The sequence below is a fragment of the Scyliorhinus torazame genome, chromosome 2 (assembly GCF_047496885.1).
Source record: "Scyliorhinus torazame isolate Kashiwa2021f chromosome 2, sScyTor2.1, whole genome shotgun sequence".
NCBI lineage: Eukaryota > Metazoa > Chordata > Chondrichthyes > Carcharhiniformes > Scyliorhinidae > Scyliorhinus > Scyliorhinus torazame.
In genome coordinates, this window is record NC_092708.1 from 304,806,780 (window position 1) to 304,878,868 (window position 72,089).

Below are 72,089 nucleotides of genomic sequence, written 5' to 3' on the forward strand. Positions count from 1 at the left end.
TTGAAACTCTGCCAAGCATTCATAATGGCCCCAGCTATAGCAACACATGTTTGAAAATCTAAACAAAGGAGTCAATTGAAATTGCAAAAACAGATGACTAATGATTCTTCTACTTAAGATACCCTGTCAATCAATTATTCCAACAGTGGATGCCTTTTTTTACACTTAAGTGAAAGCTGCAGACTTTTAAAGGACTGTGAATTTAAATCACTTCAGATAATAAGGCTTAAACAGACTTTAAATTCAAACTTCACAAATATTTACACCTCCTCCATAAAATCATAGTCCCAACACTGCAGGATAAGGCCATTCGAGCAACAAAAATTGATTGTTTGTACTCGGCAGGCAAATCAAATAACTTTGCCAAATTCATGTTTCTCGCCTCAATGATTCATGTCCCACCTTCTTCCCCCATCACCTAGTGTGATCGGTTAGAAATAGAGGTTGTGTGCGGAATTCTCCCCCCCCAAGCCCGGGTGGGAGAATCGCCCGGGCGCCGCGCGAGTCCCGCCACGCCGCCCCAACGCCCGCACGCGATTCTCCCACCCCCCCCAAACCGGCGCGGCGCAAATCACGGCTGGCTGCTGGGAGAATCACCGCTTGCCGTTGGTAATGGGCGAGCGGCGATTCTCCGGCCCGGATGGGCCGAGCGGCCTGCCCAACACGACAAGTTCCCGCCGGCGCCATCCACACCTGGTCGCTGCCGGCGGGCACAGCATGGGAACGCTGGGGGGGCGGCCTGTGGGGGGGGCGAAGGGGGTTCCTGCACCGGGGTGGGGGCTCAAAAGGGGTCTGGCCCGCGATCGGTGCCCACCGAACGGCGGGGCAGCCTCTCTGAAGGAGGACATCCTTTCCTCCGCTGCCCCTCAAGATCCATCCGACATCTTCTTGTGGGGTGGCCGCGGGGAGGACGGCAACCACGCATGCACGGGTGACGTCATTTATGCGGTGCCGGTCGCGTCATTTACGCGGCGCCGCTTTTACGTGGCGCCAAGGCCCGGCGCGCGTAAATGACGCGCCGCCGCTCCTAGCCCCCCCGGGGGCGGGAGAATAGGGGGCTGGGAACGGCCTCCGATGCCGGAGTGAATCACTCCGGTTTTCACTCTGGCGTCGGGACTTAGACTCCTGAAGGGAGAATTGCGCCCTAGATTTCCACACCTGGGGCGTCATTCTTCGACCCCCCAGTGGGTTGGAGAATGGCCATTGGCCGCCGTGAATCCCGCCCCCGCTGGTTGCCGAAGTCTCCGGTCCCGGATATTCGGCGGGGGCGGGAATCGTGGCGCGTTGGTTGGCGGGCCATCCCCCGCGAGTCTCCGGCCCGAATGGGCCGAAGTCCCGCCGATAAATTGCCTGTCCGGCCGGCGTGGATTAAACCACCTTTTGAACGGCGGGACAAGGCGGCATGGGCGGGCTCCGGGGTCCTGGGGGGGGCGCGGGGCGATCTGGCCCCGGGAGTGCCCCCACGGTGGCCTGGCCCGCGATCGGGGCCCACCGATTTGCGGGCGGGCCTGTGCCGTGGGGGCACTCTTTCCCTTCCGTCTCCGCCACGGTCTCCACCATGGCGGAGGCGGAAGAGACTCCCTCCACTGCGCATGCGCGGGAAACTGTCAGCGGCCGCTGACGCTCCCGCGCATGCGCCGCCCGGGGATGTCATTTCCGTGCCAGCTGGCGGGGCACCAAAGGCCGTTTCCGCCAACTGGCGGGGCGGAAATTCCTCCGGCGCCGTCCTAGCCCCTCAATGTTGGGGCTCGGCCCCCAAAGATGCGGAGCATTCCGCACCTTTGGGGCGGCGCGATGCCCGTCTGATTGGCGCCGTTTTGGGCGCCAGTCGGCGGACATCGCGCCGTTTCGGGAGAATTTCGCCCCTGGGATCTGCCAGACATTTTTAAAGGTTTTCAAGTCATCCGCCTAGGTGAAAATCTGAGCCATAATGTAGCAGCGTAGCTGGCACAGATGGTCTCGGCATCTGCTAGCCGGCGAAGGCATGACATTCCCTCTAGAAAAGTTTGGGAGATCACTACTCTCCTTTGCTGCTTTTCTCAGCTACAGATTGGAGCATTGTCCCTACAATGAAGAAGCAAATCATTGGAGGTGCTCCGACAAAGCTAGAGTTTTTGTGCATCAATTTTCACTGAGTGGAAGAAATCTGAGGCTGGATCCTTCATTTGGGAAACTCTGTTCTCCCGCCCGAGCTGAATTGTTTCTGGTTTACGCTTGCGCTAGGAGCGGTATCCAGAAGTGATTCCCTTTCCCTTACCATGCAAATTTATGCAGGGTGGGGAGCGCAAGGGATTCAGTTCCGAATCCCGCTATCAGGCCGCCATTTTGTGTGGCCAGCCCGATAGCGAGGTCTGGTGTCTGATCCCCGTCCCCCCACAATACAAATCCTGCAACCCCTGGTGACAAGTAGGGAAATCCTCACCCCCCACCCCCACAGGAATTGCTGAGTCAATCCCTCCCTTCCACAGCAAGCACGCATGAGGGTGACCCAATCCTCCCCCGCAACTGACACCTGACCCCATCAGAGACCCGTCCATCAGAAGGGGGACTCTGATCCAAGGCATATGACATGTGGGGGACTCTGATATACTGGGATTTATGATGGTGGTTATCTGATATGGGGAGTCTCTGATATGAGGGGGCCTCTGATTTAGGGGTCTTGTGGGGTGGTCTGATGGGGATCTCTGGTGAGGGTCTCTGGCGGATCTGTTGAGGGGTCTGATGGGGGGGTTCTGATTGGGGTACCTGGTGGAGATCCTGATGGGGTTCTCTGATTGGGGTCTCTGGCAGGGGTTTCTGCTTAGGGTGTCTGATTGGGGGGGGGGGGTTGTGGGGGGTTCAGATGGCGGTCTTTAGTGGGGGACCTTTGGGGAGCATGGTGGCACAATAGCTAGCACTACTGCCTCGCAGTGCCAGGGTCCCAGGTTCAATCCCATCCTTGAGTGACTGTCTGTGTGGAGTTTGCGCCGAGTGTTATGGTTTCCTCCCACAGTCCAAAGATGTGCAGTTTAGGTGGATTGACCATCTTAAATTGACCATTAGTGTCTAAAGGTTAGATGGGGTTCTGGGATTACAGGGATGGAGTGGGACAGTGGGCCTCGGTAGGGTGTTCTTTCAGAGGGTCGGTGCAGTCTCAATGGGCTAAATAGCCTTCTACTGCACTGTAGAGTTTCGATAATTCCATGATCGATTGAAGGGGTCTACTGGGGATCTGATTGAGATCTTTGCTGGGGGTTCTGATGGGGGTCTCTGATGGGAGATCTCTGGTTAGGGGAGGGGACAGTTCACCCTCATGTGTACGTGATGTGAGGGGGGTTGGGTTGAAGGTGACCCAGCAATGGGGGTTTGCGAGGATGCCCCTACTTGTCAGCGGAGGAGGCGCAGGAGTTGCATTATGAATGTGAGGGCGGGCCATCCGTCAGAACTCGCTGTAGGTATGCTGGCCTAAATGTGAGATTCAGAACGGAATCCCTTGCGCTTTGCACCAGGCATCTATTTGCATGGCAAAGGGCAGGAATCGCTCCTGGACGCTGGACCTAGCACCAGTGCAAACCAGAAGCAATTCAATTCCGACGGGAGAGTCTTCCAAATGGGGAATCCAGCCCCCGATGTTTGACCCATTTTTCACAGTCAGGCCTCATTATCGGGTGAGCTGTTTGACTTCCAAGAAACTTGCCAATTGCAATGGGCAAGAAATTAAGCATAAGAATCACAGAGGGTGGGGAAATCACAGGAGGTCAAGCCCCCAATGTTGAATTTAACCTCTCTGAAAATGAACTTTGCTTTTCATGATTAATATAAAAAATAAAATGTAGATGCTAAATTGTCAACTGCAATAGATTTATCACTAATTTCTGCTTTTGTTAGCTTGATTGCAAGAAAGCTTGAACTGCCTGAAGGTTATATCAAGTAACCCCTGTTTCTAAATGTTGGTTCTCTCTTGGGGGCATTCACATTGCAAACTTTTCAAAACATCTAGAGTATAGTTATTGAACATCAATGCTCAGTAATCAGTTGACATTAGCTCCTGTTTCCAGATTGTTGATTTAAATAGCCACAAGTTGCATTATTCTGTCATGCCCTTTCACTCTATTTTGGTCCAAAATGCTTTATTTCTCTCACTTTCACATTTGCACAATTTCCCTGAAGTATTATTCTATATTCGAATTAAATCATGAAAAGAATTTACCCACATTGACAATCCTGATTTAGATAAAAGGGCTCCAAACATTGGCATAGAATATGAAGTTCTCACGATAAGTCAATGACCCCAAAAACCTACATTTGTGTTGAGAGTGCATTTACCAATAATTTCCAGCACCGACACTGTTAGAGTTTATGGAGTGCATGAATGAATATCGAATATTCATGAGTCCGATGGGTGTCCATGCCATCTCTGATGCCCATATGCCCGCTCCAGCTGACGCATGTCATTGAGGCAACAGTCCAGTCACATCAGCAATCACCTAATATCTACTGCCTCATAAGGGAATGAATAAATACGTTGTGGGTTCATTTATTAAAGGCAGGCACATGAGAGCAATATGCACAAAGCTTGATGACTTCAGAACTAGTGTGTGTGCTCTGTCCAAAGTAAAAGTGCTTCTGAGACCGGTTCCTGAATATGGGTGGAAAACAAGAACAGATTACTCAGTTGGATGACCAATCATAAGAACTAGGAGCAGGAGTAGGCCATCTGGCCCCTTAAGCCTGCTCCACCATTCAATGAGATCATGGCTGATCTTTTGTGGACTCAGCTCCACTTTCCGGCCCGAACACCATAACCCTTAATCCCTTTATTCTTCAAAAAACTATCTATCTTTATCTTAAAAACATTTAATGAAGGAGCCTCGACTGCTTCACTGGGCAAGGAATTCCATAGATCCACAACCCTTTGGGTGAAGAAGTTCCTCCTAAACTCAGTCCTAAATCTACTTCCCCTTATTTTGAGGCTATGCCCCCTAGTTCTGCTTTCACCCGCCAGTGGAAACAACCTGCCCGCATCTATCCTATTTATTCCCTTCATAATTTTATATGTTTCTATAAGATCCCCCCCTCATCCTTCTAAATTCCAACGAGTACAGTCCCAGTCTACTCAACCTCTCCTCGTAATCCAACCCCTTTAGCTCTGGGATTAACCTAGTGAATCTCCTCTGCACACCCTCCAGTGCCAGTACGTCCTTTCTCAAGTAAGGAGACCAAAACTGAACACAATACTCCAAGTGTGGCCTCACTAACACCTTATACAATTGCAGCATAACCTCCCTAGTCTTAAACTCCATCCCTCTAGCAATGAAGGACAAAATTCAATTTGCCTTCTTAATCACCTGTTGCACCTGTAAACCAACCTTTTGCGACTCATGCACTAGCACACCCAGGTGTCTCTGCACAGCAGCATGTTTTAATATTTTATCATTTAAATAATAATACCTTTTGCTGTTATTCCTACCAAAATGGATAACCTCACATTGTCAGCATTGTATTCCATATGCCAGACCCTAGCCCATTCACTTTGCCTATCCAAATCCCTCTGCAGACTTCCAGTATCCTCTGCACGTTTTGCTTTACCACTCATCTTAGTGTCGTCTGCAAACTTGGACACATTGCCCTTGGTCCCCAACTCCAAATCATCTATGTAAATTGTGAACAATTGTGGGCCCAACACTGATCCCTGAGGGACACCACTAGCTACTGATTGCCAACCAGAGAAACACCCATTAATCCCCACTCTTTGCTTTCTATTAATTAACTGATCCTCTATCCATGCTATTACTTTCCCCTTAATGCCATGCATCTTTATCTTATGCAGCAACCTTTTGTGTGGCACCTTGTCAAAGGCTTTCTGGAAATCCAGATATACCACACCCATTGGCTCCCCGTTATCTACTGCACTAGTAATGTCCTCAAAAAATTCCACTAAATTAGTTAGGCACGACCTGCCCTTTATGAACCCATGCTGCGTCTGACCAATGGGACAATTTCCATCCAGATGCCTCGCTATTTCTTCCTTGATGATAGATTCCAGCATCTTCCCTACTACCGAAGTTAAGCTCACTGACCTATAATTATCCGCTTTCTGCCTACCTCCTTTTTTAAACAGTGGTGTCACGGTTGCTAATTTCCAATCCGCCAGGACCACCCCAGAGTCTAGTGAATTTTGGTAAATTATCACTAGTGCATTTGCAATTTCCCTAGCCATCTCTTTTAGCTCTCTGGGATGCATTCCATCAGGGTCAGGAGACCTGTCTACCTTTAGCCCCATTAGCTTGCCCATCACTACCTCCTTAGTGATAACAATCCTCTCAAGGTCCTCACCTGTCATAGCCTCATTTCCATCAGTCACTGGCATGTTATTTGTGTCTTCCACTGTGAAAACCGACCCAAAAAACCTGTTCAGTTCCTCAGCCATTTCCTCATCTCCCATTATTAAATCTCCCTTCTCATCCTCTAAAGGACCAATATTTACCTTAGCCACTCTTTTTTGTTTTATATATTTGTAGAAACTTTTACTATCTGTTTTTATATTCTGAGCAAGTTTACTCTCATAAGCTATCTTACTCTTCTTTATAGCTTTTTTAGTAGCTTTCTGTTGCCCCATAAAGATTTCCCAGTCCTCTAGTCTCCCACTAATCTTTGCTACTTTGTATGCTTTTTCCTTCAATTTGATACTCTCCCTTATTTCCTTAGATATCCACGGTCGATTTTCCCTCTTTCTACTGTCCTTCCTTTTTGTTGGTATAAACCTTTGCTGAGCACTGTGAAAAATTGCTTGGAAGGTTCTCCACTGTTCCTCAACTGTTTCACCATAAAGTCTTTGCTCCCAGTCTACCTTAGCTAGTTCTTCTCTCATCCCATTGTAATCTCCTTTGTTTAAGCACAAGACACTAGTGCTCGATTTTACCTTCTCGCCCTCCATCTGTATTTTAAATTCTACCATATTGTGATCGCTCCTTCCGAGAGGATCCCTAACTATGAGATCCTGAATCAATCCTGTCTCATTACACAGGACCAGATCTAGGACCGCTTGTTCCCTCGTAGGTTCCATTACATACTGTTCTAGGAAACTATCGCGGATACATTCTATAAACTCCTCCTCAAGGCTGCCTTGACCGACCTGATTAAACCAATCAACATGTAGATTAAAATCCCCCATGATAACTGCTGTACCATTTCTACATGCATCAGTTATTTCTTTGTTTATTGCCTGCCCCACCATAATGTTACTATTTGGTGGCCTATAGACTACTCCTATCAGTGACTTTTTCGCCTTACTATTCCTGATTTCCACCCAAATAGATTCAACCTTATCCTCCATAGCACCGATGTCATCCCTTACTATTGCCCGGATGTCATCCTTAAATAACAGAGCTACACCACCTCCCTTACCATCCACTCTGTCCTTCCAAATAGTTTGATACCCTTGGATATTTAACCCCCAGTCGTGACCGTCCTTTCCCATGTTTCAGTAATGGCCACTAAATCATAGTCATTCACGATGATTTGCGCCATCAACTCATTTACCTTATTCCGAATACTACGAGCACTCAGGTAAAGTACACTTATGTTGGCTTTTTTACCTCTGTTCTGAATCTTAACACCTCGATCAGTAGCCTCTCCTAAGTTATATTTCCTCTTAACCTTTCTCCTAATTTTCCTTGTCGTTGAACCCATATCTTCATGTAACAACGTGCCGCGTCGCTTACAATTAATGCTTTCACTTCCCGTTTTATTCCTTTTAGTATTCCTGGTCCTATTCACTGAGCTCCCCTCAGTCACTGTATCTTGTACTGTCGCCCTTTTTGATTTTTGACTGTGGCTTCTCTGCCTTACACTTTCCCCCTTACTGCCTTTTGTTTCTGTCCATGTTTTACTACCTTCCAACTTCCTGCATCTGTTCCCATCCCCCTGCCACATTAGTTTAAACACTCCCCAACAGCTCTAGCAAACCCGCCCCCCCCCCCAGGACATCGGTTCCAGTCCTGCCCAGGTCAATCATGGTCATTATGAATGGTCGAGCAGGCTTGAAGGGCTGAATGGACAACTCCTGCTCCTCTTTACTCTGTTTCTATATTTTTATTTTAAAGGCACCCACCCATTTCCAGCCTCCACCAATCCCTCTGAATTGTTATTTGCCCACACTGCAAGGCCAGTGATCCATTTAAAAAATCATTGCTGGAGGTACATTTTCAGCTTTACAACATGAGCATTAGAAGGGCACTAGAAGGGCAGATCATTTGCACATTACTGAACCTGCATGACTTTCATTCAATTATGCAATGCAAGCTGTGCAGATTCTATAACAGATGGACAATCTGGTCACCCAGCATATAACCCATGTACAGAAAAAAAACCTTAGTTCGTGGAGGTTGAGGCCTCTTCCCTGCTCTGGATACCCCACCGTGTTGGATCCACTTGCATCCAATCTGTCTGCTGGCAATTACATTCAGTTTGGTTTGCATAACCACCTCTTCTTTGGATGGTGGCTTTGGTCCCAACAGTAGAGTCACCTCTTGAACCTGGTGGCTGGCAGCTCTCTAAAGAGGAGCTGCCCACCCTGGCCAAAGACAACTAATAACCCCACCAAGCATCTTTGTGACCTCCTCGAAAACCTCTATCAAGTTAGTGAGACACGACCTCACCTTCACAAAACCGTGCTGCCTCTCGCTAATACGACACTTGCTTTCAAATGGGAGTAGATTCTGTCTCAAAGAACTATCTCCAGTAATTTCCCTACCACTGACGTAAGGCTCACCGGCCTGTAGTTCCCTGGATTATCCTTGCTACCCTTCTTAAACAAAGGAACAACATTGCATATTCTCCAGTCCTCTGGGACATCACCTGAAGACAGTGAGGATCCTAAGATTTCTGACAAGGCCTCAGCAATTTCCTCTCTTAGTTCTCCCTCAATTTTCACCTTCTGACCTATTGCTCAGATACCCACCCACCTGCCATACTAGTTTAAACCCTCCCGTGTGACACTAGCAAACCTCGCGGCCAGGATATTTATGCCTCTCCAGTTTAAATGCAACGCGTTCTTCTTATACAGGTCACACCTGCCCCGGAAGAGCTCCCAGTAGTCCAGATAACTGAAACCCTCCCTCCTACACCAGCTGTTTAGCCACGTGTTTAGCTGCTCTATCTTCCTATTTCTAGCCTCACTGGCACGGGGCACAGGGAGTAATCCCGAGATTACAACCCTTGAGGTCCTGTCTTTTAGCTTTCTGCCTAGCTCCCTGAACCCCTGCTGCAGGACCTCATCCCCTTCCTGCCTATGTCGTTAGTACCAATATGTACCATGACCTCTGCCTGTTTGCCCTCCCCCTTCAGGATGCCCGCTACCCGTCCTGAGACATCCTGGACCCTGGCACCAGGGAGGCAACATACCATCCTGGAGTCTCTTTCACATCCACAGAAGCACCTATCTGTGCCTCTGACTATAGAGTCCCCTGTGACTATTGCTCTTCTGCGCTTTGACCCTCCCTGTTGAACATCAGAGCCAGCCGTGGTTCCACTACCACTGGCTGCTGCTGTTTTCCCCTGATAGGCTATTCCCCCCCCGACAGTATCCAAAGGGGTATACCTGTTCGAGAGGGGACAACCACAGGGGATTCCTGCACTGACTGCCTGCCCCTTCTGATGGTCACCCATCTCTCTGTTTACACCTTGGGTGTGACCACATTTATATAACTGCTATCTATGACGCTTTCCACCACCTGCATGCTCCTAAGTGCATTAACTGCTCCTCCAACCTCACCATACGGTCTGTGAGGAGCCCCAGTTGAGTGCACCTTCTGCAGATGAAGCCATCCGGGATGCTGGAAGCCTCCCGGACCTGCCACATCTCACAGTCAGAGCACTGCACCCCTCTAATTGACATTGCATTAATTAGAAAATTAAATTTAAAAATAATTTTTTAAAAAAGTTACTGTTAACTATATGTTTCCTAGCACTAGATTTCTACTATAAATGTAAATGCTAAATACAGTACTCTCCGGTCTCTGGCTTAGATACCCCTCTAAATTATGATTAAGTAATTAATTAATTACATTTAACAATGTTTAATTTTTAAATTTAGTGCAGATTCCCTACCAGCCAATCAGGTCACAGCTTTCCTGGGATGTCACTTTTCAGCCCCCCCCCCCCCCCCCCAAGTCAGATCACTCAGAATAGCAGAATATCTATCACTTACCTGTTCCCAAGCTGCTCCCCGGCTCTCTCTCCCGCTCCCGAAAATGAAGGCCGCTGGAACCTGGGGGTAAGATTTTATATCACCTACCTTCCCAGGGTGCTTCCTGGTTTTCTCCATGCTTCCCGGAATGCACTCTGGATCTCTCCCTGCAGGTTACCAGTTACAAAGCCAAATGAAGGAAACAGAACAAAAAGGGAAACAGCACCTCCTCCCACTCCGTGCCGAAATATCGCACTGCCCAAATTACCAAGTTCCAATTCCCACACTGGCTGTGTCTCACTCACTCAGGCTGTGTCTCCTTCACCTGCGCAAAGCTTACTGAGTGCGCTTTCTGTCTGTCTTTTAAGCTTCAAACAGAAGAATACAATGTACACCATTGTGCCACTAAACAGGCCTCAGGTGGCTGACAGATAACTGCCTCTCAGCAATTAGGGTGGGGGCAGCTTCAGCCAATCCGACACTAAACTAGACACTGACCTTTTAACTGAAAAACTGAAAAAACAATTTTGAAGATTTGAATTCACCACTTACCTCTTAAATGACCACACTGCCCAAATTACCAAGTTCCAATTCCCACTCTGGCTGTGTCTCACTCACTCAGGCTGTGTCTCCTTCACCTGCGCAAAGCTTACTGACCTTACCTGGTCTGGCCTACTTGTGACCCCAGATCCAGAGCAATGTGGTTGACTCTGAAATGCCCTCAGGGATGGGCAGAAAATGCTGGCCCAGCCAACGATACCCACATTCCATGAACGAATAATTTAAAAAATACTCACTCTGTTGTCAGAAAATGCAGAGAGTGTACACCCGATGCAAAAGGTCCCAATCCTTTACATACACCGAGAACCAAACTAAACCTTGGGTGACACAACTTCCAACTCTTGGCCATTCAAAACAACACCCAATTGTCGTGATTCAGTTTACTGTCCATCATCTAAGTTTCCAACTATGTCGCTGCACTTTTATCTCATATTAATTTTTCAAATACTACCATTATTGGACATCCCTGATATTCTCTGTATACAACACCTACTGGACAATATCAAAACTTGATGACAGCAAAATGGAGGTAGGTGAGATACAGTGCAAAAGGCTGTAAAGTACTTCAGGAGGACTTACAGAGGTTGGAAATCGACTGCATTCCCGTTATCAATTACTCCTTCATAACATTTTTCAAACAGAATATTGCCTCAGAAAATCCATTTGCTGCCTTTGGTTAACCAATGTATTTCTAAGGACTTAGACATTTCCTGCAGTGTCAGTCTTTATAATGAGCTAGCATCCCAGTGTGGCGTTCGAATCCCTAGCTTTCTGGTTTAAAAGCAAGGATGTTACCAACCGAGAAAAGCTGACACAAACCTGATTGGTCCAACAAATTGTAGGGATTGCAAAACCAAGAGAGTTAATGACCATCATTAAGACGTAGAACCGTCCAAAAAACAAATGTAGAAAGATGGTGGGAAGGATTGATTACTGGCCAGTGTTATTCACACGTACAGCTGACAATTCCAAGGGACTCAGTCCACCATGACAATTCTTTTTTTTTTTAAAGTATGCCTATTAAGGTTTTACATTTTGACAAACAATGCAACAAAATCACAAGACTGATACAGCACAGCAAGCAAAGAAAAGGCTCAGCATGCATGAATACAGAGGGGGACAGGAAAACAGCAGTATAATTAGCTCGATACATTCATTAGACACAATTTGATGCCTGGATAAGCCCAATCAGAGAACAAGGGAGAAATAGGATAAGGCTATGAAACCATGGCAAAATGGTCCACCCTTTCCCATGCAGCGATTGCATGCAATTGCCATGAGAGTTCAGGATAAACATTTCATGCCATGTTCGAGCGTGCACCAATGTATATCTTCCTCAACTCCAGCAACGTCAGGGGCACCAATGACACATCGCAAAGTCCTCTCCTCGGATACTAGACCCATCTTCACCCATGCAGGAGCTAATCATGGATTCATTATACCCACCCTTAAAAAAATGTAACATACTTCAAAAATATGTGAGAACCCTAATTCTAAAAGGTTGTTACATAACCCCAGGATATTGTAAAGGTCATTCCTGTTTATTCCATAATTTCCACTTTCTTTTGTTTTACCGTTCTTATTTTTGATTCATGAGTGATTAATAGAGATGTACCATTAAGTCAAGCAGCAGAGAGAATGAGGAATTCCGAAGTTACAGGAGAGAACACTTGTCTGAACAGAAGCTTCATACTTTTCAACACTAGACGAAGAGATTGGGTGGGACTCTGTTTGATTGATTGGCTGGTGGCCAATGAATTGGCCAAAAGGCTGTACTCCGTCCGGTAACAGGTGGTGATTGGATCCTATCCCAGTGGGATGGTTCTCAGAGTTTGGAGAGAGAAGTTGAGTCCTAGACTCAGAAAGATAAGGACCTGCTTTTCCCATCCTCTTTAGAAAGGCTGTAATTGCTGTATTCCTGAAACTGCAGAGAACCTGAATGAATGAATCTACAGGGGAACCATTACAGGCTGAAAGTAAAGACAAGAGTCTGCTCTCTCTCTCCAGAAAGGTTGTGAATGCTGTATTTCTGAAACTACAGAGACCTGAATTAATCTACAGTAAAACCTTGAACTGAAGCAAATTTGCCGAGGAGTACGGTGCTAAAAACCATCACCTGAAACAAAGACTCTTTTTTACTTTTACTTATGATTTTCTACCCCTTTCTTCCCCCTCTGTGTTGGTATGTCTTGTATCTGTGTGTGTGTGTGGGTAGGGGGTGGGGGGCCAAGTTAGAGTGGGGAATTAGGAATTAGATAACAGTTAATCAGTTCTATTTGCTGTATATTTTATTACAGCTCTTGTTATTAATAAAACAGAACTGTGTTTAAATTTCCAAACCTCGTGATTGTAATTATTGGGCATCCAAGGATCAAAGGCAGGTATTTTTCTAAGAATTATTGGTTAATTCACTTGTGTTGCGATTCTGGTGGGGCTGGAATAGCCCAGAGTGTTGTTTCAAAATCAACCAAAGTACAGGACCCGGCTCAACCCCAGGTTCCCATGCACAGAAGAAGCAAAATGCAGCCTCTCAGAGTGGCCCTAATAAGTGTCTTCGAGAAGGGACATCCCAAGCTCCAAGGGGCAACAGGATACCAACCATAGCACCGCACTTGGCCTAGACCAGCACATTCTGACACACAGGAATCAGTACCCTCAGGACCTCCAGCACACCCGAAAACCTACACCTCTGCCAATCCAACTCCTCACTAATCACACCCAGGCAGTGCTCCACATCCACCTACAGCAAGAAAAATAATAAAAGATTACATCAACCCCAGTGGGGAGACCCCTTCACTGAAGAGAAGATAAATCACCAAGACACTCAATAATTGGGTGCCCTGGGACAGGGGTGCAAATCCTTCCCACCCAATACAATAAGGGGCACCTCCCATAGATCACCGGACTGAATCAGGATTTATAATACATCGCTCACCCAGATAAAGAGAAGAAGTAAAAAATCTCTAAGGGAAGAACCCCCAAGCTGACCTAGGAACATTAGTCACCACCCCACATCTTGGTTCAGTCTGGCATCCCATCACAAGAAGGATATTGAGGGAAATGACATGGCTACCTCAACAGAGACACAAACACTGCTTCCACATGGAGAACCCTACCACAACAAGGATGACATTCAGGAAACCACCATATAAGACCACTTGGAGGAGGGTACCTAACTCCCGCATCAAACCTGCTCCACACGAGGGAAGAGCTCCAACAATGTGGAGGCATAGCAAACAGTCTTTTCAACAAATCAGTCAAGGATTGATCAAACCCACCTCGTTGTGCACTGCCACTCAATTCCTCCTAATCTGGTAGCTCTAAAGAAAAAAGCCCCCCCCCCAAAAAAAAACCACGTCGACCTTTGTAGCCATGTAAAATGGCTAACTCCCGATTAGAATGGCCAAACCACGATTTAAAATGGCGAACGGAAGAGGCTGATGGGAAAATCAGCCAACAGGACTCAAACAGACAGCTGCAGGTAAAACAGTGTATTCGCCTCTGGGGAAGCCAGACCAAACCGATACCTGCAGCCATCAACACAACAACACACCAGCCATCTGCATAGTAAGTAGCAATCCCGGGAAAAATATGCTACAAATTAGTAACACAAAGCCGACCCAGAATTTTCGGCGCCAGCAGGAGCTGACACAAAGAGAGGTAAATGACCACCCCTCGATCAAGGAATCGCTCCAGCATTGGAGAATATCGAACCAAGTGATTGGGACCAAGTCCAATCACTTGGAACCAGGTACAAGGTCCGCCCCGAAAGGCGGGAAGCCCCTGGGGACTATAAGAATAGAGTCCAAGGTCAAATCGAGCTCTCTCTTGGCCGCTTGCCCTCTTCCCTTCATCTCCTCTCCGCACCCTTGGAGACCCTTCTGCTGAAAACGTAAGTCTTATTCCAACGCTCGCTACGAGATAGGCACTCCTGACTGTCGACCTGTACCAGCTTTGAATCCCGCAGGCTCAGAACCCATACGAAAGGCCATTTGTTTCCCTGACTTGGTGGGCCATTTCCAAAGTTAAGTATTGGCCTGTTAGTTGTAGGAAGTAGCTTAGAAGTAGAATTAATGTATAAGTATTGATTGCTGTATATAATAAATGTGCGTTGATTTAACTCTTACTAAGCGGTGTGTTGGATTATTGATCATTACTCGGACTTGAACCTCGTGGCGGTATCAGAAAGATACCTGGCGACTCAAGAGCAAAGGTGACAGAATAAGAGCAATTAAACTAAGGCTAAAATGAGCAACACCTTAAGGAAGAGAAAGAAGGAACCCAGTCTTCCCCAGGATACATCATCTGTCTGGACCATCGAAAAAGACAAGCACGGATTCTTAGATTCAAAATAGCGCAAACAAAATAAAGACCCAATATGGTTAGCTCTAACTGGGGGGGCTATCCTCAATCTCAGTGAGGACTTCACTAAACCTACCATCCAACTCCACACCAACCAACCACCCATCACCCTGCGTAGCTGCACTCATCACCCTGCCATCACCCTGCCATGGCTGTGCTCTTCTTCATTATAAACAAGATAAGGGTTGTCGAAAAAACTCCCTTCCCATCACTACAAGGATTACAGGTGCATAATGAAGTGCATGATGTGCACAGACCACACTTCACATAATTGACTCAATATGGCTTTTGCTCGAACAGAATAACGGGCGACTCTTGCCCTTGTGCTCACAGCTCGCATGCCTTTGCAGGAAAAAAGACGCCAACAAATAATCAACAATGTAATCACAATGGAGCAATGTCCAGGATTATAGAAGAACTGCAGGATGATAACACCATCTATGTTGCTCCAAGATGCAGCCATGACAGGATCATCGAGCACTCCTCCGGATCGCTCGAGAATACCAATGAATGAAGTACCTTCACTTTGACCCTACCACCGCCCCGCTGCACAAACGGCCCACAGCCCTGGCCCTGACAGATGGGGGGAGGGGGTGGTGAATCGACACGAACAGCCATCTCTAACCCCTCACGATGAGAATCAAGAACAGGATAACACAGGACCAGTGGTCAGGGGGGCCCAACTGATCCCAGGCCTCGAAGACTGGACATACCGGATGGGATTTTCCGATCTGAGTTCGCCCCACCACCGCTGCCAGTGAAAATGGAGAACTTGATACTCAGCCAAAACTTCATTCACTGCAACAGGACCAGAGAATCCCGCCGACATGAATGGATGGGAAATTCCAGCCATGTGCTCCATCAAACCTGATACGCCCAGTGTCCAGATCGATATTATTAAAGCATGGCAGCAAACTTCCAAACTCAACCGGGGACTCATCTCTCACTTTTCACCAGGGACAAGGCTCGCGGACACTCCTTGTCCAGCCACTACCTCCCGAACCCACCAGGATAGATGAACACTATGCAGCAGGATCTCTACTATTCGAAGGCAGGCCCTTACCAGGGAAATTGCACTTTCGAATTCAAGGATCCTCCTCTGCACCTCCACCATTCTCCCAAGGATACTTCGCATTTCCTCAAAATGAGCTCCAACGACCTGCACTCTGAAGCCGAGATCCTCATCTAGAAGAACATTCTCAATGGCCGCCATCATCCCAAAGGCACACAGCACCACCGGGGTCAAGGTCTGCTCACCAGAAACAATGCAGTGCAATCTGAGCCCCACTCCAGCCAATTCCGACCGCCAAGATCAAATGTGGATTTTACAAAACATAACTTGGCTCCTCATGGTGAAACTCCAATCAGGATCCTCCAGTGCAAGACATATAACCCCACAAAATAGACAATTATGAAATATGCATGAAGATAAAATTAAGGATAAAAGAGCCAGAGCTCATGAAAACGCATCCATTCCTGCACTCATATCACATGACCATCAGCCCTCCCGCACTAAAACATTTCTGTAGGCAAAATAGTATTAAGGTAAGTTATTGATAAGGTCATGAAGCTAATACTGCTACAAATACACAGTTGTACTAATTATTGACTATTGCATTGCACATTATTTTTCCCAATGCAGAAGAAGGCCGTCTCTAACCAAAGGCATTTAGACCAAATGCACTGAAAGGAGCAGGTTATGGCCGGGATTCTCCACTGCGGGTCCACCCCGCTCCTGCTGCTGGCAAGGACGGAAAACATTGGGCTCAGCCCAATCTCCCATCCACTGCAGCGGGTCCAGAAAATCCCATTGCCATGAATAGACGGAGAATCCCGCCCTATGCTCTCTCGCCTCTTCAGAAAGGAAATGGGGAGTATCGGATGAACAGCTGAATTCATTTAAACTGTAGGGCAGATCTGGTTTGTACATTTACAATTTTAACTGCTCAAATGTGTGGCTGCAAGTGTGAAACAGGAACTGCGGTTCACTGGCGAATGTGTCATATATTCTTTATAAAGCAATGACGTTCCTAATGATCAGATATGCATTCATGGTGTGTTTTTTTCTTCATTTTGCAGCTTTGGGAGTATCAGACTAGACTGTCTCATTGACGAGATATACCACAGCATTCAGCGCAATAATTATCATCATCTGATCATCATGGCAGGGAGCAAACATTCATCTGATGGATACAAGCTTGAGAACATTTTCGGAAATAGAATAGAGAAACAAACAAAAATGGGGCCCAAATCCTTGGGCTTGTACCACTACTGTGTGGCAAATTAGAAATTCTGCTGTGCAGTTGAAATCTTATCCTCACCTTTTAGGATCAGAGCAAGGTCAGCAAATTAAAATAATCTTGGTAGGCACCCTCCACCCGCCTACGGATTTACATTGGATGCCTGCTTATTACTAGCTTGTGGTGCATAGAGGGGGCTACAGTGGAAGAGAAAGGAGCAGTGCTGCATGACCCTATAGGGATTTGACTGATAGGACCTGACCATAAATTGCTCCAATATTGATATTCCTTTCTAAAAGGGAAAAATTGGAAAGAAAATCAGCATAATTCTGGGATCGTTTAGATTGGGACATTGTTCTGGAGACTTCAGTAGATTTCAATTTTGCTAATCCATGTACCTGAATGCCAAATTAGAGAATGAAGGTGCCCTCACTGGGGAGACGTGACTTCGAAGTGGCATCTTTGCCTTTTCCCTCTCAGTTAATTGTTTTTGACATTGCTTTACCAGACTATCTATCAATCATCCCCTGAAGTTGTGGCAAGTAATCAGGGAACCCCAATGGAAATGGTACATTCTTTAGCAGTCTCTTGGAATCAAGGATAGCTTGCTTCCACTCTAATTCAATGGTATCTGAGATGGCTGATCATTCCATGTGTGATCTGCAGCCTCTGCCACATGTGGAGCACTTCCTCTAGCATCTCAGCTTTACCTCTGAACATTCCTGATTGAGTCTTCTCTATTTTTCCCAGACTCAAGCCAAGGTCTCTCATGAGTTAATCCGGGCAGTGTACATGATTTGTTAATTCTGGCACAATCTGTGATCCCCAAAATGTTCAAGGGACCCCCCCCCCCCCCCCGCCCAGCTAGCTGCGGGGCTGGTTGCTCAGCGACAGGGGTTACCCATTGGGATCGTGGCTGATGACGTCCATACGGAGGCCATAGACCAACGTGGAGATCCGCTACAATGATGCTCATTGTGCGACCAGGTGTGTGGTAGAGAGGTGCTTTGGTGTGCTGAAGATGCGTTTCAGGTGCCTGGGCCACGCTGGAGGGGTCCTCCAATACGAGGCAAGGGTTGGACGCATCATTGTGGTCTGCTGCATCCTCCACAATATAGCCCAGCAGAGGGACAGTGTGCTCGAGCAGGATGAGGAGGAAGGGCAGGCCTCATCAGACGAGGTGGATGAGGGAGGGGAACACTGATTGGGCCATGAGGGCTGGCCAGGCACAGGAGGTCGCACAATGGAATCGCCAGGGCCAGCGAGCTCGGGACACATTAATCGAGACACGTTTCACTAACTAGGGGGGAAGGGGTTTGCTGGACAGGGGCACGGATACCACAATACCACACCCCCTCACCACCGAACACCCTCACCTCCCACACCACTGAATACCCTCACCACCCACTACCGACCACCCTCACCCCCACACCACCAAACCACCTGCATGCACACTCCTCTCCATTATATATACTTGCGGCACAACGAGCTGGGGGCACTGGGTTTGCAGTGACAGTGGGTCTGGCCCATGGGATGGAGGATGATGACAGCTGCTCTGCAATGAGCTCCGTGCTCCACATCGTTAGACAATGTCTGACTCATGCCCACAGTTGCCTACCACCTGGGAGATCATTGCATGCGAGCTGGCCCGTCCATCACATGGCATTGTCCAATCGCTGGGGACGGAGTGATGGGGACAGTCGGGGGAGTGGCTGCATGGTCTAACCACTGGGCCTCACTCGTCCACCATCCCTCACTCCCAGTGGTCATCACTGACCGTCCCACCCCCACACATCAGGCAGAGCACAGAGACAGGTATCAACGATGTGAACATGTATTTATTCTGAACAATAATATACAGTCTGTGCCCTAGCCCCTATATTTAAGCTGTGCCCTGCACCCGTGCCAATTTAACTGGTGCCTAACTTTCTGGCCTTACAGGCCCCAACGCTATGTCCATGTGGTTCCCCAGAGGGTACAGCAGGGGTGGAGGTGGAGTGCTGTGACTCTTGCCCTGCGACGAGGGTCCCCGTTGGCGCACGTCTCCTGGGGCGACCAGGCCTGGATGGGCCCGGCTGGTCCTCGGTCGTGCCAGGTGGCGTGTTGCCGCCCTGTTCTGCCCGCTGCCCATCAGATGCACCAGGGACAGGAGTGGGGGGGGGGAGTCTGAGGTGATGCGGCCTTCCGGGATCTCTCCTGCAGGAGTTACCGACATGGGCGCCAGCACCCCCTCCTCCCTCAGGATGCCCGATGGCCCCCGGGCTTCTCAATGGGACGGGGGTGTGTGCTGCCTGTCCTGAATGCCCGCTCGAGTATTGGCAAGGGTCTGAACGTTAGCGGCAATGGAGTTCAGGGAGTGGGCCACCTCCCTCTGTGTCTGTGCGACGCCGGCCAGCACCTAGGCAATGCCGCCGATGTTCTCAGCGACGGCCTGCTGTGACTGAACCATGCTGAGGAGCGCCGCTGCAACCTCCAGGTGGCTCTAGCACATGGTTGCCTGTGAGTGGGCAGCCCTGCCCTGGGCCTCGGCCCCCACCTGCACAGAATGCCCCAGGCCTTACACATGTTGACCCATGTCCGACACCGTTGCTCCCATTGCCTCCACCCGTGCGGTTTCGGCCTGGGTGGCATGCATGACCGGCACCACCCCCAGCTCCTGCAGGTTCTGGAAGCCGGCCACCATCTCCTCCTCTCGTCCTTAGGTCTGTGACTGCACCTCCACTGTGGGTGGGACTAGACCTTCCAAGAGCCCGGGATCCGTCTGGGCGGCAGCTGGTTGCTGGGGCCGGTCTGCCCTCTGAACGTCCGGCCCCTCGGCTGCTCCTACCTCCACCTGCTGTACTGGAATGACTGTGTGGTGCGCACCAGTGAGTGTCCCAGAAGCCTCTACTAATTTGCCCAACCAAGGTGATAGTTTCTGAGATGGTGGACAGTGACGGAAAGTCAGTGTCCTCCTCCAACCCGAACTCCGGGGTCCCCTGGGCCATGGTCTCCTGGGACGTGGTCTCCATAAGACCATAAGACATAGGAGTAGAATTAGGCCACTCGGCCCATCGAGTCTGCTCTGCCATTCAATCATGGCTGATACTTTTCTCATCCCCATTCTCCTACCTACTCTCCATAACCCCGGATCCCCTGATTAATCAAGAACTTATCTGTCTCTGTCTTAAAGAAACTCAGTGATTTGGCCTCCGCCATCTTCTGCGGCAAAGTGTTCCACAGATTCACCACCCTCTGGCTGAAGAAATTCCTCCTCATCTCTGTTTTAAAGGATCGTCCCTTTGGTCTGAGATGGTGTCCTCTGGTTCTAGTTTTTCCGACAAATGGAAACATCCTCTCTACGTCCACTCTATCCAGGCCTCGCAGTATCCTGTAAGTTTCAATGAGATCCCCGCTCATCCTTCTAAACTCCAACGAGTACAGACCCAGAGGCTTCAACCATTCCTCGTACGACAAGCTCTTCATTCCAGTGATCATTCTTGTGAACCTTTCCAAGGCCAGCACATCCTTCCTTAGATACGGGGCCCAGAACTGCTCACAATACTCCAAATGGGGTCTGACCAGAGCCTTATACAGCCTCAGATGTACCTCCCTGGTCTTGTATTCTAGCCCTCTTGACATGAATGCTAACATTGCATTTGCCTTCTTAACTGCCGACTGAACCTGCATGTTAACCTTAAGAGAATCATGAACAAGGACTCCCAAGTTCCTTTGTGCTTCTAATTTCCATAGCATTTCCCCATTTAGAAAATAGCCTATGCCTAAATTCCTCCTTCCAAAGTGCATAACCTCACACTTTTCCACATTGCATTTCATTTGCCACTTCATTGCCCACTCTCCTAGCCTGTCCAAGTCCTTCTGTAGCCCTCTTGCTTCCTCAATACTACCTGTCCCTCTACAGATCTTTGTATCATCAGCAAACTTGGCACCGGTGCCTTCAGTTCCTTCTTCCAGATCATTAGTGTATATTGTGAAACGTTGTGGTCCCAGCACAGACCCTGAGGCACACCACTAGTCACTGACATCCATCCTGAAAAAGACTCCTTTATCCCCACTCTCTGCCTTCTGCCAGTCAGCCAATCCTCTATCCATGCCAGGATCCTTAACACCATGGGCACTTAACTTATTTAACAATCTCCTATGCGGTACATTGTCAAAGGCTTTCTGGAAATCTAAATAAATCACGTCCACTGGTTTTCCTTTGTTTAACTTCCTTGTTACCTCCTCAAAGAACTCAAACAGATTTGTCAGACATGACCTGCCTTTGACAAAGCCGTGCTGACTCAGTCCTATTTTATCATGCTCTTCCAAGTACTCCGCAATCTCATCTTTAATAACGGATTCTAAAATCTTACCAATGATCGAAGTCAGGCTAACCGGCCTATAATTTCCCATCTTCTGCCTGAGGTGTTACATTAGCCACTTTCCAGTCCTCTGGGATCCTTCCTGCCTCCAGTGATTCCTGAAAGATCACCACCAATGCCTCCACAATCTCCTCAGCTATCTCTTTTAGGACCTTGGGGTGTAGTCCATCCGGTCCAGGTGACGTATCCACCTTCAGAACATTCAGTTTCCCCAGAACATTCTCCTTAGTGATGGCCACTGCATTCACCTCTGCCCCCTGATTCTCCTGGAGCTCTGACATCCCACTGTTGTCTTCCACCGTGAAGACTGATGAAAAGTAACTATTCAATTCGTCCGCCATTTCTTTCTTTCCTATTATTACTTCTCCAGCCACGTGGATGAAGCTGGGCTCTGCTCTGCTTTTTACCTTCATTTTGAGCTACAAGCTCTTTTTGGCTCTGTGTTTTAGTTTTGCTTTCAGTTGGAGAGCTGCATTCACACCAAGCAGATGTCTCTTGATCTCTCTCTCTGCATGATAAAGAATGTCTCCAGATCACTTGATGATTTCAAAGTAATAACTGTTTCTGGACAGAATGCAAACCGTCTTTGTTAAAAAGGGTTTTTTGACTCATGGATGTTGTTAGGAAAGTTATTAAGGCTTACCGATAGAGTATTGTATCTGTGAGGATTATCAGTGTTGGTAGTTGATAAGATGTTTATAAAATGTTAACTGGATTCATAGAATAAACATTGGGCGCGATACGCCCAGTCCTGCGCCGGGCTGGAGAATCGCCGCGCGCGCCACGCCTCCCCGACGCCGGCGCGCGATTCTCCGAGGTGCGGAGAATTGGCGCCATTTGCGCCGGCGCGGCGCCAGTCGTGGGCCACCGTCTGCGGCCGGGCCGCCGATTCTCCGGCCCGGATGGACCGCACGGCCGCGCGGAAACGGCAGAGTCCCGCTGGCGCCGTTCACCCCTGCTCGCAGCCGGCGGGAACTCTGCGCGTAGGGTCGGGGGGTGGCCTGTGGGGCGGGGAAAAGCGCTTCTTCACCGGGGGGGGGGCTCCGATGGGGTCTGGCCCGCAATCAGGGCCCACCGATCGGCGGGTCGGCCTCTCCCCCCCCGGGCCTATTTTGTTGCGCGGCCAGCCCCTTAACCCCCATGCCATGTTGCGACGGGGCCGGCTGAAGAAGTCCCCCGAGCATGCGTGGATGGCGCGGCCCAACTGTGCATGCGCGGGTTGGCGCGGCGCCCATTTTGCACCGGGAAGGGTGGCTGGAGCAGCATGTACCGCTCCAGCGCCGTGCTGGCCCCCTGTGGGGGCCAGAATCGGTAGTCCCCGCGCCTGCTTCGCGCCATCGTGAAACGCGACGGCATTCACGACGGCGCAAACACTTAGTCTCCATGTCGGAGAATCGCGCCCATTGTTTTTGTTTAAAAATACTTTTAGTTCTCTGTTGCATCATACCTGTAAAGTGGGCCCTTGTGCTCCCCATAACCAAAATCTATTAAAAGTTGTGGGTCCGCTGAACTCCATGATAGACTTTGGTGTTCTCTAAACCCTAGCCCATTATACCTTTTATATATTGAAAGAAACTCTTCCTATCTTCTTTTATATTACTATGTAGCTTTCACTCATATTTCATCTTCTCTCCCCTTATAGCTTTTTTAGTTGTCCTCTGCTCGCTTTTTAAGGATTCCCAATCCTCTGGCTCCCACTCATACTTGCCACTTTGTATGCTTTTTCTTTTGCTTTTATGCTGTCCTTGACTTCCCTCGTTAACCATGGATGCCTTGTTCTGCCCTTAACATGTTTCCTCCTCCTTGGGATGAATTCCTCCTAGGTCGTGATCTCCCGCAGAGGGCTGGTGTTCCGGATGCTCTCCGCATCAGTGCTCGGCTGTCAGCCGGGCACCCTCGGTGCTCGGCTGTCGGGGGGCATCGGCCCTGGCACTCGCTGGGGGCTCCGGATGGGCCAGGCCCATCCCATGCTGGTCCTCAAGACACAAGACGGCATGTATGGTTAGACAGCCAGATGGGGGTGAGGCGTGAGGTGGTGAGGGCTGGGATGAGGGGTGTGGGATGCGGGGATGTGGGGTGAGGTTGAGGGGGGTTAGGGTGTGGGGTGAGGGGGTTTGGGGTGTGGGGTGAGGGGCGTTGGGGTGTGGGGGGTTGGCGTGGGCATACATTTGGCCTGAGGACCCTCAACCAGGCAGGGGGCTCTCACTTCATGGTGCACCGCCGACCTCCGCATCAGCGACGTCCCTCTCCTGCGGCCTGCCGACAATGTCTAGTGCCCTCTGCTCGGCCACGGTGAGGGGACGCAGATCTGGTGGTCCCCCTCCGGTCTTCTCTCGCTCCAGGCGGTTTCTTGAAGCCTAGTCCTGGGGGGGCAAACACAAACAGCGACAGTTTTAGACAGACCGGTGCACGCAGCCCAGGGTTGGGTACCTGTGGCCAGGGCACTCGGGTATTGCGGCTGGCATGTGTGCAGTCATGTGGGTCAGGTTGGGAGTCCGACCATCCCCTTGTGGGTGGTGGGGGGGGGGGGTCACATGTGTGTGGGGGTAGTGGGGTTAGTGCCAGGGGCACAGCGGTGGGTACTCACTCTAGCCACCCTGAGGAGGGCGTGCAGCCTTTTCCTGCACTTGTCTCCAGTCCAGGCCACCACCCTGATGGCGCTGATGGTGGTTCCCATCTCCTTCCAGGCACGGTGAACAATGGTGCCTGCTAACCTCCGGCCCGGGGTACAGTATCAGCCTCCTCTCCTCCACGGAGTCAAGGAGGGTCACAAGTTCGGCGTCCCGGACGCGCGGCGCTGCTCTCCTTGCGGCCATGTTGGCTGCGTCGCTTGTATGTGTGAGGGGGAGAATGTGTTATGTGCAGCCGCAGAGTGGGGGGGTCATCACGGAACCGGCGAATCGATCGCCGGTCTGTTAACAGCGTGTTGTTGTTCCCGATACGCCCGTGCTAGCCCCTTTGCAGTCTCTGAATAGCTTCACCTGAGGACCCGATTACGCCGTCGTGAAACTCCACCGTTTTCACGCCAGCGTCAACACTTAATCTCCAGAATGGAGAATTCAGCCCCATGTTTGGTGATGGGGGGGGGGGTCTTTCCCATCTGATGCTAAATGATGGTGCAGCAACTTTGGTGGGTCCATCCTGGAATAGGAAATAATCTCGGATGATGATTGAGGAGTCTGAGTTGATCAACATGCGTAAATATCAGTCTGTGGCTTGAATAATCTGTGGGCAACTTTTCCAACTTCGACTCCAGCTCCCAGATGTTAATGAGAAGCATCTTCCAGGGCCGGGTTTGCTGAAATGTTTTCTGAGTGCAGTGGTAGGGTACTGCCAATAGGTTTTTCTTTTATTGATATTATCGTTTTCTGTTGTGATTATGACTGAATGTTTTGCCACATTGAAGAGCATGAAGGATGTTAGAAAGCCAGTTGTATAAAATTAAATAGAATGCACAGCAGATGATTTGGCCATTCATCCTAACAGATCTATGCCAGTGTTTATGCCCCTTATAAGTCTCCTGCCACCCTGCCTCGTCTAACCTTCACATCCTCCCTTTTTATTGTTTCTCCTTCAGGCGTTTATTTAGCTTCTCTTCAAATGTATTTATGATCTGTGCCTCAACTGCTTCTCCATTCTAATCATTATCTGACATACATCCTGCAATCACTATTGGAATAATGATTGGCAATCTTATATTTATGGGTCCTAGTTTTGGTTTCTCCCAGTGGTGGAAATATAGTCTCCATGTCTACCTTATCAAACTATTTCATAATCTTAAAGCCATCCATCAGGTCACACCTCAACCTTAATTTCTCTAGAAAAACGAGCCTGGGCTGCTCAATGTTTGCTGTTAAGTAAAACCCCACAGTTTTGGTATTGTATTTATTATTTATTATCCTTGTAAATATTTTAATGCACCTTCTCCAGTTCTCCAAAAATAATAATAATCTTTATTATTGTCACAAGGAGGCTTACATTAACCCTGCAATTAAGTCACTGTGAAAATCCCCTAGTCACCACACTGTGACGCCTGTTCAGATACACTGAGGAAGAATTCAGAATGTCCAATTCACCAAACAAGCACGTCTTTCGGGACATGTGGGAGGAAACCGGAGCACCCGGAGGAAACCCACGCAGACATGGGAGAACGTGCAGACTCCGCACAGACAGTGACCCAAGTCGAGAATCGACCTGGGTCCCTGGCACTGTGAAGCAAAATTGCTAGCTACTGTGCTACCGTGACATCCATATATCCTATATGAAGGCCAGATCACTACTTCAGCTGTGATATAACCATGGTTCTCTACAAGTTTACTTTAACTGTAAAGTAACAGAATTTTTAAATGTCCACAAATCAATATATTTATTGAATTCAACTTCACGCTTGCCATATTGGGGATTTGAACTCATGACCTCTGGAGTATCAGAACCACTATATGACTATACCCAATCTTCTGATACAAAGTATAACCACCAAGGGAATGCACTCCAATGCAAGCTGACATGAGACAGCAGAGGAAAGAAATCTTCCGCATTTGAGATGAAAACAATGAATGTGCTTAGCTATTTGTAACATGGCAGAGCCCAAAGTGTGATGTTATTTGAAGAACTAAGCATTAAAGTGTGGGCCAAGGTGGTTGTGGGCATATTTGACAGATATGGCTTGTCCCTTCAAGAAATGTCACAGTTGTCTCACCCAATCAGTTTTTTTTCTCAGTAAATTTAAAAAAACGATGGTAGGTTTAATATAACTGAATGGCCCAGCCATTAAAATCTTACATGCCTTCTAAGCTCAAAATGGCTGATATGTCATGCTTGGAATGCAAATTCACAAAATGTATTCTACAATTGTCAACAACATTATAAATGTGCTCTCAAAAAATCTACCTCTTCCCATCATCATGAACATATTTGTAAGTTAAGGATTTTCCTTTTCAAACAACTATTCCGTGATTTGTAATGTCTTACACACTGAAACAGCTTTCATTTATATATTCAATGGATATTTGGTTAGAAATTCAGATTTTCATTTGCAATTAGTTCAAAATTATTGGAAAATATACATTGTGTCAAACCGAATAAAATAATTTATTTGAAGAGTCACCAAACATGATGCTTGCAAAACAATTAATGTTAGTTGAAACAATCTTTAACCTCCCACGTGAAAGCATTATGATAAAGGAAGCAAAAGCGACAGAGCTTGGGAGCAGCCATGTCAGGTTCACTGCATAGTTAAGAGCTCAGATGTGCAGCCTTGCATATCTTTATTGTCTCCAGACAAACATCTTGTCTGCAAGAAAAGATTCTACTGCTTAACATTTAACTGACATCAACCTTTGGAGTCTGGAGGGGAGAGAACTAAACCCAGAGGGAAGTGAGATGATCACCAAATGAAGGCAATGAATACAAACAAAGGCAACAAAGAGCAATTCAATCCAAAGTCCAGGCTAACGAAAGAAGAGGAGGAAGTGTGAGAGATGACAAAGTGAGAACGACCCCTTCCCTCAAAATGCAAATCTTGTGTTCTGTCTCTCTGCCCATGTGTGGTAGTATGCATTAGGGGTCATGTGGGACTGTGAAGCCGTGATGTCATTGGCTGACAGATCCCGGGTCCTGGTTGGCTGTTGACCTCTAGCTCCGCCCTGAAGGCGGAGTATAAGAACCAGGAGTTCTCCCCCGCAGGCCAGTCTGTTACTGAACTGCGGGGAACAAGTCACGCTTAATAAAGCCTCATCGACTTCATCTCTATTCGTCTCTCGTGAGTCTTTGTGCGCTACAATTTATTAAGCGTGCTTAAAGGACTATGGAGCTCAGGATCATCCCGGAATGCCTGAGGATCAGTCCCCACGCAGTGAACTCAGCAGCAGTTTTTAAACACTGGCAGACTTGTTTCGAAGGCTACCTCCGAACGGCCCCCGGCCGGGTCACAGAAGACCAGAAACTACAGGTCCTGCACTCGAGGGTAAGCCCGGAAATTTTCCCTCTCATCGAAGACGCAGAGGATTTCTAGACGGCGTTCGCAGCACTAAAGAGATCTATGTTCGCCCAGTGAACCAGATCGACGCACGCTACCAACTCGCAATGAGACGGCAAAGTCCCGGAGAATCGCTAGACGAATTCTACGCCGCGCTGCTAATTTTGGGACGGGCCTGCAGCTGCCCGCCAGTAAACTCGATTGAACACATGGACATGTTAATTCGCTATGCTATTGTGGCAGGTATGAACTCTCCCCAAATCCGCCAAAGACTTTTAGAAAAAGAGTCACTAGGACTCTCAGAGGCACGGGCCCTTGCAGCCTCCCTAGATGTGACCGCGCGAAACACCCGCGCGTACGGCCCCGACCGCGCAGCAGCCCCTTGGGCTCCATGGACCCCCGTCGCGACAAATCCCCCCCCCCCACCCCACAGGCTTGCGCGGTTCGGACGCCAAGTCGTCCCGGGGGAGCCCGCTGCTATTTCTGCGGCCAGGCGAAACACCCCCGGCAGCGCTGCCCGGCCCGCGCAGCGATTTGCAAGAGCTGCGGGAAAAAGGGCCATTTCGCGGCTGTGTGCCGGTCCCGGGAGGTCGCCGCTGTCCCAGGAGAGGAAGGAGTCCTGCGCGTTTCTAACGCTCCACAACCCCCCCAGCGCCCCATGTACGACCCGCAGGCGCAGCCATTTTGGGTCCCGGCCACCGCTGTCCCCGGAGAACAAGGAGTCCTGCGCGTTTCAAACGCTCCCCAACCCCCCCAGCGCCCCATGTGCGACCCGCAGGCGCCGCCATTTTGGGTCCCGGCAACCACGAGGGGAGGAGGGGCGCCGCCATCTTGGGACACCCCAGCCCTGTGCGACGCATGGGGGCGGCCATTTTGTCCTCCCCGCCGCCATCTTGTGACCCCCAAGCCATGTGCGATGCATGGGGACGGCCATTTTGTTCACCCCCGCCGCCATCTTGGACGGCAACAATGGGCCCCAGCATCGACGGCTCAACGGGGTTCGAGGAAGACGCTGAAGCACTACGACCACGTCTGGCCTCAATGACGCTGGACCAAGCACGGCCCCGGACGCTCCAGACGACGACAGCAACGGTGCTGATCAACGGGCACGAGACACCATGCCTGGTCGACTCCGGGAGCACAGAAAGCTTCATCCACCCCGACACGGTAAGATGCTGTTTTTTGACCATCCGTCCCAGTGCGCAAAAGATTTCCCTAGCTGCAGGATACCACTCCGTACAGATCAAAGGCTTCTGCATAGTGACCCTAACGGTGCAAGGGAGGGAGTTTAAAAACTACAGGCTCTACGTCCTTCCCCAACTCTGCGCGCCCACATTACTGGGATTAGACTTCCAGTGCAACCTGCAGAGCCTAACTTTCAAATTCGGCGGCCCAATACCCCCACTCACTATCTGCGGCCTCGCAACCCTCAAGGTTGAGCCCCCATCCTTGTTTGCAAACCTCACCCCGGATTGCAAACCCGTCGCCACTAGGAGCAGACACGGTACAGCGCCCAGGACCGGACATTCATTCGGTCCGAAGTCCAGCGGCTACTGAAGGAAGGCATAATCCAGGCCAGCAATAGTCCCTGGAGAGCACAGGTGGTAGTAGTAAAGACAGGGGAGAAGCAAAGGATGGTCATAGACTATAGCCAGACCATCAACAGGTACACACAGCTAGATGCGTACCCTCTCCCCCGCATATCCGACATGGTCAATCGGATTGCCCAATATAAGGTCTTCTCCACCGTGGACCTCAAGTCCGCCTACCATCAGCTCCCCATCCGCCCAAGTGACCGCAAGTACACAGCCTTCGAGGCAGACGGGCGATTATACCACTTCCTAAGGGTCCCATTTGGCGTCACAAACGGGGTCTCGGTCTTCCAACGAGAGATGGACTGAATGGTTGATCAACACGGGTTGCAGGCCACGTTCCCGTATCTCGACAATGTAACCATCTGCGGCCACGACCAGCAGGACCACGACGCCAACCTCCAAAAATTCCTCCAGACCGCTAAAGCCTTGAACCTCACATACAACGAGGACAAGTGCGTTTTTAGCACAAACCGGCTAGCCATCTTGGGATATGTAGTGCGCAATGGGATAATAGGCCCCGACCCCGAACGTATGCGCCCCCTCATGGAATTTCCCCTCCCTCACTGCTCAAAAGCCCTAAAACGCTGCCAGGGGTTCTTTTCATATTACGCCCAGTGGGTCCCCCAGTACGCAGACAAGGCCCGCCCCCTAATACAGACCACGACCTTCCCTCTGTCGACAGAGTCTTGCCAGGCCTTCAGCCGCATCAAAGCGAATATCGCAAGGGCCACGATGCGCGCCATCGACGAGTCCCTCCCCTTCCAGGTCGAGAGCGACGCCTCCGATGTAGCTCTAGCGGCCACCCTTAACCAAGCGGGCAGACCCGTGGCCTTTTTCTCCCGAACCCTCCACGCCTCAGAAATCCGCCACTCCTCAGTGGAAAAGGAAGCCCAAGCCATAGTGGAAGCTGTGCGACATTGGAGGCATTACCTGGCCGGCAGGAGATTCACTCTCCTCACTGACCAACGGTCAGTAGCTTTCATGTTCGATAATGCACAGTGGGGCAAAATTAAAAATGACAAGATCTTAAGGTGGAGGATCGAACTCTCCACCTTCAACTATGAGATTTTGTACCGTCCCGGAAAGCTGAACGAGCCATCCGATGCCCTATCCCGCGGCACATGTGCCAACGCACAAATTAACCGTCTCCAAACCCTCCACGAGGACCTCTGCCACCCGGGGGTCACTCGGTTCTACCATTTTATAAAGTCCCGCAACCTCCCCTACTCCGTGGAGGAGGTCCGTACAGTCACAAGGAACTGCCACATCTGCGCAGAGTGCAAACCGCATTTTTTCAGGCCGGATAGTGCGCACCTGATCAAGGCCTCCCGTCCCTTTGAATGCCTCAGTCTGGATTTCAAAGGGCCCCTCCCCTCCACCGACCGCAACACGTACTTCCTGAACGTGGTGGACGAGTACTCCCGTTTCCCCTTCGCCATCCCATGCCCTGACATGACAGCGGCCACAGTCATTAAAGCCCTTAACACCATATTCACACTGTTCGGTTGCCCCGCATACGTCCATAGCGACAGGGGGTCCTCCTTCATGAGTGACGAGCTGCGCCAGTTCCTGCTCAGCAAGGGTATAGCCTCGAGCAGGACAACCAGCTACAACCCCCGGGGGAACGGGCAAGTCGAGAGGGAGAACGGCACGGTCTGGAAGACCGTCCTACTGGCCCTACGGTCCAGGGATCTCTCAGTTTCACGGTGGCAGGAGGTCCTCCCGGATGCCCTCCACTCCATCCGGTCGCTACTGTGTACCACTACTAACCAAACGCCTCATGAGCGCCTCCTTGTCTTCCCCAGGAAGTCCTCCTCTGGAACCTCGCTGCTGACCTGGCTGGCGGCCCCAGGACCCATCTTGCTCCGGAAACATGTGCGGGCGCACAAGTCGGACCCGTTGGTCGAGAGGGCGCTACACCATGTCCTCTGAATTCTCTCTGTTTTCATTAGCATTCTGAATGTTGTTTCAAACCAGAACCATGAAATACTCCAGTGGCTGTCTGAAGTTAACCCCCCACCCCACCCCCTTGCCAGAAAATGCTGGAGACGCTTAGCAGGCCAGGCAACAGTTGTAGAGAGAGAAATGGGCGGAATCATGCCAAAAGATGCTGTCAGTCCCAGCGACAAAATTAAGCAAATCCTGCTGACTCACGGAATCTTGAGTCTCTGAGGGCAAAAAAGTGAGTGGGCATAGTTGATGCCATCACTCTGGCGAGGCGGGGACCCTTCAGAGCTGGGAACTGGCTTCAAACAGATCGGGGCGACATCTTTAAAGAGTGTTCCCGACCAGCGCTGCAGCTAAACGACCCCCAGGTCACTTCTCGGAGGCCTCGGAGGTCTTGTGGCTATATCCCCAGACAGTCATCACCGGCAGATACCCACCAACCATCACCTCTGACAGTCATCACTGTCAGATCCTCCTTCCCTCAATGTCCGCTCTCCACCTCCTGCCCACAATCCATATACACACACACTTGGCCACCATGGAGTTCCCACCAGGGTCCTGCCCTGGCACAGGTTGGTTGTGCCAAAGGCAATGCATGTCCGCCCACCCTGTCCCCCGGAGGCCATATTTACCTCTGCGCTCTTAGATTTGGCATGATTCCCCTGACTGCCTCACACCTGGCCAGATTAAGTGTAAATGACACTGGTGAGACATTAGGTGAGACATCATGCTGAGTCAAGATTCTGTGAGCGGGGAAGGTCTGGAGTGAGTGCTGGCTAATTACATGCTAATGTACTAAAATGAGGTTCCCAGGCTTGCACAGCGGGATTTGCATACTCCACCAGAGTGGGGCAGCGGAGGGGAGGGGGGATGGTGGTAAGATTCCGAAAGCCAACCACACCAGAGAGAATCACATTTTTCACTTCCCTCCGAAGTCTGAACCCGTGCCGACCATCTCACGGACAGAGAGAGAGGGCTCAAAATCGCCCCCACAGTGTCCGTGGGTGGAATTATAATGTAACAACCCTATTCACGGCACAGGGGCAGCAGTGGGATGGGAAGCTGCAGATTTTGCCTCAGTTTCTTAAATCAGCCACAGTGTTAACATTCCACTTCTGGCTTACAGTCAATGAAACAGTTTTGGAATGTAGTTACTCTTCTAATGTCGGTAATGCAGTAGCCAATATGCACACAGCAACTCCCCCAGACAACAATGTGACAATGACAAGGTAATCGGTGTCTGGGATGTTGATTAAGAGATAATTACTGGCCAGGACACCAAGGATAACTCCCCTTATCCTCCTTCACAATCATGCCATGGAATCTTTTACATCTACCCAGGCAGATTAACATCTCTTCCAAAAGACAGCACTTCGGACAGTACAGCACTTAGAAACAGAGACATTGACAGTGCAGAAGCAGGTCATTTGGCCCATCGAGTCTGCACCCACCCTTGGACAGACCACCCCACTTAAACCCACACTTCCACCCTATCCCAGTGAGCCAGTAACCCCTCCTACCCTTTTTGGACACTAAGGGCAATTCAGCATGGCCAATCCACCTAACCTGCACATCTTTGGACTGTGGGAGGAAACCGGAGCATCCAGAGGAAACCCACGCAGACATGGGGAGAACGTGTAGACTCCGCACAGACAGTAACCCAAGCTGGGAATCAAACCTGGACCCCTGGAACTGTGAAGCCACAGTGCTAACCACTGTGCTACCATGTCATTCTTCCACATTACTGCACTGAAGTGCAGGCTTTGACAGTTGGATCAATCCCTGGAATGGTAGTATTATAACCCCATGGAGGTCACTGCATCAGGACTATCAGATTCCCCATCACCTCCACTGAATAAGAGCTCCCCCGGTAAAGGGACAGCGGGGTTTCCTCTTAACAGGGGGTTAGATCACTAGTATACAAACCCCGACCTGGGTGCAGATCGGGAATGAGGCACTTTGGGGAGTAGAGATGTTGGGTGGGTTTCTCCATCCCGCCGTGCCAGATTTCTGGTTCAGCACGCAGTCAGGATTCTCCATTTCCCCGGCCGGTCAATCGGGTTTCCCTTTGTGGGGTCGCTCCGGCAAAACGGAGAATCCCGACGGCAGTGAATTCAGCTCCTTGTATATCGTAAGTAAAACCTAACCTTGGTTTTCTGCCTGCTTTAGTGGATTCTACACCCAGTTAAACCCAGAACCTGGTCATGCAGAGGTGAGAATGCTACCCTAAGCCAGATCTGACATACATCATGAGTTATAATGAGTCAGAACCAAAGTACAAACTTTGTTTGTACTTTGGTTCTGATTCATGATAACTCATCATGCACCATGGCAGCACGGTCGCACAGCAGTTAGCACTGTTGCTTCACATTGCCAGGGTCCCAGGTTCGATTCCCTGCTTGGGTCACTGTCTGTACGGAGTCTGCACTTTCTCCCTGTGTCTGCGTGGGTTTCCTCCAGATTCTCCGGTTTCCTCCCACAAGTCACAAAAGACTGCTGCTAGGTAATTTGGACATTCTGAATTCTCCCTCAGTGTACTCAGACAGACGCCAGAGTGTGGCGACTGGGGGATGTTCACAATAACTTGATTGCAGTATTAATGTAAGACTACTTGTGACAATAAAGATTATTATTATTGTGCCTAATGGTCCATTTTATGTCAGTTCTAAACATCACATAGGTCTTGTAATATGTATGCATAGGTAATTTGCCCAAAACGTAAAGCTATTTGAGGGAGTGGATTATCATTGTGTCATAGTTCAACAATTTGAAAATTCATAATTTGTATTCAGTAAATTTGGGCTCAAGTTCATTGAGGAAGATATGCAAAATATGCAATGTAGGTATATTTGGAGTAGATATATTCCACAAACATTAGAATTTTCTGGGTCACCGTTGACCAGAAACATAACTGGATCAGCCACATGAATACCGTGACTCCAAGACCAGGTCAAATGTGGATTATTCCGCGATGGTTAACTCACTCCCTGACTCCCAATGCTTTCCCACCATCCATCAGGCACAAGTCAGAGGTGTGATGGATACCCTGCACTTGCTTGGATGAGTGTATTTTCAAGATTTACAGCCAGGTGAAAAGGAGTAAATATAATTCCACTCCAAGTCTGACCCTAACAGGGTTTTATGTGAAATTAGAGAGATGTGCTTTGCCAATACTGCAGGAGTCCCACTGTGTTTTCAGATTATAAAGAATGAATCAAATAGGTTTAAATGAAGAACAAAATAAGTTCATTTAAACTATTCCCTGAATGAAAAAAAACTAGGTAAGTCACAATCACCACTCATACATCACACACATTCCCTGAGTCCGCACACACATTGGTATAGATGATAGAATAAGAGGTTGCATAAGGGTTTTTGTTTTGCAGGTTTTAAGAAGATAAAACGAAGGAGCATGTGGTGAACTGTTCTTTGGCTGGTCTCGATGTGGTGGTTCCATGTCACAGTCATGTTGTTCGGATGTCTTCCTGGGTGTAGTTGTATGGAATAGATTCCCACGTCTTAATCCCAAAAGATCTTGGTTCACATTAGATTTCTCTTTCCAGGATGGTTACTTTGCAAATCTGTGCACAGTGCCTCTGAGAGACAGTTTTTTTGCAGCTTTTCTGTACAGAATTTTGAGCCTGGATTCTCTGTTCCTGGGTCTAGGTGCAGAGGATCCGTGGTGTTTCACGATGGAAAAATGGGTGCCACACACGCACCGATTCTGCTTCCGGTGAGGGGCTAGCACGGGCGCTGCGTGAAACACCCACGGAACATGTCAGAAATGGTACGAGAATCGGCAGGTCCGTGCTGGACACGTGTAGGGTTGATAAGCTCCATGCGTACGACTACACCCCCCCACTCATGCACTGATCATGCTGGAAATGATGGCGCCGGTTGTGCTGGACCTGTCGACCCTGACCCCACAGCCCACCCCCTTCCACACCCCACGACTCCCCCCAGACCTGGCAGCAGCTCCCCAGCCAGTGGCATGGCTCCCGATGGAGTATGGTGATGCTGGACACTCTCTCTCTCCGCTCACCTCGCTCTCCGCAGCCACCACGCCAGGCTCACGACCGCTGAGACCACACGTGGCCTGCGCCGTCGGGAACTCGGCCCATCGGAGACAGAGCATCGCGGGTGGGCCTGGTAATGATATTCAACGGGGTTGCTACTGTGTGCGGCGCACATCTCGATGATGCCGATTGGAGGGGGCGGAGCAATGCAACTAAGCGTCAAACCGGCGCCTGCCGCGATTTTGGCATCGGGAACCATTCTCCGCCCGATTGCCATTCCCGATTTCGGCGTCGGGCGACAGAGAATCCCACCCCTGATCTTTGATCTCCCTAGCTAGGCAAACAGTTCTTAAAGTTCTGTAGGTTGTATATTCCAGAGGAATTCAAGTATTCCATATCTGTTGTCATCATTGGTTTTTTTTTGACCAGGTAATTACATGTTGATGTCTCATCTTAGAAATGTTTGAAAAGTTTCAGAATAGTGTAAAATCTAACAGGAGATGGGTTCTTTAACGTTACCCCATGGATTTGAGTGTCTGTTCCTTTTTATCCCTCTTGAGAGAATGACATTTTGCATATTTTAGCTGGCTGGCAGACTTCCATTGTCTGAATAGGTTTACAGTATATTGTTTATTTCAAATCCATCCAGAAAAAGAATCATTAAAATGCATCTTTTTTTAAAAAGAAAGCACGTCCTCATAACAAACAACACACAAGAAGCGTGGCACCACCCAGGACAAAGCAGCCTGTTTTATTGGCACCCCATCCACCATCTTGAGCATTTTCTCCCTCCACCACCACCACAACGATGTGAAGAAGATGCACTACAGAAACTTGCCAATGCTTCTTTGACAGCTCCTTGATCATTACCATCTACAGGAATGGGAAGAACAGGTGCGTAGGTCTACCAATAACTGGATGTTTCGCACCAAGTCTCATACCATCCTGACTTGGAACTCTATCAATGTTCCTTCATCTCTATTGGATCAACATGCTGGAATGTCCTACCTCACAGTAAAGTGCGAGAACTTGCACAACATGGATCGCATCAATTCAAAAAGGAAGCTCACCAGCACCTTGTCAAGGACATGTGTGTGAGTGCCCAATAAGGGATGGGCAACATAGGTGGCATTGCCAGCGATGATCAAATCTCCCCAAACAAATAACAAAAAGCAATTTGGCACTCACAGCAGTGTCATGAGAGCATCAAACATCTAGGCCAAATTTTTCTTGTCATTCCTGCCAGTGGGATCTGCCCATCCCCCCAAAGGTGACCCCGCCTGCCATGCATGGGTTCCCTGGTGGCAGGGGGTGCAAATAATGGGGAAACCCATTGACGGTGGGGGGATCAAAATATCCCGCCAATAGAGGTGGGCTCCCTCTAATGCCGCAAAACGTGCCGCGGGGTGTGCAAGGAAAATCCCGCCTCTAGTTTTGCTCATTTGCACATGGAATGTAAAGAGCTCACAATTTGTTGCCCAACATATAAAAAGTTTCATTTCTCTTGAGACACACAAAAGCTATAGAAATGTGAAGTGGAAGACGCAAAGAATAAGTTGCGAGTGATATCCTACTCCACTGGAATATTTTTATTCTGTACAAGAGAATAATAGTGCTAGAATAAAATTACATAATAATATTACGGTGGCACAGTGGTTAGCACTGCTACCTCACAATGCCAGGGACCCGGGTTCAATTCTGGCCTCGGGTGACAGTGTGGAGTTTGCGCTTTCTCCCCGTGTCTGCGTGGATTTCCTCTGGAGCTCCAGCTTCCTCCCACAGTCTAACAATGTGCAGGTTAGGTGGACTGGCCATATTAAAATGCCCCTTAGTGTCCAAAAGAATAGGTAAGGTTATTGGGTTACGGTGATAGGGTGGAGGTGTGGGCTTAGGTAGGGTGCTCTTTTCAAGGGTTGGTGCAGACTCGGTGGGCCGAATGGCCTCCTTCTGCACTATCGGGATTCTTTGATTCTATGATAATCAATGCATTATCTTATTTTTCAGCTAAATGTTGTGATTTCTTTTCACGTTTCATTATATCACTCTATCAATGTGTACTTCACACAGGGAGTTCTGACCAAACAAAATCCTTGGGTGAACTTAGGTTAAGTGGCAGGGTCATAGAGTCAAAGAGTTTTACATCACAGAAAGAGACCCTTCAGCCCATCATGTATGTGCCGGTCATCAAACACCTATCTTTTCTAATCCCATTTTCCAGCACTTGGTCCGGTGCTTTGTACAGGATCAGGGATAACTAGATGAAAACTGATAAACATGTATCGCATAAAACATAAAATTAGTCAGCCAACATTTTGTAGTTATATGTTTATGCATTTATCTTTATGTCATACATTGATTTGCCATTATTATCAGCTAAATAGCAAATTTGATGGCAATTTCGGAAGCGGAGAGGTATGCAGCACAGGAAGGTCTCCGCAACACAGGCTAAGGAGCTGAGAGATACGAAGCTAATGTGCTGGACAGCTACCATTGGTGAAGGGTTGTAACTGAAGTGCACCATTTTACAAAGACAATTTGTATTACAAATGAGGGCACATAAATTTATAATCTGAAAAATCAACGCCAAAGTTGAACATAAATAATGAAAATCTGAGGTAGTGTTTTGTTGACAGGATGTCTAAATGAACAGGAGCTCAAGGAGTCAGTCTGTCGCAATCAAACCAATGGTGATGGAGCAGTTCTGAAGGACAAGTGGAGTCAGCAGCTGCAAAGCAAAGGTGCATTTAAGGGAAACCTGGATAAGTAGATGAAGGGGAAAGGAATATACGGATATGCTGGTAGTGTTAGATGAAGGTGGGTGGATGAAGTCTATACCAGGACCAGCATTAACCTGATGGGCTGAATGGCTTGTTTCCGTGCTGTGCTTTTGATGTAATCCGCAGTAATGCACTCATACAACAGCAAGGGGGCAGAATTCAGGGCAGGAAGGGTACCAGCAGAACAGATCTGAGTTGTTCATTGTCGAGTGAAGAATTTCCAGGAGAGGTGCAGGAAACTGAGTTACAGAAACAAACAAGGATTGAAAGTTGTGAAACTAACTCAGATAGCCCAACATTAAATTTTTCCTACTCACCTAATCTCATTCGTTTCTATTGGGCAAGATCCATAACATCAATAATGATTATTTTCTACCTTCATCCAGTTTAAAAACTTAGGGCGGGATTCTCTGATCCTGAGGCTAAGTGTTGACGCCGTTGTAAACGCCGTCGCATTTCTCGACGGAGTCAACAGGCCCCCAGGAGCAGACGGGCGTCAGATGGGTGCCGCGGGTCAGCGCATGCACGCCGCGACCGGTGCAAATGTGTGCATGCGCACTGCAACCGGCACGATTGCGCGCATGCGTGCGCGGTGGCTTCCTACTCCGCGCCGGCCCCGGCGCGACATGGCATAGGGCTACAGGGGCTGGCGGGGAGCAAAAGAGGCCCCCAGCCCGAGAGGCCGGCCCGCTGATCGGTAGGCCCCGGTCGCGGGTCACGCCACAGTGGAGGGCACCCGGGGTCGGACCCCCCCCCTCTCCCTCCACCAGGCCGCCCCCCGGAAGGATGCACGGCGAGGTCCCGCCAGGTAAGACCACATGTGGATGGCGCCGGCGGGACTCAGATTTTTTTTGCGGCCACCCGGCCTTCCCGGGCGGAGAATCGCCCAACCGGCGCTGCACCGACCACGCCGCGCCAATGGCGCCGATTCTCCGCTCACCGGAGAGTCGGCGGACCGGCATTGGGGCGGCATTCACCGGAGAGTCGGCGGACCGGCATTGGGGCGGCATTGCGCGATTCGCGCCCGGCGATTCTTTGGCCCGGCGTGGGCTGAGAGAATCCCGCCCTTAATTCTCTTTTCCATCTGTTAATCAAAATATTATCCATAGTGCTACATTTTTAATAATGAGCTTCCTATGCTGAAGCTGTCAAAACCTTTTGAAAATCTGTGCACCAAACATTTCAATCACTTTTTAATCCATCACTATTATCTCCTCCAATTTGTTAAGCACAGCTTACTTTTTGAAAAGCCATTTTGACTTTCTTTAATTAACCCATATTGCTCAAGGTAAGGATTAATTTTATCTCATATTCTGCCCTCTAGAAGTTTACCCACTAATAATATTATGTCACCAGATGGCATTGGGTTTATTCCATTGGCAATCCTGTCCCCTGGAAAAATATTTATATGTTAGTTTGTTTGAAAGATTATGATCAGAAGCATTGCTATTCTCCTTTGCCGTTCCCAGAATTCCAGAGTACATGCCATCAGGCCATAGTGCCATTTCTAAATTGAGTTCAATCAGCTCAAAGCTCTTTATCTTTAATTATTCTGTTAAATTGCTCTGCATCCTCCTCCTGCAACCTTTCATTCTCACCACCACATTTCTGGAAAAACTAAAGTAAAATATTTTGTTTTCCATCTTTGTCATTCCTTCATAACTCTCAGAAAATTTCCTTTAAATCACAAATCTTTTGTTAAGTAGCCGTCACCTTCTATGCTTTTGTAAAATCTTTTCCTATTTCCCCTGATGTTACCTTGCTCTTTTACTTAGGGTGTGATCTACAGGCCGCATACAGCCCGAAAGGGGGTGCAACGTGGGAGGTAGATGCTGGGAGAGGCCTCCCTTGGGCTTCCCGATGGCCAGTATGTCTCACGAGATCTAACGCAGTCTCACACAGCTAAGTGAGTTTGAGAGCCCCTTAACCGTGCTGACGTTAGCTCTAACCAGTTCCCATCATCTATTGGCCTCCCCAGTATTATGGGCCAGGGTTTAGAGAACACCAAAGTATATAATGAAGTTCACCTGACCCACAACTTGGAATAGATTTTGGTTATGGAGAGCACAAGGGCCCACGTTACAGGTGTGATGCAACAGAGATCTAAAGTATTTTTAAACAAAACAATGTTTATTCTGTGAATCCAGTTAACATTTTATAAACACACAGCAAACATCTTACCAACTATCAACATTGATCCCCCCCCTCAAAGATACAGTACTCTATATGTAACCCTTAGTAACTTTCCTAACAACATCAGTCAAAGACCCTTTTTAACAAAGACAGTAGGTTTGCATTCCTTACAGAAACAGGTATTACTTTGAAGTCATCAAGTGATCTGGAGACATTCTTTAGCATGCAGAGAGAGAGACCAAAATGCACCTCCTTGGTTTGAATGCAGCTCTCCAACTGAAAACAAAACTAAAACTCAAAGTCAAAAACAGCTTCCAGCTCAATATGAAAGTAAAAAGCAGAGCGAGAGCCCAGCTTCACCCACACAATGACATCACTGCAGCCACTTGAGAAAACAAACATTTCTTAAAGTGACATTCCCATGACAACAGGAGGCCCCTGTCGGGCACCATTTAGTACTGGTCCATGCAAACGTGGAACAAAACCTGGGGGATTTCCCAGACCATTGGAAGCCGCTGGGTGGTCGGTGACAAGGTAGAGAACCCTGGCTCTCTCCCTGGTACCCAGGCACCTTGGCACTCTCAGGCTGGCAGGAGAACTGCCAGGGTTCCCGTGAGGCGGTGCGAAAGGTCAGGGACTGGGGGGGCATGTCCATGAAAGAAGGGATAAGGGGGGATGTGAAGGGTGGAGGGTATGAAGGGGCCTCATAAAGTTTAACGATGGTGATGAGTGGGAGTCCTGAAAAGGGGTGTGGGAAGGCCTGAAAAGGGGGAACCTCAGTGGTCCCATAGCAGAGTTTCCTCACATGAGGGGATGTGGGGTAATACCCATGTGTGTTGGGGATGACATTACACTTGGGTCAGGGGGTGTGGGGGACCTTCTAGCTCATTTAGAGATCGGGACACCCTTTCAAATCTGTGCTCCGATATCTGAGGAGACAGTCTGGCCAGCCCGTTCTGCTCCCCAGTGACGAAAAACATTCCTGTGGGCTAGCCCGTTGGAAAACTCCCCAGAGCCCTAGAAAGTGATTGAGGGAGTGACTGAACGGATAAGTCTCTCAGTGTGGTCGCGAGCGGGAACTGCCCCAAGCTTCCCAGCGGTCAAAACGGCGAGGCCATCACCGGTATAAAACGTTAATTCGTCCACTTCACCCATAGGTCTCATGCTTCAAATGGCTGCCCCACTGGTTGATTCACTGGGACCACACCCGTCAGCGCCCCACTAGCAAAGGGGAATAGCACTTAAACCAACCCAGCAGATGTAAGCCCAAAGATTATGCAGCCATGCCATGAAGGAGACCTGCTCCAAGATTCGGAGATGCCGACCTCACCCGCTTGCTGGACGTGTTGGAGTTGAGCCAGGACACCCTGCTCCCACGAGGGGCTCGGCGGGTCAGCCACAGGGCAGCCAGTGCTCCCTGGGAGGATGTGACAGCGGCCGTCAGCTTGGGGAGCGTGATCCAGAGGACTGCCACACAGTGCCGTAAAAAGCTAAATGACCTCCACTGGGCCGCACTCATGAGTTTGCATTGGTGCCCAGCACCAGCCCCAGCTGAGGGGTTCCAAAGGCTGAGGGCACAGGAGATAGCGCTGACAATGCGTGGCACCGAGGCCAACATTGCTAGGGTGGTGACCGCAGTGGGCCTGGAGCACGATGTCAGCACCATGGTGTTGCCCAGTCAGTTATGGGCATGGCTGAATGCCTCGGCAGCATGTCCCAGTCGCTAGGGGATATGTCCCTGATGCAGGTGGACCTTTCCAAGGTGCCGAGGAGCATTTCCCAGTCTCAGGTGGGCATTAGTGAGGTGCTCCAGAGTATATCCCAGTCGCTGGGGCCCGTGTCTCAGACGTGTGTGGAAATTAGAGAGGCACTGCAGAACATGGTCCGCTCAGAGAGGAGGCACCGCTGAGGGTGTCGCCTCCATGATACAGACACTGGGGAGTGGAGCCATCTCAGATGGCCACCTGCAAAGGACCATGGGAATTATGGCCAACCCAGGACTCAGACACACTCAGAACTTGTGTGTGTATTTGCAACCCAGATAGCTAGACGCGATCGAAACCCCCGCTCATTTGCATTCTAATGGCCCATTTCCCCAGAACAAAAGAACTGTACTCAGGTAACCGATACAGATACAGACTAAGCGGCGCCACTCCCTTTACTCAGGGAGCCCAAACAGCCAAGGTCAATGACCGCTAAGGACACACCCAGCCATCAAGGCACCCGCCCCTTTATTGGCCAAAATCGAAGGCAGTGATCAAAGCCTGTCGAATTATTGGGTCCAAAGCTAAGGACCGCCCCAAAGAGCGCGAAATCCCAGAGGGATAAAAAGAGACACAGCCATGTGTTCAGTCTCTCTTGGCCCCGGCCTACGCCTAAAACCAAGTATAGCATTACGACCAGAAGACAAGTTCAAGACCAACGATCGCTACCAGATGGATGAGCCCAGTAGAAAAGAAGCCACTTCTTCTATCCAGCCACGCAAGATCCGAATAAAGGCCTTATTCATCTGCAAAGAGCCGGTTGCCCTGAAGTTAAGTGTAGGTTATGTAGTTGTTAGGTGTAGTTTTAACTTGTAGTGTTTTATGTTGCATGTCGAAGTAATCCTTGTGTGTAAATAAACTATCTTTGAACTTGAACTGACTAACTGGTTGTTTGGTCTTTGATCGATATCCGGTAAAGCCTGTGGTGGTTTCATTTGACACCTGGCGACTCTGAAAAGCAATATTATCATTAATAACTGCTATCTCTAGTTAATTTGTCAACATTATTGGTGCCGATTGGTGAGATAGTATTCCACACATTAAAAAGAGCAACATTATTGGTGACTCCGGTGCCGATTGGCAACAGGAGCAGCAAGGGCTGGCAGAGCCAGATGATGCAGGGGCATCCGTAGATCAGTCCAGCTGCCCCTCTGACCTGAGGTGACCCCCAGAGCCAACCTGGAGCATCCTTCCAAGGTGGCGGCGGCGGACACCAGCTTCCCCAAGTCCCCACTGACAACTACGCATCTCGGAGTCAGCATCAGGAACAAGAAAGCACAGCAGGGCATTTTCCACCAGCGAGTGGGCCTCAGATGACACCTGCTGGGGGCATCAAATGCCACGGGACGTGGTATTCAGCAGGATGCCTCCAGCGCTGATGTGCATCCTGGGCAGCTTATGCTGTTTTTCTGGTCAAAGCTGGATTCTCCACCCCTTCGGGAACTCATTACTGGAGACAGGTGGCAGAGAACTTTGTAAATCTCACTTTAATTTTAATTTTTCTTGCCATCAAAGGACCTCTGCATTTTGCTGCATCTCCATTCCACCTTGTGGGATTGTGCAAACTTATCTGATCTATGCAGTCATCGCCTATTTGATCATTCCTCTCATGCATTGTTTTATTTTCCAATTTACCTCATTGAAATGAACTTTTATCTCTGATCAAGCTTTGACTGATCGAGCCACTTTTCTCTTTTTAATTTGAACCTAATTATATGATTAATGTTGTTTCTTAGATGTTCCCCTACCCTCACATTACCTACTTGCCCTATTACATTTCTGACAATTAAATCCAATATTACTTCTTTCGGAGTATCATAGAATTTACAATGCAGAAGGAGGCCATTCGGACCATCAAGTCTGCACCGGCCCTTGGAAAGAGCACCCTACTTAAGCCCACACCTCCACCCTATCCCCGTAACCCAGTAACCCCACCTAACATTTTTGGAGACCAAAGGCAACTTAGCATGGCCAATCCACCTAACCTGCACATCTTTGGACTGTGGGAGAAACCGGAGCACCCGGAGGAAACCCACGCAGAGAGAAGGTGAAGGTGCAGACTTCGCACAGACAGTGATCCAAGACGGGAATCGAACCTGGGACCCTGGAGCTGTGAAGAAACTATGCTAACCACTGTGCTACCATACTGCCTTACGGTTTGTAGTCCAACTCCCCGAGTTAGACTCAGATCTATGAATTAATCCCAGGCGGAGTGTAGAAATCTCTTTCATAATATTATTCTGATCCTAGTTGATCTTTGTATACTTAAAACGATCCAATATATTGGGCGGCATGTGACGCAGTGATTAGCACTGGGACTGCGGCGCTGAGGACCTGGGTTCAAATCCCGGCTCTGGGTCACTGTCCGTGTGGAATTTGCACATTCTCCCCGTGTCTGTGTGGGTTTCACCCTCACAACCCAAAGATGTGCAGGTTAGGTGGATTGGCCACACTAAATTGACCATTAATTGGGGAAAAAAATAATTGGGTACTCTAAATTTATTTTAAGAAATGACCCAATATTATAGTCTCTTTTATCTAATATCTCAACTGGTGGTCTGTAGTATCCTCCCAAAATGTAACTATTCCCTTCTGTTGCTTAACGCTATCCAACAAGGTTGTTAAATCAGCTTCTGGAATCATCCCCATGTTGCAAAGTTCTTATGGAATCTTAGAGTATTACAGCCACGTCGGCAAATAATTTTTTAATAATCTACATTTCTTGAATATTTTGGGACCAGCACTGTTGAGCTTTCACTCCTGTCCTGTTGGTGCGATTATGTCATCTCCTCTCCCAGAATACATTGGGCGCGATTCTCCAGAAAAACTTCCAAGTGTTGTAGAAAGTGGGAATTGCCGAGAGTTTCCAGGCACACGGCCCAGCAAAACCAGGAACGCAATTCAACGTTAATTGGTCCACTTAACAAGGCCCCACAGGCTTCTCGCCATAAATAATGCCTCGCCAGCAGATTTGCTGGGACTGCGCTCGCCAGCCTCCCGCTAATAAGGCCGAGCAGCACTTAAAATGCACTTGCTCAGCCAACCCATCCAGCTCGCAATAATGGTGCTGAAAAAAACGGCCCCAAGATTCGGGAACACTGACCTGGGCAGGCTCCTGGATGCGTTGGAGGCCAGGAGGGATGTCCTGTTCCCCCGAGGGTCCCAGAGGGTGAGCCACAAGATAACCAGTGCTGCCTGGGATGAGGTGGCGGTAGCCGTTAGTTCCAGCAGCATGACCAAGAGGACTGGCAGCAGTGCAGAAAGAAGGTCAACGACCTACACCACGGTGGCAGCACAAGCGAGCAGACACCAATACCACCCACATCCCCCACCACCCCCAACTCTCCAAGTGACCCCCAGCTCTCCCTCCTCCTTTCCCCCCAACCCAGCCTTCACACCCACTCTCCCACCACTGAACCACGCGTGTGTCAAACGATGCTCTCTCTGCGTCTCCTCAGGAAAAGCTCTCCCACAATCGACAGCAGAGGGACCAGACTGGCGGTGGGGTGCTAGACTTAAAAATCCTCGCCTCCTTCGAGGAGCGGGCCCTGGAGGTGACTGGCATGGCTGAGGACAAATCGATCATCCACACGGTGCTGGCAGACCCCCAGAGGTGAGGAACCATTGGGCTCCACCCGGGCGGCCTGTAAAACGTGAGTAGTGATTACTGAGACATGAAATGAATGAAAATGAAAATCGCTTATTGTCACAAGTCGGCTTCAATGAAGTTGGGTCTCAGTTTGATGCTGGGCGTCTGGAACAGGGTTACCGGGAGCTGATGGAGATGATAGGGAGCAGCCGGGATGTTCAGAGGGAGATGTCAGCATCACTCCAGTAGATCCATAGCCACTTGGAGGAGTCCCAGAGGCTATGGGCACAGGAGATGGTGCCGGCAATGAGTGGAACCGAGGCCAATACTGCGAGGGTGGCAACTGCAGGGGGAGCCTGGTGCATGATGTCGGCACCATGAGTGAAGGTGTCCAAGGCGTTGCACAGTCCGTGACGGCCATGGCTGAGGGTCTCGACAGAATGACCACCTCACTGGGGGATGTCACCCAGTACCAGGCCAACCTTGATGAGGTTCTGCGGGATATGTCCCACTCTCAGATGGGCATGGCTGAGGCACTGCAGAGCATGTCCCAGTCACTGAGGAGCATCACTGAGGGCGTCGCCACCATGGTTCAGACCAGAGCCAGATGATGCAGGGGCTGTTGGGGCTCAAACCAGCTGCCCCTCTGTCCCAAGGTGAACCCCAGGACCCTATGGGCATCGATCATGAAACTGGGGTCATGGCTGAGGAGGGAGCAAGAGGAGGTAGGACACACAGAGGTATGAGTGAGGGCTGCTGGGCCAGGAACTAGGGGGGGAATGGGCTGAGTGGCTGGGGACACACCCCCACGAATCTGGGGCAGTGTCCTGGATTGGACCACCATTGCCGTGGCCTGCAAGGCAGCTATCTTGCTGTGCACACCACTGACCAAAAACCTTGGCCCCTGGTTCTGCAGAGTGACACCGGTCTTATGGGTGCCCCCGCATCCCTCACCCCCGCACCCCACCCTCCACCATAAACTGTCCCCCTAACCAGCTGCCACCAGCCGCCAGGACATCAGGCGGCTCATCCAAGGCAGCGCCGACTGTAGCTCCTATGGAGGCACTGGACGGGGGCCACAGAGCATACCACTGGCATGGGAAGTGCCAGCCGATAGAATCCCCGGCATCAGGAATAGGCACCAGGGCCAGAGTCCCCACGGTGCCAGGCAATGATGGGGCCAGGGGTGAAGAGATGGAGGGGGGACATGCGTGGGCAGAGCCAACCGGGGCCACCATGTAGCCCACTGGACCGTTTGGGGACAGGGGTATGCACCCCTTGCAGACAACGGATATTGGAATTCAACCAGCAATGGTGGCCTTCCTCATTGTTGGGGGATGCCTTGGGGCTGTCCGAGCTGGTGCTGCTCAAGGAGGAGGAAGCTGCAGCAGCAGAGCATGCAGCAGCAGAGCATGCCACAGAGGAACAGGAGGCAGCCGCCCCGGATGGAGATCTGGCCATCCAACAGATCAAGGAGGAGAAGCACGAGCTGCCAAGGAAGCTTCGCGTGTACCAGCAGTGCCTGTCATTCGAGGACCTGCTGAACCGGGCATGCCGTCAAAGACTCTCTTGTGCAGGGAGACAGTGCAACATATCTGCCAGATCATGGCACACCTGGCACCACAGTGATATGGGGGAAGTCACCTGCAGGGGTATGGGTAAGGTGGCCGTCAAGGTGACAATTGCCCTGAACTTTTACGTCACAGGGTCCTTCCAGGCGCCGAGTGGGAGCCTGTCCGGGACCTCACAGACCTCAGTGCACAGGTGTATCCGCGCCATCATGGTGGCCCAAATGCACAGTAGACTCAATACATCCATTTCAATGTTGACCCACCAGGATGCCTGAGCAGCGGGGTTCGCCGCCATCGCCGACGTGCCCAGGTCCATGGGTGATCGACGGGTTGCAGATCACCCAAGAGCACCTGCAGATGACAGACTGCTCTACACAAACTGACAAGCGATCCATTCGATGAACGTGCAGCTGATATGTGATCACCAGCTGCGCTTCATACATGACTGCACCCGATACCCTGGCAGTGTGAAGGACGTCTTCTACTGGCGCACTCAACGATTCCTGACATGTTCAAGAAGCACCCCAGCTGGGGGGGGTTGGCTCTTGGTGACAGGGCTTATCCATTGCGGGCGTGGCTGATGACACCTATCCGGAATCCACAGACCGACACCGAGACCTGCTTCAGCGCCCAGGTGCGTGATCGAGCGGTGCTTCGGCCTCCTGGACCGCTCTGGAGGGGCGCTTCAGTATGACACTGAGAGGGTCGTCCGATCGTGGGACTCCTCCAACTGTACCTGCAGGTACTGGATGCTTGCTAACAACCCCCTGGCTCTCCGACTGCATCTCCACAATCAATGGGACTGTCCGTTCCAGAAGCCCGAAACCTGTCTGGATGGCAGCTAGTCGCTGGGGTCGGCCCGCACTCCAACCGTCCGCACCCTCAGGTGTTCCTACCTCCACCTGACGTACCGGATCAGCTGTGTGATGAGCATCAGATAATGTTCCAGGAGCTCTTTACTAAAGTGCCCAACCGAGGTGAGTGTCTCTGGGATGGTGGAGGGTGTTGAAGACAGTAGCGGGAAATCCGTGTCATCCTCAGACTCAAGCTCCAAGATCTCCTGAGTCTCGGGTGGAGGACTGCCATCTGAGCTTCTGTCATCACTGCTCATCTCACTGGGGCGGAGGGGAGGGGGGGGGGGGGCACTCAGACTGTGGCACTGTCTGGGGGCAGGAGACACCAGGTGGACCCACCCCATCACCAGCAGGTTCTGCAGGACACAAGACAAGACGCATGGTTAGGACCGCGGGCCGGAGGGGGGTGGGGTGGCAGGGGTATGGGTGAGGATCAGGGTGGTGTGGAGGGGTGGTGAGGGTGGTGTGGGGGTGAGGTTGGTGCGGAGATGGTGTTGGGGTGTTTGACACACATGTCATGGAGAACCGCCACTCAGCAGGGTTTCATTTCCTCGCCTGCGGCCGACCTCCACCCCAGCTGTAGTGATCTCTGTATGTACATGTACACAAGGGATTCATGTGTAATCAGTAGCACCACATGATCACTAGGGGGCCGGACCAACAGGGGTACAAAAAGCAACCACATTGTGTGTCTCTCTCTCTCTCTCTTTTGGGTGTAATGTGACCAGGACAGGAGTATCAGATTAGTTTAGATGGTTAGTGGAGTTACGTGGAGTTACTGTAGTTAGATCTTGTTAACCTTATCACTAGTATCAATGTTAAAGTAAATAACTCATTGTAGTTACTCAATAAACCTTTTGTTACTAGTGGACGAGTTCGAGTCTTCTTTGTCGAGATTCAGACGACCTCATCAGTAACCAAGGTTTGAGTAACACATATTACACTCCGTAGTGTATCAAGTGTAATAAAAGATAATACAGGAGTGTAATAAAAGACCGGCGACCCCCCTTTCGTCCAGGGCCCTCTGCTCTGCCACGTCAGGGGCCGCAGGTTCTGCAGTCCCCCTCCAGTTTTCTCCCGCTCCCGATGGTTCTGAGCGGCCTTCTCCTGAGGAGAGAAACAAAAAACAACTGTGTTAGACAGTCCAACGCATGTGTCCCATGGGGTGGGTAGCTGGTGGCCTCAGTGGCCAGGGCACCCGGCCATGGTGGCCGGTATGGGGCCTGGCATGTGGTGCAGGGTGGAGGTTCAACCCCGGGTTGTTGGGGTGGTGGGGGTAGGGTTATGGGTGTGTGAGATGGGGGCTAGTGCCAGGGGAACAGGGCTGGCCTGAGGATGTCGTGCAGTTTTTCCAGCACTGCTAGCCGTTCCGGGCAGTGTTGCTGATGGCGTTGACCTGCTCTGACCCCTGTTCCCAGGCATGACGAACGTCGGCAGCAGGCAGCTGATGTGTTGGGTGTTCTGGATCACAAACAGGTCACCAACACTGGAAGTGGTGCAACTCTATTTTATTGTAAGGTTAACTATATTAACATACTTGAACTGTGGGTAAATGCAATACCAGCTTTAACTGTTGACCCTTGCCTAGTCCTAACCAGGTGATGCACTCATCACATGGTGAATGTTTGTGTGGCAGGCTGTGAGCTCTGTGCTCCGGGCTGGCTGCTACTTGAATGAGCGGGAACTCTCCTGTCCCCTGTCTTTATAGTGCGTGTGCTCTCACTGGTGATTGGCTGCGGTGTTGTGTATTCTGATTGGTCCCACTGCATGTCCATCAGTGTGAGTGTGTGTGTCTGCACCATAATATACTGGTGTATATTATGACATCCCCCTTTTATATAAATAACATGGGCCTGCGTGACAATAAGTATCATGTAGTGAATGTACCTGACGATGTGTGTGCGTGTTATTTACATGACTATGTTAATGAGACTAATCTATTTACACGGGAAGGTGCCTGGTGCAGAGAAATTGGGTGTCACACGAACAACGAAATGACCATTATATAAAAACTACTGGAACGATGAAACAGGATAACAGAACAGATCAAAGAGTCCAGCATTGTAAAACACATAAGTCAAGTTTCTGAGGTGGGTGACGAATTCTGGTTGACCGCCTCAAGGATGGTCAGGAGCTACCAGCTGAGGAACGGGCTGGGCCACGGCAGAGTGAGGAGGATGCAGAATATTCGGAATCTCCACATAGTCCAGGTTGGGGTCAACAGGAGGGCGTGGCACCGGTGGAGGATCACGTAGCGAGCGTGGAATGAGGCGAAGGGCACGCCGATTGCGGCGGCGAATGGAACCATCTGGCAGACGAACCAGGAACGAGCGGGGAGACACCTGCCAAAGAACCACAACAGTTGCAGACAAGCCACCCTCCGGAAGCTGGATGCGGACGTTGTCATCCGGCGCCAGAGCAGGGAAATCAGTCGCCCGAGCGTCATGCGCCGCCTTGTGTTATGCAGAAGACTGTTGCATCCGCTGAAGGACCTGAACGTGGTCGAGGTCTGGGACATGAATGAATGGCACCGTGGTCCTGAGGGTGCAACCCATGAGCAGCTGGGCTGGCGACAGGCCCGTGGAGAGTGGGGCCAAACGATAGGTCAGCAAGGTGAGGTAGAAGTCGGATCCTGCATCGGCAGCCTTGCAGAGGAGCCGTTTGACGATGTGGACGCCCTTTTCCACTTTGCCATTGGATTGGGGGTGCAGGGGACTGGATGTCACATGCACAAAGTTGTACCTGCTGGCAAAGTTGGACCATTCCTGGCTCGCGAAGCAGGGGCCATTGTCCGACATCACAGTGAGTGGGATGCCGTGACGGGTAAAGGTCTCCTTGCAGGCACGGATGACCGCCGATGATGTGATGTCGTGCAGGCGTAGGACCTCCAGGTAGTTCGAAAAATAGTCTGTAACAGAACATAGTCCCTGCCGAGTGCATGGAACAGGTCAACGCCTACCTTAGACCAAGGGGACGTGACCAATTCACGGGGCTATAGAGTCTCACGTGGTTGGTCCAGCTGGAACCGCTGACAGGTGGGGCAGTTGAGCACTGTGTTGGCGATGTCTTCATTGATGCCGGGCCAGTACACAGCCTCTCGGGCTATCCGTTGGCACTTCTCCACGCCAAGATGGCCCTTGTGTAGCTGTTCCAAAATGAGCTGGCGCATGCTGTGCGGGATCACAATGTGGTCCAGCTTCAGGAGGACACCATCGACTACTGCCAGATCGTCACTGATATTGTAGAACTGCGGGTATTGGCCCTTGAGCCACCCGTCCGTCATGTAGCGCATGACACGCTGGTAGGGGGTCAGCCGCAGTCTCGCGCCGAATGTGGATAAGGCGTTCATCCGTGGCCGGCAGATTGGAGGCCGTGAAGGCCACATGGGCGACAACCTGGCAAACGAACCACTCTGGGTCACACGGCCCTGGACAGAGCGTCGACTATGATCAGGTCCTTGCCCGGGTGTATAGGAGCTGGAAATCATACCGCCGGAGTTTAAGCAGAATGCGCTGGAGGCGAGGGGTCATATCATTCAGGTCTTTTTGTATAATGTTGACCAGCGGTCGATGGTCGGTCTCGACAGTGAATTGGGGGAGGCCGTACACGCAATCATGAAATTTGTCGACCGCAGTCAATAGGCCCAGGCACTCCTTTTCGATCTGCGCGTAGTGCTGTTCCGTGGGGGTCATGGCACGTGACGCATATGCAACGGGGGCCCATGATTAGGCCTCATCGCGTTGCAGGAGCACCGCCCCAATGCCGGATTGGCTGGCATCCGTTGAAATTTTTGTTTCCTTTGTGGGATCCAAAAATGCCAATACCGGGGCCATGGTAAGCTTGGTCTTAAGCTCCTCCCATTCGTGCTCGTGGGCGGGAAGCCATTGGAAGTCTGTCATCTTCCTGACCAGGTTCCAGAGAGCTGTGGTATGGGAGGCGAGGTTGGGGATGAACTTCCCCAGGAGGTTGACCATGCCCAAAACTCGGAGGACCTCCTTCTTATCCGCTGACTTCTGCATGGCCGTCATGGCTACCACCTTATCCGCATCCGGCCGCACACCCAACCGGGAGATGTGGTCCCCTAGGAACTTGAGTTCCGTCTGGCCGAAGGAACATTTGGCTCTGTTAAGACGAAGACCTTGGTCTCGTATTCGTTTGAAAATGCGCTGGAGGCGACTGATATGCTCCTGCGGGGTGGTGGACCAAATGATGATGTCGTCAACATAGACGCGCACACCCTCAATGCCCTCCATCATTTGCGCCATGATCCGGTGGAATACTTCTGATGCCGATATAATCCCAAACGGCATCCTGTTGTAGCAGTATCTGCCAAACGGGGTATTAAAGGTACACAGCTTTCTGCTGGACCTGTCTAGTTGAATTTGCCAGAATCCTTTCGAGGCGTCAAGTTTGGCGAAGATGTTGGCCCGAGACATCTCGCACGTGATCTCCTCGCGCTTGGGGATAGGGTACTGCTCCCTCATTATGTTGCGATTCAGATCCTTTGGGTCAATGCAGATCCGGAGCTCGCCGGAAGGCTTCTTTACGCACACCATGGAACTGACCCAATCGGTTGGTTCCATCACTCTGGAGAGCACTCCTTGGTCCTGGAGGTCCTGCAGCTGCTGTTTGAGGCGGTCCTTGAGGGGTGCTGGGACTCTGCGAGGTGCATGAACCACAGGCGTGGCGTCTTGTTTGAGCAGGATTTTGTAAGTGTATGGAAGCGTGCCCATGCCTTCGAAAATGTTGCGGTGCTGGTCGATGTTGGCATTGAGTTGCGCCCTGAAGTCCGCATCCTGGAAGGCAGACGTGTCCTCTGGAGAGAGAGTGTGTACTTGTTGGATGAGTTTTAGGAGTTTGCACGCCTGTGCGCCTAGCAGAGAATTTTTCGAGGAGCCCACGATCTCGAATGGAAGGATGGCTTTTCGCGAGTTGTGCGTCACTTCGAGTTGGCATGAACCGGTAGCAAGGATGACGTTGCCATTGTAGTCCACTAGTTGGCAGGTCGACGGAAGAATTGTTGGTTTAACCCCAAGGGTCTGAAAGGCTGACAACGCTAGGAGATGAGCGGAAGCACCAGTGTCCAGGCGGAATCGTATCTGGGATCGGTTGACCATCAGGGTGGCACACCACTTGTCGCCTGGATCAATGCTGTGCACCCACAGCGGCTGGTGGTTTTGATTCGGGGACAGCCTGTTCTTTGTTATAACAGTGACTCGAAAAGGCTCCCGTGGGTCCTCGGTGTCACTGGTCTGCGGGAAGTCGGAATCGGACTCGGTTTGGGGGTAGGTAACTGCTTTTTGCAGGGTTCTTCGGAGGTTTATTTCATTTCCTGGTTCAATTTGAGGCATTTTGCTTTCATTCCAGGTGAAGGAAGGTTGTTTTACAGCTTTAAAAGATTTTTTCTTTGATTTGGGACGTTTCTCTTTAAATGGGCGTGGTCCAGGGCCTCTGATGTCATGACGCGTATGACGTGGCACGTAGGAGGCGTTTGCACATGCGCAGATCGCAGTTCCTTTACTGATGGCCGTTTTCGTGATTGCGCATGCGCGGCGTTGCGCAACTGCACAAGTGCAGTCCCTTTAGCAAGATGGCCACCACCCAAAATCGTTCTCTGCTCCGGGATTTCGGCCTCGAGGTGAGTACTGGCATTTCTCTTACCTTTTCTTGCTGGTTGGAGTGTGTTTTCCTCACAGTATTTGCCGAATTTGTCCAGGACTGCCTGGAAGTCGCTCCTGTTTTGCCCCTTGGAGAACTTGAATTTTAAAAAGATTTCTTCTGCTCTGGCACCGGCGATGGTGAGGAGAAGCTCTGTTTTTTCAGGCTCGGCCAGGTCGTCTCGTTCAGCTGCCAGCAGGAAGATTTCAAACTTTTGCCGGAATGCCCGCCAGTTTTCGCGGCGATCACCGTGGCACTGGAGCTGCTGCGGAACCCGGATCTTGAACATCTTGCCTGGGTATCATTGTCACTATACGCTGAGGTATGGCTATCTGGACTGAACCAGTTCACTCCTGGTATCATGATGTGTTGGTTGTTCTGGATCACAAACAGGTCACCAACACTTGAAGTGGTGCAACTCTATTTTATTATAAGGTTAACTATATTAACAGACTTGAACTGTGGATAAATGCAATACCAGCTTTAACTGTTGACCCTTGCCTAGTCCTAACCAGGTGATGCACTCAGCACATGGTGAATGTCTGTGTCGCAGGCTGTGAGCTCTGTGCTCCGTGCTGACTGTTACTAGAATGAGCGGGAACTCTCCTGTCCCCTGTCTTTATAGTGTGTGTGCTCTCACTGGTGATTGGCTGAGGTGTTGTGTATGCTGATTGGTCCCACTGCATGTCCATCAGTGCGTGTCTGCACCATAATATACTGGTATATATTATGACACTGCTGACAGTCTCATTTCCTTTCATCAGTGGAAGATCATTTTATGAACTTTTCAGATGGGGAAATTAATCATGGTTCTTGTGCCAATTTGAGGGTAGAAATATGACATTTTATAAATAGATTAGGAAAGTTTACTGTGATAAAAATGTCCTTGGATCAACATTTAAATTATTTTAGCGAGGTGTGTAAAGTTCATTGTTTCTTGTCAGGTATGGTCGAAAGGACACTTGCTTCCAAAGTATCGATCTGTACAAAAACGTTTGTTTGCCATTGGAATATTGGTCCAGATCTTGCTGTCAGCAGCAAAGTGCTGGCACTTGCTGGTTACCTCGAATAAAGCTGCCCACAGGGAACTTGTAATCTCTCTGGTGTGATTTTCACCTTTTCCAACATTCATGGGATTCTGGGGCGAGATTCTCCGACCCCCCGCCGGGTCGGAGAATCGCCGGGGGCTGGCGTGAATCCCGCCCCCGCCGGTTGCTGAAGTCTCCGGCACCGGAGATTCGGCAGGGGCGGGAATCGCGCCGCGCCGGTTGGCTGGCCCCCTGCGTGATTCTCCGGCCCGGATGGGCCGAAGTCCCGCCGCTAAAGTGCCTGTCCCGCCGGCGTAAATTAAAGCACCTACCTTACCGACGGGACAAGGCGGCGCAGGCGGGCTCCGGGGTCCTGGGGGGGGGCGCGGGGAGATCTGGCCCCGGGGGGTGCCCCCACAGTGGCCTGGCCCGCGATCGGGGCCCACTGATCCGCGGGCGGGCCTGTGCCGTGGGGGCACTCTTTCCCTTCCGCCTCCGCCATGGTCTCCACCATGGCAGAGGCAGAAGACTCCCTCCACTGCGCATGCGCGGGAATGCCGTCAGCGGCCGCTAACGCTCCCGCGCATGCGCCGCCCGGAGATGTCATTTCCGCGCCAGCTGGCGGGGCACCAAATACCTTTTCCGCCAGCTGGCGGGGCGGAAATTCGTCCGGCGCCGACCTAGCCCCTCAAGGTTGGGGCTCGGCCCCCAAAGATGCGGAGCATTCCGCACCTTTGGGGCGGCGCGATGTCCGTCTGATTTGCGCCGTTTTGGGCGCCAGTCGGCGGACATCGCGCCGTTTCCAGAGAGTTTCGCCCCTGGTGCCCATTACAAAAGGTCTGTAGAGGGATCAGCAACAATGGCGTCTTCAAGCGGGCTAAAGAGCCAATCAAATTGCAGAATTCTCACAGAAAACACATATGGAAGTGAAATGCTATGATTATCCTTCACTTTTCAATCTATTTACAGAGGGCAAATTAAAGATTGGGACATACATGTTGTGTATTGTGCTTGCAGGATATAAGAATGCAAATGCTGAAGCATGTGGGTAGAAATGAATAATCAACAGGGATTTCTTAGATAGCTGTTAACTGTACAAAGGCTTGGTCTGGACTGACTGAAAGCCCGCACAGTAGCCAATGATGTTATGGACTATCACATAACTAAACTCTTAAAGTCACCATGCAACAACACAGCAGTGACAAACCATATATATAACACCCTTCCCCTTTACTTTTGAGGTCCAATACAACAAATAACTTGTTATAACCTGCATTCGCACAAGACTTATGGGGTTGGGACGATTTTATTCATTGGTCCTTTGTGGAATACGAGTATCCCCAGCAAGGGTAGGGAGAAGCTTAATTACCATTGTATATAAGGTCGGGGCCGGACGTCTCAGCCCTGGTTGGGTACCACTGGGAGCAGTGACCCTTAAGCCTTGTAAATAAACATTTGTTTTTTTTCTTCAACTCGGTGTGGACTTCCCGTCTCTTCTTAAAATTACTCTCCTAATTTTACATAGTCATTAAAACATATACAAGGGCAGGCCTTATATCATTACTATCATAATATACACCAGTGTATCATGGTGCAGACACACACTGATGGACACACTGTGGGACCAATCAACACACACAACACCGCAGCCAATCACCAGTGAGAACACACGCACTATAAAGACAGGGGGCATCAGAGTTCCCGCTCATTCGAGCTTCAGCTAGCTAGTAGGACAGATCTCACAGCCTGCAGCACAGACATTCACCATGTACTGTGTGCATCGACTGGTTAGGACAAGGCAAAGGTCTTTAGTTAAAGCTAGTATCGTGTTAACCAACAGTCAGAGTATGTTAAACAGTTAATGATTCAATGATGCACTATTTCAAGTGTTGGTGACCTGTAAGTGTTCCACGGATCCAGAACACCCAACAGAACATGATACCAGGAGTTGAGGGATATTAGCACTTCTTAGTCCTCCCTGCAAGTGACCTGCCTTCCGCCAGAATTCCGTCGTCCTGCAACATGGACAACATCAGCCCGCCGCCGCCGCTCCGCATCACCGGCAACCTCGGGGCCAATTGGAAGATATTCAAACAGCGCTTCCAGCTCTTCCTTGAGGCCACAGACAGATCGCAACCAGATCGTTTTCGGTGTTCAGTCGGACCCCCTACGACAGCAGCTCCTCAAAGTAAAGCAGCTCACCCTAGCGACTGCCATTGAGACCTGTGTCTTACACGAAAACGCTACGAGTCGGTATTCCCACATCCAAGCGGCTGAAACGGCGTGGCAAGGTCCCACGAGGCGGAATGGGTCCAAGCGATTAAGCAACTCCAGAGCCTCAGCCTGGATGAGGGCGGCCATTTTGCATGCTTTTCACGGACTCCCGCGCTTGTGCACACCAAATGAGGGGACGGCGGCGTCGAAGAACATAATGCGCATGCGTGCACCATGCACGACTGCACTGTGCATGCGCGGTGGCGCAGCGAACATGCTGACGCTACGATGTGCGGCAACTGTGGCTCCGCCCATTTAAAACGGCATTGCCCTGCCAAATCTCGATAATGCCTACGATGTGGCAAACTTGGCCACTATGCTGCCTGCTGCCGAGCAGCTCAGCCTGCCAATTCATATCGCTTCAGCCAGCCTCACAAGAATGTCCGAACAATTCAACTCACGGTCAACGAGTCGGATGCGGACTTCCCACACAACAGTGACACCGAGGACCCGAAGGCGCCTTTTCGAGTCGATGTCGTGACAAAAAACAGGCTGTCCCCGAAGCAACGACACCAGCCACTGTCGGTATACAGCACCGATCCAGATGATGAGTGGTGTGCCACCCTGACGGTCAACCAGTCCCAAATACGATTCTGCCTGGATACTGGTGCCTCCGCCAATCTCATTGCGTAGTCTGACTTCCTAAGCCTTTCTGTCTTCTTGAATTACCGTCTCTTCTCATGATCTGTGACTGCCGAGTGCGTTCTATTATCTCGCCGTCTCCAGCGTAAGAGTAAATTAAATGTTATTCTCAGCTTCCTCTTTAGTAGTAGTAAAGTTAGGAAACTCTGAGTAATCGCTTGTGTGATGTTGTGATATGTTGCTAACAAATTGTTTCGGTGGCGCTGTGATAAACCTTGGTCCTTGGAGGCTTTCATGCATGCTTCAAGGAATAAGACCATAAGACCTTAAGACATAGGAGTGGAAGTAAGGCCATTTGGCCCATCGAGTCCACTCCACCATTCAATCATGGCTGATTTCAACTCCATTTACCCGCTCTCTTTCCATAGCCCTTAATTCCTCGAGAAATCAAGAATTTATCAACTTCTGTCTTAAAGATACTCAACGTCCCGGCCTCCACCGCCCTCTGTGGCAATGAATTCCACAGACCCACCACTCTCTGGCTGAAGAAATTTCTCCTCATCTCTGTTCTAAAGTGACTCCCTTTTATTCTAAGGCTGTGCCCCCGTGTCCTAGTCTCCCCTGCTAATGGAAACAACTTCCCTACATCCACCCTATCTAAGCCATTCATTATCCCGTTTGTTTTTTATGTATTTAAAGAAACTTTTACTATCATTCCTAATGTTACTGGCTAGCCTACCTTCAAATTTGATCCTCTCTTTCCTTATCTCTCTCTTTGTAATCCTTTGTTTGTTTCTGTAGCCTTCCCAATCTTCTGACTTCCCACTACTCTTTGCCACATTATAGGCTTTCTCTTTTGCTTTGATGCATTCCCTAACTTCCTTTGTCAGCCATGGCTGCCTAATCCCCCCTCTGATAACCTTTCTTTTCTTTGGGATGAACCTCTGGACTGTGTCCTCAATTACTCCCAGAAACTCCTGCCATTGCTGTTCTACTGTCTTTCCCACTAGGGTCTGCTCCCAGTCGATTTTCGTCAGTTCCTCCCTCATGCCCCTGTAGTTACCTTTATTTAACTGTAACACCTTTACATCTGATTCTATCTTCTTTCTTTCAAATTGGAGATTGAATTCGGCCATATTATGATCACTGCCTCCTAAGTGCTCCCTTACTTTAAGATCTTTAATCAAGTCTGGCTCATTACAATGGACAAACCTTTTGGCGAAACCATTCGTGGATGGGTGGTAAGGTGCTGATTTTATGCGTTGCACACCACTCATCTTTACATAATCTTTGAACGCAATGTGTAGACATTGCCCAGGCATTTTAGGTCACTCCCATGAATGCAAAGGGGATAATGGCTGTGCGTTCCATAAAATACTGGTTCAGGCCCACTAATGATGTGCAAATGGCGTTTACTGTACTTACAGAGTGGAACGCATTGACACCGCTGTCGAGGCACCAGAGAATTATGATTTAGCGTGAACCTGCGCCCTCCACGATTTCAGCGTCAAAACCAATGCTCCACCCAATCGTCTTTCCTGATTTTGGCATCGACCAACAGAGAACCCCACCCATTTGGTACAATCATGAACTGAATTTCAAAAAAAGTTGAGGTTTTATGGAAATAAACAATATGGTACAGAAATATTTTTTTAATATCCTGGCATAAACTACAGGCACACACTGATGGACACACTGTGGGACCAATCAACACACACATTACCGCAGCCAATCACCAGTGAGAACACACGCACTATAAAGACAGGGGGCATCTGTGTTACGGACTATCCGCAGACTGTGTCTGCCAAAGGCACAATTAAATGCTGCAAAAGTGAGATCATTGTTCATTCCAACCAGATACTTGTTAATAAAGAGAAGGCTAATTGTTATGATTGCTGGATATTCCATTGCGAGTAGATAATTTGTTACATTTGTTACATTTAAATTTCGGGAAGCAGGTCTTGGGATCTGACTGGGATAAAGATTATGCAATTAATGGGAGGAGCCAGGTCTGTAGCAGGCAGTTTAGCTTTGAATTCATGCTGAGCAGCAGCATTTGCCAAATGCAGTAATCTGACACTAACAGAAGGATCTGCAAGCTTTTTCCTGAAAGGATCTCTTTCTCTCTTCCAGTCTTTCAGGAAATCTCTGTACAAATACACAGTAGGTAACCCTGTGTTTGCTAACATTATTTATTAGTGGCTTTAGACCTGTGATGGGTTTTGCTTAATTGGAGATAGCGAAGGTACACATTAGTGAAAGTGTTTCCTGTTATTTTAAGAATGGTGTAACTGTTGATTGAAAATATGGGGCGGAATTCTTCCCCAACGGCGCGATGTCCGCCGGCTGGCGCCAAAAATGGTGCCAATCAGATGGGCATCGCGCCGGCCCAAAGGTGCGGAATGCTCCGCATTTTTGGGGGCCGAGCCCCAACATTGAGGGGCTAGGCCGGCGCCGGAGGGATTTCCGCCCCGCCAGCTGGCGGAAATGGCGTTTGTTGCCCCGCCAGCTGGCGGAAATGGCGTTTGTTGCCCCGCCAGCTGGCGCGGAAATGCGGCGCATGCGCGGGAGCGTCAGCGGCCGCTGACAGTTTCCCGCGCATGCGCAGTGGGGAGAGTCTCTTCCGCCTCCGCCATGGTGGAGACCGTGGCGGAGGCGGAAGGGAAAGAGTGCCCCCACGGCACAGGCCCGCCCGCGGATCGGTGGGCCCTGATCGCGGGCCAGGCCACCGTGGCGGCACCCCCCAGGATCAGATCGCCCCGCGCCCCCCCCAGGACCCGGAGCCCGCCCACGCCGCCTGGTCCTGCCGGTAAATACCAGCTTTGATTTACGCCGGCGGGACAGGCAATTTCTGGGCGGGACTTCGGCCCATCCGGGCCGGAGAATTGAGCGGGGGGGTACCGCCAACCGGCGCGGCCCGATTCCCGCCCCCGCCCAATCTCCGGTACAGGAGACTTCGGCGGGGGCGGGATTCACGGCGGCAAACGGCCATTTTCCAACCCGGCACCCTTTTTCTGTGACATTAATATGTTTAACCCTGTGTTCAGGATAAAGTTTGTTTCAACATTAAATATACTTATTTGTCGGTGTAATCACTCCTGGAGCAAAGCTTCCTTTCCTCATAGTTCCAAAACAATGTTTGGGGTTCTTGTCCGGTATCCTAACTAATGTTGGGATTTGGTCCGGGATCTTAACACCAGGACCCGGTTTGATTCGGCCTTGGGTGACTATGTGGAATTTGCATGTCCTTCCCCTGTCTGTGTGGGTTTGCTACGGGTGCTCCGGTTATTAGTCACAGTCCAAAGATGTGCAAGTTAGGGGGCTAGGCCATGACAAATGAGCATGGTTACGAGGATAGGGTACTGGAGTGGGCCTAGGCAGACTGCTCTTTCAGAGGGTTAGTGCAGATTGTATAGGCTGAATTGTCTCCTTCTGCACGAGAGGGATTATTTGGGTTGTACCTTCCTTTGATGTACCAATTTTAGTTGTTCAACATGAAGAACTATTTAAACTCATGTCTTACCTGTGGGCTGGTTTTGAATGAAAATACATTAATTACTTGATTACTTAAGAGATGTAATCAACTGTTCTCTGATTGATTTGTTTTTCTCCTGTGCCATTTGGGCTAACTGCTGAATTATGCAGTCAACGATGAATGAACAATGTTCACCATTCATTAACCTTACTCTTGCACATTGAATTTCTCTAGGTTTTTATACTCTGATTCATAGTTAATAAGACAATCAAAACATAACAGTGAAATCCACAGTTGATCTGGGAGCTCGATGAACAGGCCAGCCAGATGCGTGTCACCCCAACCAATGAGACTGAAGAATCCTTACTGAAACCATGATATTTAGAATATTTAATTAATGAAAAATAAAGTACAAGAAGTGAAAGAAAGAGAATGATAGATTTTATTGAGAGGGAAATAATGAGCAGAAGGATAAAGCTAAAATGTTTTTATTTTATTTTGAAATTGACTTTTTAAAACCTCTAATACAGAAAACAATCTGACGAATTGGGTCACAAAACTTGTACAAGATATTTTAAGTGCCAGAGAAATCATTTTGCATTAATTAAAACTTCATTATATTTTTAAAAGTTAATTTGTAATTGAAAGCAGCAGTTGTGTGATCAATAATTACTTTCCATCCTGTGATCACTGAATACTCACCATCCTGTGATCACTGAATACTCACCATCCTGTGATCGCTGATTACTCACCTCTCTGTAATCATTGATTATGCACCACTCTGTGATCATTGATTACGCACCACTCTGTGATCACTGATAACTTCCCACCCTTTGATAAAAGATTAATCAACACTTTGTGATCATTGATTACTCATCGCTCTGTGATCACCCTGTGATCAAAGATTACTTACCATCCTGTGTCCCCTGCTTATTCACTATTCTGTGACAACTGATTACTAACCATCCTGCGATAACTGATTACTCACCACTCTGTGATCACTGATTATTCACCACCTTGTGATCATAGATTACTCAGGCTCTGTGACCTCTGATTACTCTGAGCTGACAATCACTGATTACTCAGAAATCTGTGATCAAAGTTTGCTCAACACTGTCTGATCACTGATTACTCAGAAATCTATGATCAATGATTACTTTCCACTCTGTAATCACTAATTATTCAGCACCCTGTGATCACTGATTACTCAGCACCCAACGATCACTGATTACTTATCGCCCTGTAATCATTGATTATTCACTATTCACTTGATTGATTGCACACAACTCTGTGATAATTGATTATTCACTCTGATTTAAATTGGAGTCTTTGGATCGTTCCGACTTAATTAGAAAAATAGTCACGCAGGAAAGTTATAATGATCACCAGTTCGAACTACTGGCTAACTATACTATTGACCCCCAAGATCCTCAGTAGTTTATCTGCCCCCACTGCAATTCCGACCACTCGGTTAACTCCCCCCACCCCCTGACTACCCTCCACATCCCTGACTATCTCCTTGGCCCTCTAAATAATCCCTCTCCTGCCTGATTCCACCCACCACTTGGCTACAGCCCCACCACCCCATACCTCAACATCCTCCTACCCCTCGATTAGCCCCTGAGTACCCAACTGTCCACCAACCCTAATTTTATGACTAACCCCACCGCCTGAACTCTTGACATCCTCAATGACCTCTCCATTTGTTGCTCTGTTTATCTGGTTATAAATATGGTGGTCAATATGGCTGCCTTCCTTAATCCTAATTATGTTTACTTTCAGAGTCGCCAGGTATCTTTCGATACCGCCACAAGGTTCAACCCGAATACTGATCAAAGAGCCAAAACACCAGTTAGTTAGTTCAAAGTCAATACTATTTATTTACACACACAGTAAGATCTACTCATGCACAACAGTACTACAAACTAAACTATCTCTAACGCTAACGCCTATACTTAACTTCGGTGCCTACTTAGTCAGAAGAACAATGGCCGTTGTTTGGATATGAGGCTGTTGAGTTTGAAGAGATACAGGAGAACAGCTAAGGTCGTCTGTCTGGTAGCGAGCATTGACCTTGAACTTACTTGCTTCTGGTGATGCTGGTGGATGGGTCTCTCTGCCTGAGAGCCAACTCCAAGAGAAAACATCTCTCGTGGGGCTTCCTTCTTATACTTGGAGGGGCTTCGTGCGCTTTTAGGCGGGCCTTAAACTTGGTTCCAATTAATTGGGCAGCTTCTCGATCATTGTTATCGATCTTAACCAATAAAAGGGGTGGGTGCCCTGCTGGCTGGGCATGTCTTAGGTGGCCGTTGACCTTGCTTTGTTTGTGTCTTTCTGGCGCCGGGATGTCTGTAACAGTATCAACTACCTGAGTGTTAGTCCTTTGTTCCTCGGAGATGGGCCATTAATGTGCTAATCGACCCAGAGTTTCGATTCCATCTGGTAACTGCTTCCCAAATATACATTCAGGCACTGTGCCTGCTTGTTGTCCAGCATTGTCCACATTTCCCTACATTCTTTGTGAGCGACCATTTTGTATTCTGGAAGTGGCCATCCCAGATGGCTACACACTCCACCCTGACCTTCTCAGCCCTGACTTCTTCCCAATCCATTCTTCCCACTCATCTACTTTTCTTGTACGCTTAATTTCGTTCCCAGCTTGTCAAGTTTGGTTTGGGCCACTTAAACTGACCAATATGCGGAAGCTAGTACTATAAAAAGGTTTTGTTTCTCTCAATCCTCCTGCACTACACTGAATCCATCGAAGCCTCAAGTGCAGAAGGAGGCCATTTGGCCCATTGAGTCTGCACTGACCCTCTGAAAGAGCATCCTACCTAGGCCCACTCTCCCGTCCGCAATCATGTAACCCCACCTAACCTGCAAATCTTTGGACACTAAGGGGCAATTTAGCATGGCCAATCCACCTAACCTGTACATCTTTGGACTGTGGGAGGAAACCAGAGCACCCAGAGGAAACCCATGCAGACATGGAGAGAATGTGCAGACTCCGCACAGTCACCCAAGGCTGTAATCCAGCCCAGGTCCTTGCTGCTGTGAGGCAGCAGTGCTAACTACTGTAACAGGAGAACTCCAGGAGCATCTGCGCCTCACATTTCTCAGCAGGCCTAGGTTGGACATCAAGGCAAGAAATTGGAGCTTCAGACTGAGTTCATAAAACAGGAGGGGAGCACCAATCTGCTGGTGATCGCTACTCCACAGAAGATCTGACCAGAGTAACTAGCACTTACACTGCACGGCCACTAATTCTCCAGGATTTTCACAGATCTCCCACAGAAGTTGCATTGGACAATCAGGAGAACCTGCTTGGAAATTTAACGCTTTAGTTTAAAAATGTGAGAACACTGAAGGAACCAACATCTACACTGTAATAAAATAATGTGCTCCAAGGTTATTTATAGGAGCATTGTAAAATAAATTCTGAGACCGAGCCACATATGGGAAGTTGTGTCAGATAACTAAAAGTTTGGTCAAAGAGGTAGGTTATAAAGTGTGTTGTTATTTCTCACAGACTCTGAACTATTGTTCCCTCCTCTGCAATGCTAGATTTTTGTGCTTCTGTTTCTTCCCGTTGACCATCCCCTGCCCAATGACTGCCTCAGTTGTTCAAATCTTCTCTGTGTTTTGAATATCTTTTAATTTATTTTATTCTACACATTATGGGTTCCTTATGTCAAAATAATGTAATTTCTGTCATTTAGCCAAGATCTAGTTTGTCACTTGCCACGTAACTGCCGAAACCTATGTTACCCTGTGAATGGACATGGCCTGATTAAGTGTCTGAGAAATTGCGAATGGTACTGAACCTTAGTTCTTCTGACCTTAGTTGGAGGGAAAATCATTATTTAAGCAGGTGAAAATGATGGGGCTACAACTCTACCCTGAGGAACTCCTGCAGCGGTGCCTAGGGCATGGAAGGAAACCATTCGGCCCATCGAGTCTGCACCGGCCCTTGGAAAGAGCACCCTACTGAAGCCCAAGCCTCCATCCTATCCCTGTAACCCAGTAACCCCACCTAACCTTTTTGACACTCGGGCAATTTAATACGACCAATCCACCTAACCTGCACATCTTTGGCCTGTGGGAGAAAACCAGAGCACCTGGAGTAAACCCACGCAGACATGGGGAGAATGTGCTAACTCCACACAGACTGTGACCTAAAGCCGGAATTGAACATGGGTCCCTGGAGCTGTGAAGCAGCAGTGCTAACCACTGTGCCACCTGGATTGAGATTGGATTGGATTTGTTTATTGTCATGTGTACCGAGGTACAGTGAAAAGTATTTTTCTGTGAGCAGCTCAACAGATCATTAAGTACATGGGAAGAAAAGGGAATAAAAGAAAATACATAATAGGGCAACACAACATATACAATGTAACTACATAAGCACTGGCATCGGATGAAGCATACAGGGTGTAGCGTTAATGAGGTCAGTCGATAAGAGGGTCATTTAGGAGTCTGGTGACAGTGGGGAAGAAGCTGTTTTTGAGTCTGTTCTTGCGTGTTCTCAGACTTCTGTATCTCCTGCCCGATGGATGATTGGCCCCCAACAATCACAACCACCTTCCTTTGTGTCAGGTCCAATCCAACCTGTGGAGAGTTTCCCCCTGATTTCTATTGACTCCAGTTCTGCCAGGGGTCCTTGATGCCACACTTGGTCAAATGCAGCCTTGATGTCAACGGTGGGCAATCTCACCTCACTTTTCTCTCTGTGGCTGTTGCCTGAAGTGTTTCCAGCATTTTCTGTTTGTGCTTCAGTTTCTGGCAATTTTTATTTTGCTCTTTGCTTCAATATTTCCTGATGGATAGCACCAGCAGGCAGTGGCATAGTTCAATATTATTCTCACCTACTGTGGGGGACCACTTGCTAACAGGTGCCATAACATGCGACGTACAAGGTAACCTCTGTTCTCTTGATTGATGCCTTGGCTGGAATCTGACATAGCAAAGCACAATCATTGGACACATGACTCTTCAATCCTGACTCTAACACTCTGAATTGATCATTGAACGTTTAAATAAATCTTCTCCTGCAAATGTTTCTTCAGCCTTTCAGAATTGTTATTCTTTTACAGAATTGCATAAGCTGCACAGTGGATGATAACACTTAAAAGTAATGCAAAAATTATCCTGTTGTCTCTTACAAATGAATAGCAGAACCACAAAACACATCACCTTCATTCGTGTAGAAGGCACAAAAAATGTGCAATATGACCTGCTTGTGTAATTGCACAGTACACCCCTGAAGTACAGGCTGGATAGATTACAATGATTAAGGTCCTTATGGAAAGTTCACAGTCCCACTTAATGGGAATATAAAAGACATGGGACTGAATATTTGGACCTTACTCATCCTCCCCGCCCGCAAAGAAAACTGAAATTGGGAATGGAGCTGGGCATGTCGGGGGCAGCCAAAAATACCGGTGCTGGCTGAGGTGTCCGTTTCAGGGTGTTTTCCTGGCACAATAGCCAGGGGAGGTTGAATTTTGATAGGATCCTGTTCACCCTGTTGAGGCCAGTTAAAGTAGCTTCATTTTCACAGTAACTTTATTACAGTGTGTGAGCCTACTTGTGACAATAATAAAGAGCATTAAAGCTGGTTCAGCTCAGTGGGCCAGACAGCTGGTTTGTAATGCAGAACAAGGCCAGCAGTGCGGGTTCAATTCCCGTACCGGCTCATTGCCCGAATAGGCGCTGGAATGTGGCGATCAAGGTAACTGGATAATCACCTGTTCAAAAGGGAGGCTGCAGCTGGTTATGAGCCACAACTGTCAGATTACGGACCAGTGTCAATGAGGGGAAACAAATCCCCTCCACAGGAAAGGTGAACACCTAAACAGCATGAGGAAATAGGAGAGGAAAGAGGGGTAGGAAGGCAACAGAGGCCATACCCCCAACATAGCTTCACCTTTTAAAAAAAATATTTTTATTGAAGATTTTTCATTTTTAGCAACATAACCATATAAAAACAGATGTTACAAGTTACACTATAAAAGAAACACAAACAACAATATAGATCACATTCAAAAACCCACCCTCAGAACCATAAACTAAACACCCCACCCCAACTGTTGGTGACTAACTCTTTCAAAAAGAAAACAAATGGCTGCCATCTCAGGTAGAACCCCTCAACCGACCCCCTGACAGTGTAGTTGACCTTCGCCAAATGCAAAAATTCCATGAGGTTACCCAACCAGGCCGAGGCACTGGACGGAGTACGATTCCTCCACCCAAGCAGAACTCACCTCTGGGCTATCAACGAGGCAAAGGCGAGAACATCCGCCCTCACCCCGTCTGCACCACAACGAGTCTGTTACACAAAAAATAACCACCATAGGACAAGGCTCCAGTTCGACGTTAAGAATTACTGACATGAAAGGCCAGCACAGTGGCTCACTGGTTAGCATGGCTGCCTCATGGCACCGAGGGCCTGGGTGTTCGATCCCGGCCCCAGGTCACTGTACGTGTGGAGTTTACACATTTCCCCCATGTCTGCATGGGTTTTACCCTCACAATGCAAAAGAATGTGCAGGCTAGGTGGATCGGCCATGCGAAAATTGCCCCTTAATTGGAAAAAAATAATTGGGTATACTAAATTAAAAAAAGGAATTACTGACATAGTGTTAAAGAAGGAGGCCCAAACATTTAGCAACTTGGGACACAACCAGAACATATGAGTGTGGTTAGTTGGCCCCCTAGAACACCAGCTCACACTTGTCATCCACTCCTGAAAAGAAACCACCATCCCAGGCATGGTGAGATGACCCCTATGCACCACCTTGAACTGGATCAGGCTGAGCCGTGCACAGGATGACGTGGAGTGTACCCTGTGAAGAGCCTCACCCCACATCTCCGCATCCAAAATAGGTCCCAATTCACCCTCCCACTTTGCTCTCACCTCTCAACTCTGCTGACAAGATCTGGCCATAGATACCCAAAATACTCCCCCCACCAGACCCGGGTAAAGACAGCATTCTCCTCAACAGGGAACGGTGGTGACAAGAGGAAAGAAGGAAAAATCTTCTCGCGAAAAGTTACGAATCTGGAATTATCAGAACAAGATCGCTCCAGAGTTGAAACTTCACTGGCAGCTCCTCAAAACTGGCAAATCGCCCCTCCACAAACAAATCCCCAAACCTCTCAAGACCCTTTCCCCTCCCATGACCTAGACGTCGAGTCTGAACTTGAAGGCACAGTAAGATGGTTACCACAGACAGCGGACAACAACAACATGGAGCTAAGCTTAAAATTGCTTCCATATCCTCAGGGTGGACAGCACCACCAGGTTATTAAAACCCTCGCAGGGGAGAAATGGAAGAGAAGCAGTTACCAAGGCACCAAAACTAGTTCCCCTACAAGAACCCAACTCCATCTGTCCCCATATGGAACTCAGCTCCAGCTTTGCTGGGAAATCCAATCTGGAGATGAGCGAGATCCAATAAGCCAGGAGACTGTGATTCTCCAGGCAGGTCATCACAGGCATCTGTGACCTCTTCGCCAAAGAGATCCCACCAGTGTCATTGCTCTCCATGTCCTGCCAGTAGCTGTCAAAGTGTAACTAGCCATAAAAGTACCCAGTGAAAGGCCACTAAGATCCATCAACAGGAAGTTCATCCATTCCCTCAACTGGTCTGCTACCACACTAAGAGCTTTCTCCATGTTTGCACCACTTCCTGGTGGCTACTGTGACTCCTTAATCCGCCATCAGCACGGGCTGCCTCAGATCATTACTCCAATCCCCAAAGTGTGGGATGGACACAAGGAGAAATGGATACTTACCCATCTACAGGAGATCTGGAAAGAGTCACCAGAGGTGATATGGCCAATGCCACCTGCACAGAAGGACTATCTTTGAGTCAGCCACGGGACCTTTTGAACATTTGATTCTGGTGCATGGCCGAGTTGGGTAATGCCCTGCAATTCCCTACTGCAAGGATCTCAGCCATTGTGGTGGTGCAGTGTGCTCTCTATAACATGGCCCTTCAGAGAAGTGTGGGCCTTGAGGATTGTGAGACCTTTGAACGAGACAGCTCAGAGGAGGAGAGGCAGCCAGTGAGATAGGAAGAGGAAGTGGAGGCGGAGGGCAATTAGACTGAACAGAGAGGTGTCCCTGTTGCCTGATGAGGCAATTGGGTGTGGCTCAGGGCATGAAGGGCTCATGAGGATGCCATGAATGTCAGGAATCTCCTGATTCAGGAACCTTTCAACTGAACCCCTCTGGCTTAGGTGGAGGGCCATAGAAAGGAATCTGAGATACTTCTGCGAACATGTACATGGAAGATTCAGCCTGGAGTATCAAGTCAATTATTGTGATTGAAGGAAGCACAACAGCCCAGAGGCCTTTTCCTCAACTTGGTGAATTCCCTTATCTCCTTCATCTGATAAAACCACCTTTCCTACCACGGCAGTAATAAAAGGTACCTGGTGTGTGTATTGAAGTGTCATCATTTATACAGTACTAATAGGTAAAAACAGTAGACAGAGGCATCCCAGTGACCCATTAAGTGCTCTGCATGATGCCGTAGCCTCCAGACACACTCCAACATTAGATCCAGGTCGACATTTATGATATGGGAGGGTTGCACTGCCCTGGGTACCAGTTCTGCGAAGACATCTTGCTCTTCTCTAGTCCTGTGGAAGGTTTTGGCACAAATCAAAGAACTCTCTCTTAGGACAAACAGCAGTCTCTGTGTCACGACACACTGGGCTACTTAACACGGAATCACAACACATGTAAAATTAGATATTATTTAAAATACCCGAGGTCCTTGGTTGAGCCCACAAACTACAGTTACCAGGTTTGTACCTTAAAAACACGCATAACCTTTGATTATGTATAATATTATAATTAAACCAACAGAAAATATAACTGATTGTTTAATACCCCATCCTAACCCCTCCTTTCTAACTCGCTCCATTCTCCACACACACACACACATATGCAAACACATACAGACAAACAACACAGAGGGGAAATGATGGGAGAAAGGGAAAGAAAATCAAAATAAAGATAGAAGGATAAGGATATTTGGTGCACTGGGATGACATCCATCAATGTCTTTCTGATGTTCAGGCTTCGTTTTGGTACTTCTTCCTTCTTGGCTTGAGATTGGTTTCTCTAGCAAGATTGTCCACTTTCTCTGCAAGCTCAACACCATTTCAGGTTCACAGCAAAGGGTGTGCCAGACACTAATGGCTTTCAAAGCGATAGAGCGGTTCTTTAACTTCAGCAAGCAGGAGGCTTACATTAACATGGCAATGAAGTTACTGTGAAAATCCCTCAGTCGCCAAACTCCGGCACCTGTTCACGTACACGGAGGGAGAATTCAGAATGTCCAATTCACCTAACAAGCACATCTTTCGGGACATGTGGGGGGAAACCGGAGCAGCCGGAGGAAACCCACGCAGTCAAGGGGCGAACGTGCAGACTCCGCACAGACTGTGACCTAAGCCGGGAATCGACCCTGGCGCTGTGAAACAACGTTGCGAACCACTGTGCTACCATGCCCCCATATTGGACAAAGCTGGTGATTGAAACCGCCAGCTGCCTCCGTGAATTGGGCACACGTGAATTCTGACCTGATTCCACTCCCTCCCCCGTGAAGATGGGAAAGACTTGAAATTTTCGGTCCCTATTGTGGTGAAATTCAAGACCAGAGTGATTCATTTCGAGGCATTGCTGCTTTAAAGTATGAAGTAATAATGGGAACAACACCACCAGAAGAGGTTCCCCTGCAAGCCGCCCACCATTCTAACTTGGAAATATATCACCATTTCTTCACGTTTGATGGGCCAAAATCCTGGAAGTCCCTTCCAAACAGCACTGTGGGTGTACCTATATCACATCATCTGCAGCGGTTCAAGAATGTTAGGAAAGAGTTAACATTCCCTAGTGCTTAATCTGGAATTGGGGTTTAATGACTGAATTTATTGTTCAATAGATTGCACCAAATATAAAGGAGATACATTAGGTGGCACTGTGATGTTGTTGGAGAAGGCATTGTTGAACACAATAAATGTGAAGTTGAAGAAGTCAAGACTTGCTTTCTAGTTCGTATTGTAGAGTTACATCAGAGCTTAACAAGAAGGGAGCTCACCAACGCCTTCTCAAGGGCAATTAGGGATGGACAATAAATGTTGGCCTTGCTGTCGACACCCACATCCCAAGGATGAATTTTAAAATATAAACAAATAAAAGACGTGCCACTGTGCATGACAGACAGTGCACCTAATTGCTGGAGGATTCAAGTTAATAGTTAAGCATCTGCTTGCTTTGAGAACTTTGTCTTTAAACTAAAGCTAATTCTTTGCTTCAGAGCCATTGGAAATCATTAAAATTAGCAAATAATTAGCAACCCTTGGCGCAACCGGGACCAAACCCACGGATTCTCAATAATCTAACTTCCCATGTTGTTCAGGTAAGAAATAATCAGTCTACATGGGGGCAATTAGGCACTTATTAAATGCCTTAATGGCCTTGCTAATTGTAATAAAAGTATGATGTTGCACCAGCTGTGCAGGGCAGAGAAACAGGAAATACTCTGGCTGTTGCCCATACAAGAAAAGCCTATTTCACTGTATGCTGATTAGGGCTGTTTTAGGAAGCAGCAAACATTCAGATTGGTGTGCTCGACAACAACATAAATCCAACCACTTTGTACGACAATGTGATGTTTGGGAGAGGGTGGTTTTCAAATAAAGCCTAAGGCAGCTGCTAAGTAGACAAAGCATTTGCTGTAACATCCTCAAACCACGGATGTGAGACAGCTATGTACAAGGTGCTATCTGGCTGTATATTATAGTCACCAAGGTTACATGCTAAGTGCAGACCAAGGCTGCAAGAGCACAACATGAACTGGCGGTGTCCATTACCATGGGCGCGATTCTCCGACCCCCCACCGGGTCGGAGAATCGCTGGGGGGCGGCGTAAATCCCGCCCCCGCCGCCCGCCGGGGGGGGGGGGGGGGAGTGAGTGTCGGGGACGGGGGGTGCGAGGGCAAGGGACGCACCCCCCCCTGGCACTCATCCCCCCGTCCCCGGCACTCATCCCCCGTCCCCCTCCCCGGCACGCAACCCCCCGTCCCCGGCACTCATCCCCCCATCCCCCGTCCCCGGCACTCACCCCCCTGTCCCCCCG